Source organism: Rhinoderma darwinii, chromosome 2 (genome assembly GCF_050947455.1).
Source record: "Rhinoderma darwinii isolate aRhiDar2 chromosome 2, aRhiDar2.hap1, whole genome shotgun sequence".
NCBI classification, from domain to species: Eukaryota; Metazoa; Chordata; class Amphibia; order Anura; family Rhinodermatidae; genus Rhinoderma; species Rhinoderma darwinii.
The window spans coordinates 113104415-113169262 of NC_134688.1; the positions used below are offsets into that span (position 1 = coordinate 113104415).

Genomic DNA, 64848 nt, shown 5'->3' on the forward strand with positions numbered 1-64848 from the left:
TGCCTACTTGCAACGACCCGCCCTAGGCGACGGGGTACAACTGGGCGACGGTCCCTACGCTCAGTAAGTGCACGACAGACAAACAGACAAGGGTACACAGAAGCCAAAGGAAATGGGGCAGTTGCCCACAGCAACACCATGAGCAACAAGAGTGGTGAACGAGCCGAGTCAAACTAGGAGTGTACGAGGTACCAAACGCAGAGCAGGAGAGTAGTGAACAAGTCGAGTCAAACCAGGAGAGTACGAGGTACCAAACGCAGAGCAGGAGAGTAGTCAGTAAGCCAGGGTCAGTATGAAGCAGGGTCAAATAGTTCAGAAGCTGCAGCAGGGCCAGGAAACCAAACGAGAAGAATCACAAGCAAAGAGGAACAGGAAAGGCAGGTATAAATAGACAGAGGGCAGGAGCTAGCTCCGTCTGGCCAGGCTGTGATAGGCTCTCCCACTCCTAAGCCTGCCATCCTGAGTGGTGGAAGATGGAGTCAGTCTCACAGACATAGAAGCAGGTGCAGACTGATTACCTATGGGCGTTGACACAGAAGCTGTGCCTGGCAGATCCTTTACAGTGTGAGGCACTATAGGGTCATTATCTTGTGTGGGGATAGCTATGGGGGCATTATACTAAGTAGCGGGAATAATAGGGGCATTATACGGTGTGGGGCAGTTTTCGGGGCATTATTCTGTATGGGGGCAGCTATAAATGCATTATACTGTGTGGGGGCAGCTATAGGGGAATTATGGAATTATACTGTGTGGGAGCAGCTTTTGGGGCATTATCCCGTGCGTGGGCAGCTATTAGGGCATTATCCTGTGTGGAGAGTCACTATAGGAGCATTATACTGTATGATGGGAGCTATGCGGGCATTATAATGTGTGGGGGTCCCCTTAAGTGGTTAATTATACTGTGTGGGGGGCCACTATGCAGGCATTATAGTGTGTGGGGGCCACTATACTGTGTGGGGAGGCTCTATACTGTGAATGGTAGTTACGAAGACAGCGTAGCTCGCTATGCTACGCTGTTTATGTAACACCCATTCACTTCTATAGAAATTTACAGAAACAGAGTATCACAGCAAATTACGTTGTTTACAAAAGCCTGACCCCGCCGGATGCACCTCTGCATGTAAACATGCATTAGGGGGCACTCTCATATGTTTTGCCCCTCCTGTGCTAATCCCCTAGCTACGCCACTGTAGCCATTGTGCTTGGTGAAGTAAGGCTTGCATGCAGTTGCTCGGCCATGGTAGCCCATGCAATGAAGCTCCCGGTGCAGTGGCGTAAGTAGGCGCTACGGGGCCCGCGGCTCGGTGGCGCCGCTAGCAGCCGTTATGGCTGCTACAGTGGTAGCGCCGCCACTACGTGGCCCGCGCCGCCGAGCCTCCAACAACTATAGGCCGGGCGACACAGGCCCTCTCATGCCCGTAGGTGTCGCTAGCACCGGAGGGGGACCTGGTGCTAGTGACAGCCAAATACATGCATTAGCGCTGAATGGCTGAGCATGTTCCAACCATTCAGCGCCTTACAATGACGCTGATTGGTGGGGCAAAATGACTTGCCACGCCAATCAGCGCCTTTCAACTACGCTAGCGGCGCGATGACGTCATCTCGCTGCTTCCGTGCTTCAAAGGCATTGATTGACGGGGCAAGTCGTTCAGCTCCAGCAGACCTGCTCAGAAGAGAGCAGGTAGCATTGCCATCGAACGGCGCGGGAACGGGATCATGTGAGTATGTAATTTTTTTTGTTTTTTGTAAAAAAAACCTGTGAGTGGCATTATATATAGTGGGGGCTCTATTTACAGGGGGGTCGTCTACATGTGAGGATGTGGGCCACTGTATATAGGGGGTTCTATATGTGGGCCATTATCTACAGGGGGGTCTATATGTGGGGATGTGGGCCACTATACACAGGGGGGTCTATATGTGGGGCACTATCTACAGGGGGGTCTATATGTGGGGATGTGGGCCACTATATACAAGGGGGTCTGTATGTGGGGATGTGGGCCACTATCTACAGGGGGGTCTATATGTGGGGATGTGGGCCACTATATACAGCTGAGGGTCTATATGTAAAGGATCTGCCTGACACAGCTTCTGTGTCGACGCCCGTGGTTAGTCAGTCTGCACCTGCTCCTAAGTCTGATCGAGTGACCCCTTCTTCCACCAATCAGCCTGGGAGGCTGAGGAGTGGGAGAGCCTATCACAGCCTGGCCAGACGGAGCTAGCTCCCGCCCTCTGTCTATTTATACCTTCAATTCCTGCTCCTCCTTTGCCTGTGATTCTTTCAGTCTGTTTCCTGGCGCTGCTGCTGCTACTTACTACTTGTCTTCTGCTTCGTATTGACCCTGGCTTGACTGACTATTCTCCTGCTCTGCGTTTGATACCTCGTCCACTCCTGGTTTGACTCGGCTCGTTCACTATTCTCCTGCTCTGCGTTTTGTACCTCGTCCACTCCTGGTTTGACTCTGCTCGTTCACTATTCTTGTTGCTCACGGGGTTGCCGTGGGCAACAGCCCCATTTCCCTTAGCTTCTGTGTACCCTTGTCTGTTTGTCTGTCATGCACTTAGTGAGCGTAGGGACCGTCGCCCAGTTGTACGCCGTCGCTTAGGACGGGCCGTTGCAAGTAGGCAGGAACTGAGTGGCGGGTAGATTAGGGTTCACCTGTCTGTCTCCCTTCCCCGCCATTGCACTATATGTGGGGATGTTGGCCACGATCTACCGGGGGGGTCTATATGTGTGGCACTATCTACAGGGGGTCTATATGTGGGGCACTATATACAGTAGGAGCTATAGTTGAGACACTATACAGGGGTGGGCTATATGTAGAGCACTATCTATAGGGGAGCTATTTTTAGGGCACTTTCTATAGGGGTGGGCTATATGTGGGACACTATATACAGGGGTGGGTTACCTGTGGGGCACTAGCTACAGGGTGGCTATATAGAAGGCACTGTCTGCAGGGGTGGGCTATATGTGGGACACTATATACAGGGAGAGCTATATGTCAGACACTATCTAAAGAGGTGGGCTATACGTGGAACACTATCTATAGGGGAAGCTATATGTAGGGCAGCACGGTTGCACAGTGGTTAGCACTATTGCCTTGCAGCTCTGGAGTCCATATGTGGACACTATCTACAGAGGGTTGTATGTGGGACACTATCTACAGGGGCTTCTATGTAGGGCACTATCTACAGAGGCTCTATGGGGTCACTATCTACAGGGGGTACGGTGTGTGTGTGTGCGACAGTGTATGGTACCATTATAATCAGGGACAGTGTATGGCGCAATTATAGTTAGAGGTGCAGTGTATGGCGCTTTATTATATTTAGAAGTGTTGAAAATTGTAACTTCGTTTATAGGTGCAAAAATGTTTTATAAGTGAGAAGCTGAAGACATCTGAGCGGAAAACTGCAGAAATGGGTCATGGTCGGTAGAAATCCATCATAGAGGTCTGGACCGGAGGGAGAAGAAAAGAACTATAATCTGAGACGTTACTGGTGAAATTATTCTGCCTTTAATCAGCACTGTAGTCACTGTATGATCTGCAACAAGATGATGGTGGTATGATTTTTTGTGTGAAACAGCATCTCCCAGCGTATCCTCACCTTGGTTCGGGCCATGCTGGGAGCTGTAGTTTTACGCCATACAAACCTATATGGCAGGGGTTGCACTAAATTGAGCTGTATTTGTTCTGGTGTTGTATATATGTACTGATCTTGTTTCTGATGCTGTATGTAAGTACTGAGCTTTGTTCTGGTGCTGTATATACGTATGAGATTGGTTTTGGTGCTGTATATATGTAATGAGTTTTGTTCTGGTGCTGTATTTTTGTACTGAGCTTGGTTCTGGTATTGTATATATGTACTGAGCTTGGTTCTAGTGCTGTATTTATGTACTGAGGTTGGTTCTGGTTCTGTATTTATGTACTGAGGTTTGTTCTAGTGCTGTAAATATGTACTGAGCTTGGTTCTAGTGCTCTACACCGTGTTCCAAATTATTATGCACATTGGATTTAAGTGTCATAAACATTTAATTATTAGTATTGTGTCTTAGGGCTCTTTGGATCATTATAATCAATCTCAGACACCTGTGATAATTAGGTTTTCCAGGTGTGCCCAATCAAAGGAAAACTACTTAAAGAGGCTCTGTCACCAGATTTTGCAACCCCTATCTGCTATTGCAGCAGATAGGCGCTGCAATGTAGATTACAGTAACGTTTTTATTTATTTTTAAAACGAGCATTTTTGGCCAAGTTATGACCATTTTTGTATTTATGCAAATGAGGCTTGCAAAAGTACAACTGGGCGTGTTGAAAAGTAAAAGTACAACTGGGCGTGTATTATGTGCATACATCGGGGCGTTTTTACTTCTTTTACTAGCTGGGCGTTCTGACGAGAAGTATCATCCACTTCTCTTCAGAACGCCCAGCTTCTGGCAGATCACGCTGTGACGTCACTTCCCCAGGTCCTGCATCGTGTCAGATGAGCGAGGACACATCGGCACCAGAGGCTACAGATGATTCTGCAGCAGCATCGGCGTTTGCAGGTAAGTCGATGTAGCTACTTACCTGCAAACGCTGATGCTGCTGCAGAATCAACTGTAGTCTCTGGTGCCGATGTGTCCTCGCTCGTCTGACACGATGCAGGACCTGGGGAAGTGACGTCACAGCGTGATCTGCCAGAAGCTGGGCGTTCTGAAGAGAAGTGGATGATACTTCTCGTCAGAACGCCCAGCTAGTAAAAGAAGTAAAAACGCCCCGATGTACGCACATAATACACGCTCAGTTGTACTTTTACTTTTCAACACGCCCAGTTGTACTTTTGCAAGCCTCATTTGCATAAATACAAAAATGGTCATAACTTGGCCAAAAATGCTCGTTTTTAAAAAAAACAAAACGTTACTGTAATCTACATTGCAGCGCCTATCTGCTGCAATAGCAGATAGGGGTTGCAAAATCTGGTGACAGAGCCTCTTTAAAGAGGCTCTGTCACCAGATTCTAAGTGCCGTATCTCATACATAATCTGTAAAAACACGCCCAGTTGGTCTTTAAGAAACAAAATCTAAAATTGCTCATAACTTGCTCAAAAATGATCGTTTTTCAAAATAAAAACCACTGTGGTTATCTACATTACAGCGCCGATCACATTATGTAGGATATAGGGCACTTATAATGTGGTGACAGAGCTTCTTTAAGAAGGACGTTCCACATTATTAAGCAGGCCACAGGTTTCAAGCAATATGGGAAAGAAAAAGGATCTCTCTGCTGCGGAAAAGCGTGAAATAGTGCAATACCTTGGACAAGGTATGAAAACATTGGATATTTCAAGAAAACTTAAGCGTGAACATCGTACTGTGAAAAGATTTATGGCTGATTCAGAGCACAGACGGGTTCGTTCAGATAAAGGCATAATGAGGAAGGTTTCTGCCAGACAAATTAATAGGATTAGGAGAGCAGCTGCTAAAATGTCATTGCAAAGCAGCAAACAGGTATTGGAAGCCGCTGGTGCCTCTGGAGTCCCGCGAACCTCAAGGTGTAGGATCCTCCAGAGGTTTGCAAGTGTGCATAAAGCTATTATTCGGCCACCCCTAAACAATGCTCACAAGCAGAAACGGTTCCAGTGGGCTCAGAAATACATGAAGACTAATTTTCAAACCGTGTAGTTTACTGATGAGTGCCGTGCAACCCTGGATGGTCCAGATGGATGGAGTAGTGGATGGTTGGTGAATGGCCACCATGTCCCAACAAGGCTGCGACATCAGCAAGGAGGTGGCGGAGTCATGGTTTGGGCTGGAATCATGGGGAGAGAGTGGTAGGCCCCTTTAGGGTCCCTGACGGTGTGAAAATGACCTCTGCAAAGTACGTAGAGTTTATGACTGACCACTTTCTTCTGTGGTACAAAAAGAAGAACCGTGCCTTCCGTAGCAAAATTATCTTCATGCATGACAATGCACCATCTCATGCTGCAAAGAATACCTCTGTGTCATTGGCTGCTATGGGCATAAAAGGAGAGAAACTCATGGTGTGGCCCCCATGTTCCCCTGACCTCAACCCTATTGAGAACCTTTGGAGCATCCTCAAGCAAAATATCTATGAGGGTGGGAGGCAGTTCACATCAAAACAGAAGCTCTGGGAGGCTATTCTGACATCCTGCAAAGATATTCAAGCAGAAACTGTCCAAATACTCACAAATTCAATGGATGCAAGAATTGTGAAGGTGATATCAAAGAAGGGGTCCTATGTTAACATGTAACTTGGCCTGTTAAGTTTTTTTTTTATTGAAAGAGCTTTTGATTTCTGTAAATATGACCTCCTGATGCTGCAAATTCAACAAATTACCATTTTAGTTCTCTTTACAACCTTTAAAATGTTTTGATCTCTGTTGTGCATAATAATTTGAAACAGTGCATTTTGAGTTTTTTACTTCTAAAAAAAAATCTGTTAGGGCTTATTCAGACAAACAGGATATACTGTACGTCCGTGCAACGCGCGCGATTTTCACGCACGTCGCACGGACCTATATTAGTCTATGGGGCCGTGCAGACAGTTGCGTGATTTTTATGCAGCGTGAGTCCGCTGCGTAAAAGTTACGACGTCCGTTCTTTGTGCGTGTTTCGCGCATCACGCACCCATTGAAGTAGACGGGTGCGTGAAAATCACGCGCACCCCACGGAAGCACTTCCGTGGGACAAGCGTGATTCGCGCAACAGCTGTAAAACTATGAATGAATACAGAAAAGCACCACGTGCTTTTTCTGTTTACAAACATCCAAACGGAGTGTCATAATGATGGCGGCTGCGCGAAAAGCACGCAGCCGCGCATCATACAGGGCTGACACACGAAGCTGTTAAGTGCCTTTTGCGCATGCAAAACGCCACGTTTTTTGCGTGCGCAAAACGCACACGCTCGTGTGAATCCGGCCTTATCATTAGGAGATTTGTTCAATAAAATTCGCATTATACCCCAACGGTTGATGGCTTGAAGATTATACTGACTGTCATTTGTATCGACTATTTAGGAAAATCAGCGAAAAATAACATTTGCATAATAATTTGGAATGCGGTGTATATATGTGCTGAGCTTGGTTCTAGGGCTGTATATATGTATGGGCTTGGTTCTAGTGCTGTTTTTATGTACGGAGCTTGGTTCTAGTGATGTATATATGTCAGAGCTTGGTTCTAGTGCTGTATTTGTGTACTGAGCTTGGTTCTAGTGCTGTATTTATGTACTGAGCTTGGTTCTAGTGTTGTATATATGTCGGAGCTTGGTTTTAGTGCTGTATTTATGTACTAATCTTGGTTGTGGTACTGTATATATGTATGAGCTTGGTTCTGGATCTGTAATTATATAGGATATATATATAATATCTAAATTGAAGGGCAGATGGATTGTTCTCAATTCATTGTATATTTAATGGGAACCTGTCGGGTAGTTTTAACCCCTTGAACCGCCACCATGCGGGAATACATGGCCTGACAATATTTCCAAACATTCCCTTGTATGTTTTTTTAAGATGCAGCAAAATCTTTAAAATCCACTTTTAAAACGGCGCACACTATATGCTAATTACTAGAGGGTCATGGGGCGGTGACGCTTTCCTGAAGAGTCACATAGTCCTGCCTCCAAACCCACCTTTCCATGTTTGAGTGACATCTCCCTGGCTGATACAACTTTCTTGGATGCACCATTGCCTTGTGGCACTATACACAAGGGGGGGCTGTGGGGCACTATACACAAGGGAGAGCTGTGTGGCACTATACACAAGGGGGAGCTGTGCGGCACTATACACAAGGGGGAGCTGTTCGGCACTATACACAAGGGGGAGCTGTGCGGCACTATACACAAGGGGGAGCTGTGCGGCACTATACACAAGGGGGAGCTGTGCGGCACTATACACAAGGGGGAGCTGTGCGGCACTATACACAAGGGGGAGCTGTGCGGCACTATTTACAAGGGGAGGGCTGTGGCTCTATCTACAAGGGTCTGTGTGTGGCACTATCTACTAAGAGGGGCTGTGCTGCACTATCTAAGGGGAGGGGCTGTGTGGCACTATATACAAGGGAGGAGGGCTGTGTGGCACTATATACAGTGGGAGCTGTTTAGCGCTATATACAGTGGGGGCTTTATGGCAATATCTACAGGGGGGGCTGTATAGCACTATCTATAGGCAGGGCTATATAGCACCATCTACAGGGGGGCTGTATGGCAATATCTACAAGGGGAGGTGGGGGCGCTATCTACAAATGGGGTATGACAGTCTATAGGCAGGGCTATATAGCACTGTCTACAGGGGGGCTGTATGGCCCATTCTACAGGGGGTACTATTTATAAGGGGGGCCGCTTGTGGCATCCTGGGGGGGGGGATCCCGGTCAAGAGTTTGCTATGGGGCCCAGTCTTTCCTAGTTACGCACCTGTCCCGGTGCTGTTTTTGTACTGATGTTAATGCCAGAGGAAGGTTGGAGCTCTGCAGTTAGAGTCAGCTGAGTGTTGATGACCTTTACGCACCATTTTCCCCTCAGCACTCGGCGACCCCGCTCTGTAACTTTATGTGGTCAGTCACTTCGTGGCTGAGTTGCTGTGGTTCCTAAACACTTCCACCTTGCAATAATACCACTCACAGTTGATCGTGAAATATGTCGGAGGAAAGAAATCTCACAAACTGACTTGTTACAATGTTGGCATCCTATTACAGTACCACGCTGGAATTCAGTGAGCTCTTCAGAACGACCCATTCTTTCACAAGTGTTTGTAAGGCCAGGATCACACACGCAATTTTGAACAAAAGGTATAAAGAAAAGACTGATGTGTCTCCTTTCTTTTGTGTCCATTCCTGTGTTTGGCTAAAAAAAAAAAAACCTGACCCAAAATCTGCATCACAACTGTAGGTGTGATGCTGGCCTAAAGGAAATTACGTGGCTAGGAGCTTGAGGTTATACACCTGTTGCAATAAGACTGACTGAAACAGCTGAATACAATGATCAAGAGATGTGTCCCAATACTTTTGTCCATATAGGGTAGCTGTGCAACACATGCCATCTGTCTATTAACCCCTTAGTGACCACCAATACGCCTTTTCACTTGAGTCACTAAGGGGCCTTAGGCTAGGCTGACGCCTTTTCACGTGAGCCTAGTCTAAGTCCTGCACGGGTCTCCCGTGCAGGATGGAGCTAGAGCTCTGCTGTCTGATGACAGCTGAGCTCCTGCTCCAACGCCGGCGATCGAAGTTCACTTCGATCGCGGCCGTTTAACCCGTTAAATGCCGCCGTCAATAGTGACCACGAAATTTTACTTTGTTTACAGAGGGAGTGAGCTCCCTCTGTCACCCATCGGCGGCCCGCGAATTCAATCGCGGGTCTCCGATGGGGTGTCATGGCAGCCGGGGGCTTGATAAAAGCCCCCAGGTCTGCCCTGGACATATGCCTATTAGGACGTGCCGAAAACTAGACAAAAAAAATCACTACATTGATGGAAAAATAAAAAAGTTACGGCTCTTGGAAAGCAACGATGCAAAAACAAATAATTTTAGTTCAAAAGTGTTTTTATTGTGCAAAAGTCGTAAAACATAAAAAACCTCTACATATGTGGTATCGCCGTAATCGTACCGACCCATAGAATAAAGGTAACATGCTATTTACGTCGCATAGTGAACGGCGTCAATTTAAAAACGTATAGAACAATGGTGGAATTTCAGGGTTTTTTTATAATCCCCCAAAAAAAGTTAATAAAAAAATTATATGTACCCAAAAATGGTGCTATTAAAAAGTACAACTAATCCTGCAAAAAACAAGTCCTCATACAGCTATGTAGACGAAAAAATAAAAAAGTTATAGCTCTTTGAATGAGACTATAGAAAAACAAATAAAATAGCTCGGTCATTAGGGCCTAAAATGGGCTGGTCACTAAGGGCTTAAAATTAACGGCGATCATATATTTAGCATCTATTCTGTGGATAGGTTATAAACGTTCTTAGCCGTAAAACCCCTTTAACCCGTTAGTGACCGCCCCATAGTGTTTTTACAGCGGCCACTAGCGGGCTTTATTCCAATGCATAAGCCATTTTATGGCGCTGCATCGGAATAAACAAACAGAGCAGGGAGCCATTAAATCTCCTTGCTCTCAGCTGCCAGAGGTAGCTGAGGGCTGGGGGCATCCCTGCTCGAACGGATGAGATCGATATCAGTATCGATCTCACCCGTTTAACCCTTCAGATGCGGCGCTCAATATCGAGCGCCACATCGGAGTGGTTTTGGAGAGAGGGAGGGAGCTCCCTCCCATCCCACCGACACCCGGCGATAAGATCGCCGAGTGTCTGTGTCTCCTATGGCAGCCGGGGGCCTAATAAAGGCTCCCAGGTCTGCCTGTAGTGTATGCTTGCTAGGTCATGCCAGAGGCATGGCCTAACAGATGCCTGTCCGTTTTACACGGACAGGCATAATACACTGCAATACAGAAGTATTGCAGTGTATTATAAATGCGATCATAGGATCGCATAGTGAAGTCCCCTAGTGGGGCCAGTAAAAAAAGTTAAAAAAAAAGTGAAAACCAAAAAATGACAAACCCACTTTTTCCCCTTACAAACTGCTTTATTATAAAAAAAAAACAAATAATATTAAAAAGTTACACATATTTGGTATCGCCGCTTCCGTAACGACCCCGACTATAAATGAATGTCGTAAAAAATAAAATAAAAAACAATGAAACAATTGCTGTCTTCTTTGAAACCTGCCTTAAAAAAAATGTGATTAAAAAGTGATCAAAAAGTCGCATTTACTCCAAAATGGTACCGATAAAAACTACAAGTCGTCCCGCAAAAAAAAGCCCTCATACAACTACATCGGCGAAAAAATAAAAAAAAGTTATGGCTCTTCAAATATGGAAACTCAAAAACAAAAAATTTTGAAAAAAAAAGTGTTTTCACTGTGTAAAACATACAAAATCTATATAAATTTGGTATTGTTGCAATCGCAACAACCCACTGAATAAAGTTATTGTGTTATTTATACCAAACGGTAAACGGCGTAAATTTAGGACGCAAAAACGTGTGGCGAAAATTTTTGTTTTTTTCTATTCCCCCCAATAAAAGTTCATAAAATGTAATGGCAGGAAGGAGGTGATGGGAAAGTGAGCCCTAATCTACCCACCGCCCTGTCCCTGCCTACTTGCAACGACCCGCCCTAGGCGACGGGGTACAACTGGGCGGCGGTCCCTACGCTGTCTAAGTGCACGGGAAAACAAACAGGGAACACGCAAGGGAAGGGGCAGTAGCCACGGAACGCCACGAGGAAACGGAGCGGCGAACGAACAGTCAGGACCAGGACGAAGTGAGTACACCCAAGCGGGCACGGAGACAGAAGCAAGCCAGGGGCAAAGCAAAGCAGGTCAAGCGGAACTGCAGCAAGGCAGAAGCACGGCAGAAGCAGGCTGGAGCAAGCAGCAGTGGGGCCAGGAATCCAGAAGAATTACAAGCACTGAGGAAGAGAACAGGGCAGGTAATAAAGGACAGGGGGCGGAGCTAACTCCGACAGACCAGGCCGCGATAGGCTCTCCCACTCCTGAGCCTGCCACCCTGGTTGGTGGGAGAGGGTGTCAGTCGAGCAGGTCTGGCCTCAGGTGTGGATTGATTAATCCCAGGAGTATACCTAGACGTAGTACCTGGCAGATCCCTAACATAAAAGTTAATCAATAAACTCTATGTACCCCAAAATGGTTCTATTAAAAACTACAACTTGTCCCGCAAAAAAAACAAGACCTTATACAGCTATGTCAACGCAAAATTAAAAAAGTTATAGCTTTTTGAATGAGACAATGGAAAAACGTAAAAAATGGATTGGTCATGAACGCCTAAAATAGGCTGGTCATTAAGGGGTTAAGGGTATGTTTACGTGAGTAAGGGTATGTTCACACGCGGTGTTTTCAGATGTAATTCGGGCATTTTACGCCCCGAATTACGCCTGAAAAAACACCCCTAATACGCCTATAAACATCTGCCCATTGCTTTCAATAGGAATTACGATGTTCTGTTCCCACGAGCCTTTATTTTACGCGTCGCTGTCAAAATAAGGTGCGTAAAATGATGGCTCGTCAAAAGAAGTGCAGGACACTTCTTGGGACGTTTTTGGAGGCGTTTTTCATTGACTCCATTGAAAAACAGCTCCAAAAACGGCTGTAAAAAACGCGAGTTGTTAAAAAAACGTCTGAAAACCAGGAGCTATTTTCGCCTGAAAACAGCTCCGTATTTTAAGCCGTTTTTGCTAACTGCGTGTGAACATACCCAAATTATTTTGTGCCTTTTTTTGCTGCAAAACGAACCATTTTTTTTGCAATACCACCACATTCGATTATGAAAATTTTGACAAAAAAACAGGCTCTTGTAAACATGCCGTAGAGTCCACATAATAATGGCAGAGGATTTCCACATAATACAAATCAATGACCAAATAATACAGCTCTAAATAACATTAGATGGTTTTATTTTGTTCTTGGGGTTCCCATACAAATGGGTTCCCCAAAGATATGGAAGTCCTAGGTAATTGCAACCCCTAAAAATCAGCCACATTTTCTGGGTCCACCATGATACTGAGAACAAGTTCGCTATGCGCATATACAGTAAGGGTATGTTCACACGGCCTATTTTCAGCCGTCTTTCGCACAGAAAACGGCTCATAATACGGGGGCTGAACGCCTCCAAACATCTTCCCATTGATTTCAATGGGAAAAACTGCATTTCGTTCCCACGGGGCATTTTTTACGCGCCCGTTTATAAAAATAACGCTGAAAAAAACCACCCCGTAAGAAGTGCATGTCACTTCTTGAGCCGTTTTTGATTGACAATACAAAAACAGCTCCAAAAACGGCCGAAAAAAACCAGTAGTTGCTTAAAAAACGGCTGAAAATCAAGAGCTGTTTTTCCTTGAAAACAGCTCCGTATTTTCAGCTGTTTATTCGTGTGAACATACCATAATCTGTATGTTGGCGTTCATACTGCAGCTTCCTGTGCGTTCTTCCTAGGACAGGGAGCGATCTAGATGTGGCTTGGTCACTTGACACAAGGATTACTTTTAGGGTATGTTCACACGGCAGCGTCCGTAACGGCTGAAATTACGGGGCTGTTTTCAGGAGAAAACAGCTCCGTAATTTCAGCCGTAATGGCATGTTGAGGCGCTTTTTGCTGCGTCCATTACGGACGTTAAATGGAGCTGGTTTTCCATGGAAAACTGCTCCATTTACGTCTGAAGAATTGACAGGCACTTCTTTGACGCGGGCGTCTTTTTTACGCCCCGCCTTTTGACAGCGGGGCGTAAAAAAAATGACCGTGTGCACAGAACATCGTAAGACCCATTCTAATGAATGGGCAGATGTTTGCCAACGCTATCGAGGCGCATTTTCGGACGTAAATCGAGGCGTAAAACGCCCGAATTACGTCCGTAAATAAGCCGTGTGAACATACCCTGAGGCCTCATGCACACTTCAGTTTTTTCCTTCAGGGTGCTATCCGTTTTGTCACTGATAGCACCCTGAACCCATTCATTTCAATGGGGCCATGCACACCTCAGTTTTTTTGACGGTCCTGTTGCTCCTTTCCGATCCACAGTAGAGCATGTCCTACTTTGGTCCGGGATTCCGTGACCGTGAGGCCCATGCAAGTCAATGGGGCCGTCAAAAAAGCTGAAGGCACACGGAAGGCATCCGTGTGCCGTCCGTGTGTGACGGAGCCATTGCCTAGCAACCGCCGGGCGGGCAGAAAAACATTAGAAAAATATTACACTAATCGGCAGCCATTTGTCTCTATCAATCACTGATCGAGAAAAGAGGCTGCTGATTAAAAATAAAATAAAAAGCATTTCATACATACCTGGTCGTTGTCTTGGTGACGAGTCCCTCTTCTTCCTCCAGTCCGACCTTCTTTTGTGACGCGGCAGACTGTGATTGGCTGCCGAGGCCGCCTGTGATTGGCTGCAGCGGCCGCCTGTGATTGGCTGCCGAGGCCGTGGCAGCCTGTGATTGGCTGCAGCGGCGACATGGATTGAACGTCATCGCTGGAGGCCGGACAGGAGGAATGTAAGTATGAACTTATTTTTTTTTTTTAAATTGATTACATTAAAATTGTATTTTCCACGCGCCGAGCATGGTACTGTCACCCTGGACAGTACCATGCTCGGCGCACAGAAACACGCGGAGTGCACACAGAAACCACACGGCCGCTAAAACGGGTTCACGGACCCGTCAAAAGCGGCCGTGAAAACGGTGACGTAAGTGTGCACGAGGCCTGAGGGTATGTTCACACACACTAATTACGGACGTAATTCGGGCGTTTTTGCCCCGAATTACGTCTGAAAAGTGCGGCTTGAAAGCGTTGACAAACAACTGCCCATTGAAAGCAATGGGCTGACGTTTGTCTGTTCACACGAGGTGTATATTTACGCGCCGCTGTCAAAAGACGGTGCGTAAATAGACGCCCGCGTCAAAGAAGTGACCTGTCACTTCTTGGGGCGTAATTGGAGCCGTTATTCATTGACTCCAATGAAAAGCAGCGCCAATTACGTCCGTAATGGACACGGCGTTCAAGCGCCTGCACATGCCGTTACGGCTGAAATTACGGGGATGTTTTCTCCTGAAAACATCCCCGTAATTTCAACCGTTACGGACGCTGCCGTATGTTCACACAAGGTCATTACGTCCGTAATTGACGGACGTATTTCGGCCGCAAGTACCGGACCGAACACAGTGCAGGGAGCCGGGCTATGGAGTCCCTGCCTCTCCGTGGAACTACTGTCCCGTACTGAAAACATGATTACAGTACGGGACAGTTGTCCTGCAGAGAGGCAGGGACTCCTAGCATCGTACATAAGTATGATGCTAGGAGCCCGGCTCCCTGCACTGTGTTCGGTCCGGTACTTGCGGCCGAAATACGTCCGTCAATTACGGACGTAATTAGTGTGTGTGTGTGTGTGTGTGCACATACCCTAACTTTATCACTACGTCAACACCAACACAATATGATGTTGTGGAAACACTTCTATAAAAGCGGGAACATAGCGTTCTATTGAACGCGTCATAAACGCAATAAAACTACAACTCCCAGCATGCCATTCTCCCGCTAACGTCATCGCTGCTCTCACGAGAAAACGTCACCAGGTGTCGCTATGGTAACGGAATGACGTAGGATCCAGTGACAGTGGAGGTCTGAACCGGCATCTTTCCGAGGTCACACTCAGGAGTCCGGCCGAGCAGCGGCTCCTCCCTATCAACACTCCCGTCTCATCGCTTTCTCCTCGTCTTGCAGCAATGGCCGCCAAATGCGCGGGTCGCCTTACTGGTGTAGGAGCGCGCTCCCTGAGTGATTGGGTCGGGCTCCAGACATTCCAGGGGCTCCGGGGCTGCCGTACGAGGGCGCAGCGTCATCCAATCAGGTGAGCGTATTTATGGGGGGGCCGCGTGTGGGTACAGGGCGGGGCTAGGGTGCAGTCACGTGAAGCTAGTAGTAATAGGTATAATGGAGTTAGTGAGGGGAGGTTTGCGGAGCTTTCGATGTTGGGGAGCACAGGAAACAGTATGTCCGTGCAGTGATGAACCGGTCCCTGGTTCTCGGCCATGTAATGTAAGAAGGCCGGGAATCTGCAGAGCTGTCCGTCAGCTGTGTGTTATTCGCACCTTCAGAGGACTGGGAACCTCCCCATATCATGCCTCTAATGGTCACTACCAGTTATGTTTATGCAACCAAAACAGCTGGTTTCCAGTCCCTGAGTCATGTGGAGATATATCAGTCTTGGTGTACTGTTATCATTCATGGTTCTGTCAGTAGACACTGAAAAGTGAATAAAATTCTATTCATTGTTTCATTTACTAGTTGAGTTTATGGGACAATCTGATATTGAAACCATTCTGCTCTGATCCACAAACATAAGATTGTGAGACTGGTCGTAGTCGCCTGGAATATCTCCAGTAGATCAGGATAAGCAGTGTTCACATATAAAGCTTTTCACACATGGATCGGTTCGGCCGTATTTTCAGGACGCTGCACTCTCCATCGCATGCTGTAAATTTGGACACGGATTCACCCTCCGAGAAGTCCGTTCTGCCTGGACAAAATGGTTCTATAATATGGATCCTTACTTTATACCCATAGGACCTCCTGTGTTTTGCAGACAATGATCTGTATCTGGCTTTAGATTTCAGTACGAATGAAGTCCAGCTGACCATCCGCGTTATCAGCCACGCACGTGCGCTATATATGAGTACTTTTTTATTTTATTGGGGAGAGGGGAGTATGCCGCTGACAAGAGATCGTAAGAGACTGCTGGGCCGCACCTGTACACGTTCGGGTATGTTCACACGGACAAAAAGTGGCTGAAAATTACGAGGCTGGTTTCAAGGCGTTTTTCAAGCTGAAAATGAAGCTTAATTTGAGGCTTTTCTGAGCAGTTTTTGTAGTGTCAAAATCAGCTCCAAATATGTACGTCGCAGCGTACAAATACGCCTTATGTGAGCAGCGCAGTGTATCTCCTAATCAAATCAATGGTAAATATGAGCATTACACTGCAAAATAAGCCGTGTGAACGTACCCTACGGTAAGGGTATGTTCACACGGGCTATTTTCAGCCGTTTTTCAGGCCCTTAAACATCCCGAAAATTGGAAGCAGAACGCCTACAAACATCTGCCCATTGATTTCAATGGGAAATACGGCACTCTGTTCCGACGGAGTTATTTTACGTAAAAATAAGTGCATTTCACTTCTTGGGCCGTTTTTGGAGCTGATTTTCATTGACTCCATAGAAAAACAGCTCCAAAAACGTCCGTAAAAGACGCAAGTTGCTTAAGAAACGGCTGAAAATCAAGAGCTGGTTTCCCATGAAGACCGCGCTGTATCTTCCGCTGTATTTTGTTAATCGTGTGAGCATAGACTAAGGAAATGTTCGCACAAAGTTTTTCAGACGTAATTCGGGCATTTGACGCCTCGAATTACGCCTGAAAAAACGCCACTAATACGCCTACAAACATCTGCCCATTGCTTTCAATGGGAATTACGATGTTCTGTTCCCACGAGCCTTAATTTTACGCGTCGCTGTCAAAATATGGCGCGTAAAAAGACGCCTGCGAAAAAGTGCATGTCACTTCTTGGGACGTTTTTGGAGGTGTTTTTCATTCACTCCATTGAAAAACAGCTCCAATAACGGCCGTAAAATACGCCACGAAAAACGTGAGTCGCTAAAAAAAGGTCTGAGAATCAGGAGCTGTGTTCGCCTGAAAACGCTCCGTATTTTCCGATGTTTTTGGTCACTGCGTGTGAACATACCCTAAGGGTATGTTCACACGGCCAAATTTCAGACGTATACGAGGCGTATTATGCCTCGTTTTACGTCTGAAAATAGGGCTACAATACGTCGGCAAACATCTGCCCATTCATTTGAATGGGTTTGCCGACGTACTGTGCAGACGACCTGTTATTTACGCGTCGTCGTTTGACAGCTGTCAAACGACGACTCGTAAAAATACAGCCTCGTCAAAAGAAGTGCAGGGCACTTCTTTGGACGTTTTTGGAGCTGTTTTCTCATAGACTCCAATGAAAACAGCTCCAAAAACGGACGTAGAAAACGGCGTGAAAACGCCGCGAAAAATGCGAGTTGGTCAAAAAACGTCTGAAAAGCAGGGTCTGTTTTCCCTTGAAAACAGCTCTGGATTTTCAGACGTTTTTGTTGACTACGTGTGCACATACCCTTACTGGTTGGTTTGGTTGAGTTAGTAACATGAGATCTCCCTTGGCTGAGGGTACATTTTTGGTTTTTTTCAATAAGTAAAGGGACACAATCCATTGCTAGCAGTGGATTATCCTTTGGCATAACAAAGGACTCAGCATGTCGAAATCCAACGTGCCTGTTTCTCTTCCCCCAACTACATTGTAGCACAGTCAAGAGGCCTTTATACCCAAGCTGCGCCTAGGGTATAGTCACACGCAGGCAATTTATGACCACTTAAAGCAATATGGTGTAACTGAATAAAAACTATTGCTTTCAGTGGATGGCAATCTGTTCTTTTGGCCTAAAAATTCTTATTATTGTTACTGCTACTATCCTAGCATGTAAGGCTCTGTTCACACCTGCTTCATGGTTTCTGTATATAACTGAAACCACAATGAAATGCAGGATCTGTCATAGGACGGATACCAGCGGCGCCCAACAGGCCCCGTTTACTTGTATTGGGGTTTGACGGGAAAGAAAATAATCTTCCCGTGAAATCTGATGGAATTTGTGACGGAGCCTCCAGCACAATTGTGTACACAGCCTAATTGGTAAATAGAAACCAAGTCGGGGCAGATTTTTTTGTTTCTTTGTTTATGTTCGTTTAGCATGTGAATGTTTTCTTTGAAATGCTTTTACTAATCTTTGCATATAAAAGGAAAGCTGAAATCATGGCGGAGGTCTTTGTGTGTAAACCCAGACTTTTTTTTTTTGCCTCTGCCTTTCAGAGGCCATAACTTTTTGTAAAGTTTTTATTTTTCTTCATTGATGTGGCTATATGGGTCTTGTTTTATGCTGGAGAAGCTGTACTATTTTCCTGCGCAGTTTGGTGATACAAAAATATATTTTTGGGCATTTGGTGTTATTTTTTTATACTGATTACGCTTCACGCTAAATAACCTGTTAAATTAAAATGTCGGGTCTCCGGCTGTCAGTGACTGCCGGGGACCCTGAGGAGAGGATAGAAGCAGCTTTCGCTGCTTCTGTCTTCTCCGATGTCTTTTTACACAGCGCTCAATGAACGCTGTGTATAGGAATAGAGACAGCAGCAGCGAATCACGCGTGAAACACAGAAGTGCTTCCATGTGCCGTGCGCAATTTTCACGCACCCATTGACTTCAATGGGTGCGTGATGCACGAAAACGGGCAAGTATAGGACATGTCGTGAGTTTTACGCAGCGCACATACGCTGCGTGAAAATCATGGACTGTCTGAACGGCCCCATTCACTAACATAGGTCCGTGTAACGCGCGTGATTTTTACGCGTGTATCACGAACGTAAAACACGTTCGTCTGAATAAGGCCTAAATCTCGCAGAAACGGTACAGAAGTGTCAGGATTCTGAATACACATTACGTCCTGGCTGGAGGTAATGTATATTCACTGTCAGGACACTTCAGTAACGTGTGTGTGTGTATGTGACTGCACATAGTGATCTAGTAAGATCACTATGTGCTGTGTAAATGAATGGAGAGAAGTGTATGATGCTGATTAGTCACTGATTGGTCAGCGTCATACACTCCTCTGTACAACGCCCACTTGGTCAAAAAGTAAAACACGCCCAGTTGTCCATTAAGAAGGTCATTAGCATAAAGCTAATATAGGTCATAACTCCGTCAAAAATGATAGTTTTTCTAAATAAAAAAACACTGCTGTAATCTACATTACAGCGCCGATCACATCATGTACAAGATAGGCCACTTATAATGTGGTGACAGAGCCTCTAATAGATGGGGTTGGAGTCTCCTCCAATTAGAGCTGTATTCAGTAGGCTTCTCTTAGTAACAGCAGCTCCTGCTTATAAAATAAACACTTATAAGCCTTTTCTACACAGACGTCATGCCAAAATGACGTCGCTGCAGCTTCTGTACCTGCAGGGGCCGCTGTCAAAAGGCAGTGGGCGATCAGGAAGGGGTTAATAATATTTGGAGCTGATTGTGTATTTGCAAAACTGTTCCAAATTAGGTCCCATAGAAAGGACTTTATTCCCTGTAGAAGCACGAACAGTGCATTTAGGACAAATGGCGTTCCGAGATACAGCATCTGATGACGTACGCATAAATAAAAGTCTATATTTTTTTTTTTTTTTGTATTTAACACTGAATATTAATGGTCTGATCTTTTGATTAACAAATGCAATGTTAAAACACGCTATTCAATAGAAACTGTCTTAACCCCTCTAGGATCCATTTAGATGTTGGGGTGCAATTAAAATCTCATCGGTAAAAACTCACCAAATCGCAGTAAAAACAGATGCGGTTTATCAATGCGGTTTTAACTGCACCGCAACGTTTAAATGGACCTTTACAGTCACAGCACAAAAAAAAAAAAAGAAGCTGAACCCAAGGTCTCCTATGTGAACCTGGCTTTATGCCGGTATTTTCTGCCTTCAGGAAACAAGCAATTGTCCAACGTCCGCTTTTTAAAAAAAGAAAAAAAAAAGGTATAATGTGAAGGTTAAACTATAAAAGCTAAAGGAAAATTCCAGGCACTCGGCTAACATGGATACGCACCTTCTATTTGGTGCTGGTCTATGTAGTGTACATTGAGGCCTACCTTATGTTTAGGCACCCTCCACATAATACATGTACAACGTGCAGCAGCAGGAACGTTTACTACGCGCGTCCCCTAAGCTCCAGAATAGAATTAAGAGTTGTATATAAATAAAAGCAAAGCGGATACCGTGTAATGACTAGTGTGGGGGCGGCACGTCACTTCTGTCATGCTTTGCTCTCTTAGGCCCTGCACTAGGCATAACCTTGTATCAGAGCGTCCCTTTTACTGGCATTGTGTGCTCTAGGCTCCTAGCATGCATTATGTCAGCACTTTATTACTGCCCCTTTAAGGCGTTTGTTCACATCTTCGACAGGGTCCCGTTCCTTCTGAGTTTTCCGTCAGAACGGGACCCTGACTGACACAAACGGAAACCATAGGTTTCAATGGCAATGGATCCGGTGCCAATGGTTTCCGTTTGTCTCCGTTGTGCAAGGGTTCCGTCGTTTTAACTGAATCAATAGCGTAGTCTATGTCGATTTGAAATCAATAGTGATGGAAACCTATGGTTTCCGTTTGTGTCAGTCAGGGCTCCGTTGCGATGGATAGTCGGAATGGAGCCCTGACGCAAATGTGAACGAAGCCTAAGGCCTCATGCACACGACCGTAGTGTTTTTCTGGTCCGCAAATTCCAGGACCGTGTTCCGTGAAATGTCCTCCGCAGTTCATCCGTATGTAATTCGCAAAATGCGGATAAAAAAAAAAGCCTAGGTAAAACAGGATGACGACAGAACTCATTCCCGGTCGTCGCCTAGCAACACTTCCGCAAACTGCGGTTGACACACGGAGGTGTACCCGCATTTTCCACGGGCCCATTGACTTCTATGGGCATATCCGCATCGAATTTGCGGGCCGTAATAAGACATGTCCTGAGTTTCTGCGGCATGGATTTGCGGACATGCGGGGACCCGTGAAAACACGGCTAGTGTGTATGGGCCCATAGAAATTAATGGGTCCGCAATTCTCCCGTGGATTTGCGGGGGAATTGCGGACGCAAAAACACGTTCGTGTGCATGGGGCCTAAGTAGCACCATGTGAACCTAAAAATGTGTCTGAGGGCCTGTTCACATCAGCGTTGCCCTTCCGTTGAGGGGTTAACCTGACGGAAACCTCCTCCGGAACCCTTCAACTGAAGAGCAACGCTGATATAAACAGGCCCTGAACTCTTGCTACTTGCATTTGTTTTAATTTCAATTTATTTTTTACATCATTGAAGGTATCAGTTGTGACATTTGCACCTTGGTCACGAAAGACGCCAAGGGGGTGTGCGATGTAGGCATGTAGCAGTCTCGCCTATTGACATGAGGCCTGTATTAACAGTGTCCAGCTGACAACTGAGCAATGATATTGGATAACCAAACTAGCATTAAAAGAAGACACGTGAACCCATGATACCTCCGTCATCTGACTGAAGTTGGCACGACGCTGAGCCGTCTACTTATAGAACCAAAGATATTACACGAGAGAGTGGCTACATCACGGTCATTTACAGCACATCTCTTCACAGAATCCTGATCTAAAGAATAACATTGAATGATCTGTACCAGAATCTTGAACTCTGGGTGAAGGTTTTTGCTGCTTGTTACCTCTTCCCTCCCCCACAAAGCAGTGGACGGGGGAGGTTTCTTCTAACCCATCAAGGCTAGGAGATGTTTGAATTTGCTGTAATGTTTTGTAGTCCGTGACCCTGAATTATAAGAAATATTTCTGTACATATGTATTTTTTTAAAAGGTATCATGGGAATGTTATTCATGGTAAACGTCTCCGTTTTAAATATTGTTAGTAATGCTAAAAAAAAAAATTTTAGTTCAAGTTTTGATAAATGACCCCCTTTGAGACTAATGTAAGTAGCTCTGTTTTCACTTGTCACCCGTTCTGAGAGCTGGTGAAGGTAAAGTGAGACAAACCTGGTAATTCGTAATAACTATAGAAGGTGAGGGAGAATTCTTAAAATGTAGGAAACTGCAAATTCTCCTTACCTTCACTTAATGGGTGGGTGCTTTGGCCAACTTGTATCTGCATATGTAAGTCTATATTTTTTTTTAGGATCGTATAATAAAATACATTGTTTCCTTCTCATCCCCTGATCATCTCTAAAAGATTTCTGTACGAAGTACCTTGTGATCATTGGGGGGAATTCAATAAGACTGTTTTTATACGCCAGTCTTAATAGTAAGAAAAGTTGGTGTAAGATGCAACACTTTTAATAAAAGCTGTTCGCCTCTTAAAATGTGTTGTATCTTTTGGCCTCCCCTGCGCCACTATTATGGGAAAGGGCCGCGGCTTTATGCCATTCATGTCTGTCCTCCATCTGCCATAAAATTTTAAAAAAAGCACATTTGCACCTCACCGCTCCTCTTTTTTTTCCTCTGAGTCCTCTAAGCATTGCAGCGCAGCTCATACAAGGTCTTGATGCCGAGCAGCGTCAGGGCATTATTGGCAAGGCAGCACTTAAACGTCAGGGCTGTGTGCCATACAACATCCTGATGCTGCCCGGTGTCAGTACGTTGTTTGGACCCAAGTCATGCTGAGAGGAAAAAAAGCGGTGAGGTTAGCATTTATTTATTTTTTTGTCCAATGATTGGGGAGGCGGGGGGGGGCAGTCTGATTGGGTGAGGGCCCAGTACGGGCCTCCTACCATGCTACGTCCCACAGAGTGAAATCTGTACTTAGGAGCCGGCGTCGATTTCGACTATAATTTACGCCAGTTTTCTGGCAACCATTAGAATCCATATCGGGCTGCTGTGGCCCTTCACCTTTTCCGAAGGTACGCACTTTTTCCACAAAAGTGGCAAAGGGCGGCGTAAAAAGGCCAAAAGTTGCAATTTACAATGCAAATTGTGTCTCTTGGGCCCTTTTGTGACTTGAAAGGTTGATAAATTCCCCCCATTGTCTTTTGGTGAATGCAGGGCTGTGAGGATGTTTGTGCTGGACGCAGATCTTTGTCCTTTAGAAAACGTCTGCCAGGCCTGATCTCCCAGGCATTGTGCATGTAAGGTTATTTCAGTATTTAAGAAAGTTATCACACGAATGCGTACTACGTCTACAGACGTAGGATTGTTAGAACTTGCAGTGCTGCCAAGCGAGGCCTTGCCTGGTAAACGCTGCAAAGCTGGCAATGGACAACCCGACTGCAGGGGAGGTGACTCCCAACATCTGTAATAAGTTTCGCTGGAGAGCTCCATTATAGAACTCATTACTCTCGCACTGTATTATGGGTAGAAATGAATAATCTTCCAATTACGATATTACACTTCTTTGGTAGAGAACAGTTCTGCCCTCGGGGACGTTTTTTTTTTGTGTTCTTTTCCGCCCCTTAGTGTTTGTTTTTATCTGTATTGTAATCTGTGTGGATATGTTTTATATATCCTGTTACTACCCAGGCTGCTGGACATAAAGGCATAATGGGCAGCTGCTACATAGGCATGGTATGCAATGCCCTTCACTTGATCCACGCTATGTCTATTTAGTGCCTCTTGTGGTCGTGGGTTTATCCTGCATGAAATAATAATCTGCAGTTCTAGGTCTAAGCTTGAAGATATTTACTGTCTGAATGGTCCCATTTGTTTTGGGCAGATGCCACGTAGCCTTACGTTGGAGAAGTTATTCCCAGTTATGTAAGTGATAAATCTTATCGTCACTGAGAATATTCATGTCACCCATCACGGATCCTGAGTGTAACACTGGGATCATTGTAAGTCATTGTGATCCGCACTGTTTATTCCCCAGCCGTATCTGTCATAACTCCTATTGTAGTTTTTAATCAGATAATTTTTTTTATTTATTTTTTTGTTTTTTTTGCCTTCAAAGTGAAATTTTGATTTCAATTCCATAGAATTCGTGAACTATTTATATTGCCTTACTCACATGTTCTCTCTGGTTGCATTAAAGGGTAACTCCAGTCAGAAATAACGTCTTCCACTTGTTGAAGGCCATATTTTTTCATATGATATTATAGGAGTTGTGTTATCTTGTATTAATGTATTCAGCTGCATTCATTGAGGCAATGTCAGACTAAACTTAAAAATGGCTTTTCAAAGGTGAAATAAAGTAAAAAAAACTTTTCACTTCCTTCCCGCTACTCCTCTCGGCAGGTTACACAGAGTGTATAAGTTGTCGAGTAGCAACAACGATGAACCGAGGGGAAGCTAGGGTTGGTCGATTTATGATCAAAATCCCGGTTTAATTGAACATGTAACCTTGGTAACTATTAGACCACGCCCCTATTTGCAATCTGCTCCACTGAGTTAATATATATCCCCTGAGCCTGCTGTATACTACTGTATTTAATATACCCCCTGACACTGCCCCCACACCTTAAATTGCCCCCCATAACTGCCCTCTACACCTTATAATGCCCTAATAGTGTCTAATAAAAATAACATACTCTCCTATCCCGTTTCCCATGATGAGTGAAGGAGATCCCTCTGCTCCTCCGGTGTGTGTGGCTCGGCGCGGACAGGTGTGATAACGTCACTGCCTCACGTCCAGCGATACATAGTGAATGGTAGGGCAACGACTTTACGGCCCCCATCTCTACCGTTGGATTCAACTGTATCTGCATTCTGCAGAAGCAGATAGTCTAAACCGGGAAAACCCCCCCCCCCCCCCAAAAAAAACGAAATGCGCAAGCTGACGTTGGTTAATTGCGCAGAATTTGGGTCCCATTTTATTTTTATTTTTTTTAGACTATTTGCCCAGTCCTATATACTGCTTTTAATATCGGACAAAGGTAACCAAAGTAAACACAAAATGCTGTTTTAAATTATTTTAATTATTGAAGGAAAAATGCTAATCAGCCCCACCTGGCCCTATGTGAAAAAGTAATTGCCACCTTAGGTTGTATTCACACGGTGCTGATCGACAAAACGGCGTACAAAAACATACCTTTTATCTGTTCGGTTTTTGGCCACGCAACAGAAAAGCGCAGCAAAACTGCACCGTGTGAATCCACTCTAAGCTACGAAATCCACCAGTTAGGCCCCATGCACACGACCGTAAAATCACCCGTAATTACGGGCCCATTCGTTTCTATGGACGAGGGACACCATCCCGTATGTCTACGGGAGGGTGTCCGTGCCGTAGACACCGGACGCAAAATAGAACATGTCCTATTTTTTTATTTTACGGACCATGCTCCTATACTTTACAATGAGAGCACGGCCCGTAAAAACGTCCGGCTACCGCCAGCCGTACCTGTAATTACAGGTCGTAATTACGGGCACGGTCGTGTGCATGTAGCCTTAACCAAAGTAAATTACAAATTTGGCTTTGTTTTCACTAGCCGCACCCAGGCATGATTGCTGCCAGACCTGTTGAATCCAAACATCACTTAAATTAAACCTGTCTGGCAAGGTGAAGCAGGCTAGAAGGTCTTCAAGAGCAGTCCATGATGCTGCCTTCTAAAGAGATAAAAATGCAGATGCCAAGCAAAGTTATTGAAGTTTACCAGTCTGGAAAGGGTCACAAGGGCATTACTAAGGCTCTGGGACTACAGCGAACCGCAGTGAGAGCCATTTTCCACAAATGGAGAAAACCTAGAACAGTGGTAAACCTTCCCAGGAGTGGCCGGCCTACCAAAATATCATCAAGAGTGCAACCACTCTAGGCTGTGTAATGTTTTCTGTATGACAATTACCAATCTTCATACAGCTTCTCCCCCTTCCCTGCCCAGCAACACAATGTGATCATTTTAGTATACAGCTTCTCCCCCTTCCCAGCAACGCAATGTGATCATTTTAGTATACAGCTTCTCCCCCTTCCCAGCAACACAATGTGATCATTTTAGTATACAGCTTCCATTCCGGACTGTTTTAAACTGGTGATTCCTGAATCAGCCATGTATAAGAGCACAGACCGTGCTCGAAACGCGTAGTCATCTTTTCATTTGCCATCTCAACTACCTTGCAATTTTTCCTGTGTTCACTATTTATAGTTCATGTTCAATAAAGTGGAAACCGTGTTTCCCCACATTACTATACATCGCTTGATTTTACCTTTCTTTCTCTCGTATGTATGTAGTATCCTGAAAGTGTATTATTAGGTTTTTAGAGTTTTATTTATTTTATTTTATTTTTTTTATTTTTTTTTCCCCCAGCATCATTAGATTGTGATAAAGGCTGGCCAAGATATTCTTTTGACCCATGTCTTGTAGCAGTCCATAAGAATGATGAATTCATGGGCTGGAATGTCTTGTCTTTCTCTACTGACTCTTTTTGTGCTTTGCAGACATCTGTCTTCCTGTGGCATCATCATGACAAGAGCATCGAAAGGAGTTTTGCAAGATATCAGCAACCCTTGTGTTCAGCATTGTCGAGGCTTCCTTGGATTTACTGGGCCACTGACTAACAAGAGAAAAGAGTACTCTGAGAGGAGAATCCTAGGGTAAAAGACATTATTTTTTTTATATGTGTTACATCTTTCTTAGAAACCGCTGGGATGGTCCCCTGAAGCCGGGACCACAGTCTGTGATCCCCTTAATAACCGATGCTGTTATGTTATCTGAAATTTCCTTTAATACCACTGGACCAAACTCCCACTTTAAAACGTCAGTAGATGGTCCTGTCAAAGCTGAACTGGTGGGCAGAGTTCTGTCAACTAAAGGCTGCCCAAACTTCCGTTTTGGCAGAGAAGTGAGCCCTGCATTTGGGTTATTTCTTGTAGCGAGACTCTTCGTGTTAGGAGTCAGAGTTGCAGGGAAGTTTCATATAGTTCCCCTTGGTTCTGATAAACGTCTGGGGAGCTTTTATCAAGAATAATGCTGTTAGGGGGTAACTAAAAACAAATATTAGGTGTCTAAAGCAAAGGGCATCATAGGAGTAAACACATTAATTACAATGTAACCTTTATTTAAAGCAAAAACAAAGTCGGATACCATCAACACATAAACGATAAAAAGACTAAGGCCTTATTCACACGACAGTGAAAAACAGACCTTCCTTTGGGTGTTTTCAGGGGGCTGGGACAAAAAAGCCTTACCAATGAAATTCATATTTTTTTTTTTTACGCCCATGATGCAAAATGGATGTCAAATGACCATTAAAAACGGACAAACTGACTGGAAATGGATGACATTTTGGAGACGCACTGATGCAAAATGGTCATGAAAAACTGACGCCTCATTCACACGACAGGGTCCGAGTGTCGGCCGATTTTCCCGGCCGGTTTGCATCCGTTTTGCATCCGTTTCGGGCCGTGTTGCCGTTTTTAACGACCGATGTTGACCCGTTTTTTCCCTGTCTGTTTTAAAATCGGATGAATTTCATTTAAATTTGTTGCCACACACAGCCCCCTGGTAGGTAATGCCACCCAGCCCCCTGGTAGGTAATGCCACCCAGCCCCCTGCAGGGAATTCCGGGGATTCCGCTTCAGAAGTGAGTGATGTCACTGTGTCCATATATGGACAGTGTGGTCACTCACTTCTCCTGTAGCGGAATTCCCTGCCACAGGGTCGGGGGTTCCGCTTCAGAATTGAGTGACGTCGCTGTTTCCATATATGGACAGTGTAGTCACTCACTTCTCCTGTAGCGGAATCCCCAATCCCCGGCTGGGGATTGGGGATTCCGACTCCTACAGGGAGCAAAAAAGACCCTCCTCCTCCTCCTCCTCACATGCACTCTGCACTATGAGGAGGAGGAGAGAGAGCGCGAGCGACGGAATACATGGCCATCACTCGGGACACATTCCAGTGATGGCCGTGTATTACCCGGCCCCATAGACTTCTATTGGAGCCGGGCGGCCGGGTAAACGGCCGAAAATAGGGCATGTCCCATTTTTTGACGGCCAGGTTTCCCGGGCCGTCAAAAAATCGGTCGTGTGAATAGCCCCATTAGGGGTCTATGGTTCCTAATGCAGCTGGGTGACGACCGATTTATGAACGGCCATCACCCAGCCGGGAAACCCTGTCTTGTGAATAAGGGCGTGTTGATCAGTTTTTAATGGACATTTTTTTTTTTTTCACTGTCGTGTGAATATAGCCTAAGGCCTCATTCACACGACAGGGTCCGAGTGTCGGCCGATAAAAATCGGCCGTTTTACCCGACCGTTTTGCTTCCGATTCCGTCCCGGGCCGTGTTGCCTTTTTTAACGTCCGATTTTGACCCGTTTTGTATCCGTTTTAAAATCGGATGAATTTCATTTAAATTTGATGCTACACACAGCCCTCTGTAGATGATGCCACGCAGCCCCCGGCAGGCGATGCCACGCAGCCCCCGGTAGGTAATGCCACCAAGTCCCCGGTAGGTTGCACCCATCCCCCCTTCCAGGAGAAGTCACTGACTTCAATGTCCATATATGGACAGTGCAGTCACTGACTTCTCCTGGAGAGGAATCCCCGACCCGGGGATTCCGTTTCAGAAGTGGGTGACGTCACTGTGCCCATCCTGAAAAAGGAAAACCCTGCTCTGAAATCCTTAGAAAATGTCTTAACAACACTTATAGAGTAGGTGTTTATTCAATTCTTATACAGTATAAAGATCTAGCGGTGGGGGGGGCTCATTGTGGACGATGAAAAGCAAGAAACCGTAATAAGGACAGGGCCAGTGTTTTGTACACTTTTGTCGGTGGCTTATCTCCCAGGGAACAAAGCATGCACCCATACGCATTAGAGTGTTGGCCAATTACATTGGCATTGGCAATGTAATGTCTGGCCAGTTTTAGCGACAGATTCCAGCTTTCATCTTTCCAGTGGAAGTTAAAAATTAGTCATTTGATCGGCTTCTTTGGGAAACACTGAAGATTTTTATTCACTTCATTAGTTTTCATTATTTCCTACGCTCATTGTTCCTGGCCAATGCTCCACAACATTAACAGCCACAATACCCTCTCCTTAAAGTGGAAGGAAAGAAAAACACTTCCCTATGGCTTCCTACACACACTTTTTTTTTTTTTTATGCAGTGTTTTTTGGGGCTTGTAAAAAAAAAAAAATAATAAAAAAACCTCTCAATTTGAGGTGTTTTTTTTTTTTTACTAGCTTTTTTTTTTTTGTGTGTGGGCTTTTTTGTAGTCACACAAATATCATTTTTTTTCTACTTGACCGGTGAGCTGCAGCTTCAATCTCTGGAGGTGATCAGCAATGTACATACTACTGTGAGCTCTCCTGCTCTGCCCCCTGGCATTCTGAGGGAGGAAGTATGGGGCAACCTTTTATATAGCACTAGAAGGATATACCAGTTATTACATGTGTAGAGGAGATGCAGGGTTCACTGCATATTATGTGAGGTGTTAGTGGTATATTTGAAGCCTTCCACTGCAGGACTTGATATTTTGTATACTCTACAATAATTAATAATTGAATCACTGGAATAGGACTAGAGTTTCGTTTAAAATGTAACTTTTACTTGTAACATATTTAAAAAGTGTGTAAAACAAATGACACACCAGGACAAGACTGTTTACAAAAAAATCTTCCTTATAGTACAGGAGATATAGTGCTCAATGCAAAAAAAAGTCAATTCAATATTGGTGATATCATCATTTCTTTGCAGAGTTAAAGAAAAATGCTCCAAATTGTTGCAAAAACATGTGAGTGATCTATTTCCCAGGAGGATATATATAAAACTCTGTGGGGTAATGACCCCTCCTACCCGTTCCGTAGTGTGTTAAAGTCCTGTTCCGTTCTTATGGCTGGGGACTGGGAAGCCTCACTTGTTTCTTTTATATGATTTTAGGCAATCAATCATTATTTTCTCCCCATATTATGTGAGGAAACAAGTCTGATCACCTGATGCTGCCTGAAAGTGAAAGTATCTGGTATATGTGGTAGTATACAGAATAGTACCGCAAAAGGCCGTATCTGCCCTGGACATGATAAGCAAAGGCAGCCACTGTTAATCTGCAGTATTACATATTCTCAAACATATCCGCCCATAAGAACATCTCTACCTTATTTTGAGACTCTATTTGTGGCACATTGAATTATGTTCCGTTTCCCTGATACTGCGCAAAAGATGTAACGGACGTATTTCTTATAAACCTGTAAATCCTGTATTTATTTATTTTGCATGAAAGTCATGCAGATTAAACACATGGCAAGCTGTAAATAATATAACCCGCTGTGACCGATATTTCCACATTTAACAATAAACCCATAGACCTTCTTGTTTGGGATTTATATGATCCTGACGATGTGCTTGTCATTGATGATGTCACTTCTTCTTCAGGTACTCAATGCTGGAGATGTACGAGGTGGTGTCTAATGTGGAAGAATACAAACTGTTTGTACCTTGGTGTAAAAAGTCTACAGTTATCTCCAAGCGTACCGGATATGCGAAAGCACAGCTGGAGGTTGGATTCCCACCTATCCTGGAACGCTACACCTCTATCCTCACACTAGTGCGCCCTCACCTAGTAAAAGTAAGTCTATGATATACTGTAAGGCCTTGTAGAAGTTGTTATACACAAAACTGCAGATAATAGTAATAATCGTAATGTGTAAAAGTCAGGGTATGTTCACACGCTTAGCAAAAAACGTCTGAAAATGCGGAGCTGTTTTCAAGGGAAAACCGTTTCTTTTTAGCAACTCTTGTTTTTCACGGCCATTTTCGGAGCTGTTTTTCTATAGAGTGAATGAAAAAATGGCTCAAGAAGTGACGTTCGTTTTTTTTTTTTCGCGGCCGTTTTTCAAAATGGCCGTGTAAAAAAATGCCCCGTTGGAACAGAACACAGTTTTTCCCATTGAAATCAATGGGCAGCTGTTTTTGAGGCGTTTTGTTTCCAATTTTATTGACCGAAAAACGGACGAAAATAAGCAGTGTGAACATACCCTTACCAGTGTACGCATTTCAGCTGTGCAGAATATAATCTAAAATCTTGTGCTACCTATATCAATGCACCATGCAAGGTGTAATCGGTATGCTACTGTACCTGTTTGTGTTCTAGGTTTACATTCAGGCACGCTAGATGAAAGCTGCTTTATAGTAATGGCGTGCTCTTCAGCATAGCAGCAGAGCAAATCTTAGGGAAAAAGTAATATTGGTCTATCATTTATGGTTGCTGTTCTTTGATCAAATTGGGCTCTAAGTCAATATACTGACTTTTTGTACTCTTTAGGCCTGATTCACAAGAACGATGAATATGTCCGTGTGACGGCCGTTGAAACAACGGCCTTCACACGGACACGTGTTTTTCAATGGGGCTGTTCACTCGGCCGTTGTCTCAAAAAATAAAACCCGTCCTATTTTGTTCCGTTTTTCACAGATCCCTCCATAGGCTCAAGTCTTGGGGGATTCGTGAAAACTGGTTTTTCACGTCAGTGGCCCCATGTTCGTGTGAAGTGAAAACAAAGTCCTGGATTTTGTATTTGGTCAGTATTTTGCATTCAGTGTTTTAAAGGCCAAAATCAGGATGCAATCAGGATACAGATGGATGCAAAAGAGAAGAAGTATAAATCTTTCCATTAGATTTCCCATGTATACGATTTCAGTCTTGGTTTCAGTTTTTAGAATACTAATGGAAAATACTTACCAAATCTGCAATGTGTGAATGAGGCCGTATACGCTGCACAATTTCCAACCGGCTTTTTCCGTGCAGAAATTTTGCAGTGTTTACAGTAGCAGAAAGTAAATGAGTTTTATCCACACACTGCAGAAAAATGCCACACGTAATACATGCAGAAATTGACCTGCGGTGCGGATTATAAATTTGCAACATGTCAATTTAAGTTGCGGGAAGGCTGCGTATTTGGGCAGAATTTCTCCATTGAGTACACCACGGAAGTCAAATTTTGGAAAAAATGCCAAATCTTGTCGCATTTTCTTTGGCTACGTTGCATATTCACAGCTATTGCCGCAGGTTCAAAACAAAAAAAACTTGAATCGCCTTTCCTGGTGTTCCCATAGCAACGTACCAGCGTCCAGTGATGACGTTTCATTATATTTGAGCCCTGGAAATCACAAAAGGCCGGCTGTACAGAAAGCAGACTTATGAGCAGGGACGCACCGCTATGGCAGCAACAGGAAATGAATAAATGAGTATAGCCTTTTTATTTTACACAGCGGTCAATCCGCCCAAATATACACCCCAAATTAAAGCACCATTTCGTGTGAATAATCGGCGGCATTTCCCAGCGGGTCCTGGGTTGGATACGCTGCAGACTTTTCCACAGCCTATCCGACCCGTGGGAATATACTATTCAGAGGGTGAAACCTGTCCGGATTATGTCCAACTTGCTCAGGTGCACGTCTCGTTACGAGAGAGATCAGATTCATCGCAACAAGCCCTGTATTGTGTTTCTGAATTGCTGCTCACACTGTAAATCGCCGACACACTTGTAGCGGTGGTCCGCAGTATTACAACCTTCTTACATTGAAGTGAATAGGAGAAAGCTGTAATACTGAGTCACTGCTACAGGTCTGTCGGCGATTTACAGTGTGAACGGTAAAGGAAATGAAGGGGAAGCGGCGCTCGTGTGAGCGCCGCGGCTCCTTCAAAATAGGTGATTAGTGGGGATGCTGGGAGTCCGACCCTGACCGATTTGAGGTATTTATGGACCATCCTGAGGATAGGCCATCAGTTCGTTTTGTTTTTTAGGACTGGAAAACCCCTTTAAGTTAGACTTGAAAGGATAAATCCAATAAATTGTGCTATATGCTCAGTACCTCTAGTAAAAAAGAAACAAACTATAACCTTGTATATTGTGACAACTCGTATTTATTAGAAATGTGTTAATATTGTGTCATGTGGGGTGTGTGCGCTCTGAATCTGTCCTCGTACACCTACAGTATGATTTCCTTGCCAGCTTGGACGTGGGCCAGATATATTTTGAAGCCTTTTTAAAGGGTATGGTAGACCTCAAGGTCACAAGACATAGGAGACCGTATTACTTGAGATTGCTTCATGCCAGGAATGTTGGAACCTGTGCCAACTCCAAACCAACTCTGTTCAGAGTGTGTCTTCTGCATGGATCTGTAATCGGAGCATTCATTTTATTCATATATTTGTTCCATTTTCAGGCTGCTTGTACGGACGGTCGTCTCTTCAACCATTTGGAGACCATTTGGCGCTTTAGTCCTGGCATCCCTGGTTATCCTCGTACTTGCACTGTAGACTTTTCGGTATGTGATATTTATTTGATAATACGTAATTTCATCCTCTTATACCGTGTGTTTGTTTTTTTGTTTATTTAATGGGTATTCTTCGCTTTGAAAATCCCCCAAGAAACCTGAAATCATTCCATTGGGCATTGCCGGTCCCTAATAATAATAATAATAATAATATTAGTTATTATGTGTATTCATATGTACAGCACCCTGGAAGCTTTAGAATAGAGGGGTTTAATAAACATGAGCTTACTGAGTGCCCGTTTGTTACAGAAGGAGAGATGGCTCTGCCCGTGAGGGTTTGAGGGAAAGGGGTAGGTGAGGGTAGAAGCTGCTTATATAGTTATGTAGGGAAGACACGTCCTAGTTGCGGTGTCCTTACCGCAATGGGACATAATAGTACATGCTGGTGATTGTGTGGGCACAGAATTAGGGGGTCCTTCTGGAAAGGCCAGGAAACGTTTGATCCCGGCCATTTAACCCCTTAAATGTCAGTCAATGGCAACCGCATCGTCTAAGGAGTTTGACAGATGCTCCCTCTGTCAGTTGATTGGTGCCCCACATTGAGATTGTGTGGCACTGATGGGTTAACATGGCCATGGCCTAACAAAGACCCCCAGGTGTGCCATATGTATAAGCCTTAGGCTACACTTAGACGAGCGTAGCTAACCTTGGACATGAAAAACTGCAGTTTTTCACGTCCGAGGTGCCCCCATGCGGGGCGTGTTGTCACGGATTCCCCATAGACTAGAGTTTATTGAGGGATGAGTGACATGCAAGAAAATAGCACCCTTCACACGCTCCGTTGAAACAACCATCTTGGGGATGGCCCGATTGAAATACATGAGTCCGTGTGATGGCAGATACACGCTCGTCTGAATGAGCCCCTTATGCAAGGACTAATCGATTGCCTGTCCGTGAAATACTGACAGGCAATAATGCTTTGGCATATTATTATACTAGTATTCCAAAGCATGTTATATATGTAAATGCAGGATCAAGTCCCACAAATCTCAGGCTCACACTGCGAAAATAAATCTCAAGTTGTGAGGAAAGTGTTCTGCGATGCGACTCTAAAATTCGCAGCATGTCATGAGATTTCTGGAATCTCATCCACTTTGCTGCTACTGTAAATGCTACGGAATTTCCGCACAGAATTCCGTTGCGGAAATTCGGCAGCGGTTATGCTACGTGGAAACCCGGCTTTAGAGGTTAGTGGTTCATAACTTAGGATCTAGCTAATATCCATCACATCTGTGTGTCAGAGATATGCAGGACCCATTCTCAGCCAAGCCGTCAGTTCAGTTGAACTGATAGAATCGGCTAAGACAGACCGATACAGCTTCTATCGTAAAAAGTTAAAACATTTTTTACTATAAGTAATTTTGAAAGTTGCTCTAAACACACACACACACACACACCCTTTTAATTTTTCTTGGAATACTTGTATTGGCTCAAAGATGTCCACATTAGGTAACATTGTCCCATCTTTAGGCGTCATGCACACGACTGTTTCCATTTTGCTGACCGTAGGACACGGATCCTAGTGGCTTCTGTGTGCTGTCTGCTTTTATTGATGATGGAACGCAAACTCTTGCAAAAATATAGAACATGTCCTATTATTGTAAAATGGACATGTGGATCTGCAACGATAAAACGGATGTGTGTGTGGCCCCATAGAAATGAATGTTTCAGTATGCTAGCCACATTGTTAGAACTGCTGTTTATAATCTATATATTCATTCACTTACTGATGCACTTCTTCTTTTTGTTGTTCTTTTATTATAGCAAATTATACATCATATGTATCATATTCCCATTACAGCTTTACACCTTTTTTTTTTTTTTTTTAATATTTTTTTTGTCATCTATTTTTTTTAAGACCCAACGCCTCTAGTGGAAGAAACCAAATTAAAATATCTGTCAAATACCTGACTAAACTTTTCATGGAACCCAAGGATGTTTCCATAACCATTTATCTCCTACAGTTTACATAGTTACTGCTGCTCTATTCATTGTTCTTTTCCACGGAATTCCAGATGGGGCAATACTGCTTTTCCAAGAACTTTGAAATATTTGCAGTTTTAATAATCCTCCCTCATCTCTTCATCCAAACCCAAAATACAGTTTTTATTATCTAATGGGGCTGGTATTTCAAAGCAAATGAATAACCTTTCTACTATTTTCTTCCAATATCTGATTAAACTTTCAACAACGCCAGCCCTGATTCTCCAACATCTAGTCAAAGGCTCCATGGAAAATGTACTCCCGATCTTTGGGATAAAATATAACATACTCTGTGTCCTTAACCAATGATCTTCTTTCACACTATGCAACTCTATTTGCAATTAATTATAATTTGGGGCCAGATGATCCGAGATATCACTTTCCAACACCATTCTGCATTTTTTTTAAAGAAATCTACCCCTTCCTTACCTGTGCTATGCTAAAGTAAAATGATTAAAAAAGAGGGGACATCCCCATTTATACTCCACGGCCTTGACCTGTTTCATCACATGTCACTGAAGGATTTAAGTATCACCTCTAAAAATAGGCAAAATATAAAGAACACCGTGCTACCACCAGAATCTTCAATTTTCTAGTATTTTAAATGCCATACATTTATTACCCCAGATGGGAGTATAATCAAAATATCCCTTTAATACTACTTTTCTTATGTAAATTTGCCCAAATCTTTTGTAACCTTAAGGCCTTATTCAGACGGCAGTGTTCGGCCCGTGATATATGGACCGTATGTCCCAGACCAACCTAGCTTCTAGCATCATACTTATCTATGATACTAGTAGTCCCTGCCTCTCTGCGGGACTACTGTCCCGTACCGTAATCATGTTTTCAGTACAGGACAGTAGTCCCACAGGGAGTCGGGGACTCCTAGCCTTATAGAGAACTATGCTGCTAGGAGCCCGACTCCTTGAACTGTGGTTGGTCCAGGAAATAAGGAATTCTTTAAGAAAATCTATTTACAAAAGATTGCGAAACAAATTTAATTACAGGGTAATGTCTTACCCTGTTAATTAACTTGTGTTGTAATCATTTCCAATTAGATTAGTTTTAAGAATCAAAAAAATATTTTGAACTATCGTGATTAAACAAAATGTGTTTTTATTTTTTTTTATGGTAAAAATTGTAATAAATCTACCCTACCATTAACTAGTTGCTGCATCTGAAACAAATCGTAATAAACCCTGAAGTCAGGTAGTGCAAAGCTTCTTTGATCCATCTGTAATCTTAATTCCTGTAGATTGACCTAGGCGATTTTAATAATATATTCATATCGGTGCATTTAGTAAAAAATAAAGTGTGGTAACCAAATCATTTTTACTAACACAACTCTTGCTGCAAGAGATGGTAAATTTTAGATTGATCCCTTATTATGCTAATCAGGGGGTTTTAGGTTTACTTTCTCATACACTTCTATTCTACTAGATATTACATTCCCTAAATATTTAACCCCTTCCCAGTGTGGCCAGTTTTGACCTTCCTGACAGAGCATCATTTTTCAAATCTGACATCTCACTTTATGTGGTAATAACTTCAGAATGCTTTAACCTATCCAAGCCATTCTGAGATTTTCTCGTGACACATTGGACTTCATGTTACTGGCAAAATTTGCTCGATACGTTTGGTATTTAATTGTGAAAAACACCAAAATTTTGCATTTGCGTTTTTCTAAATGTAAACTGATCTGCTTGTAGGACAGGCCATTATGCCACACCAAAATAGTTGCAAATTAACATCCCCCATATGTCTACTTTTAGATTGGCATCATTTTTTTGAACATCCTTTTATTTTTGTAGGCTGTTACAAGGCTTTGAACTTTAGCAGCAATTTCTCACATTTTCAAGGACATTTCAAAAGGCTATTTTTACAGGGACCAGTTCAGTTGTGAAGTGGCTTTGAGGGCCTCATATATTCGAAACCCCCAATAAGTCACCCCATTTTAAAAACTTTACCCCTCAAAGTATTGAAAACAGAGCTCAGAAAGTTTCTTAACCCTTTAGACGTCTCACATGAATTAAATCAAAGCAGAGGTGAAATGTACAAATGTCATTATTTTGTTTTGCAGAAATTGTATTTTTTTATCTTTTTTTTTTTTTTTTTTTTTTTTTTTTTTTTGTAACTCAAAGTTTTACCAGAGAAATGTGACTCAATATTTATTGCCCAGATTCTGCAGTTTTTAGAAATATCCCACATGTGGCCCTAGTGCGGTAATGGACTGAAACACAGGACTCAAAAGCAAAGGAGCACCTAGTGGATTTTGGGCTTCCTTTTTATTGGAATATATTTTAGGCATCATATCATGTTTGAACGGCTCTTTTGGTGCCAAAACAGTGGAAATCCCCCAAAAGTGACCTCATTTGGAAAACGACACCCCTTGAGGAAATGATCTAGGGGTATAGTGAGCATTTTGACCCCACAGTTTGTTTGCAGAAATTATTGGAAGTAGGCCATGAAAATGAAAATCTACATTCTTTAAAAAAAAAAATGTAGCTTTACCAAATTTTTTCTCGTTTCCACAAGGACTAAAGGAGAAAAAGCACCACAACATTTATAAAGCAATTTCTCCCGAGTAAAACAATTTTCCACATGTGGTCATAAACGGCTGTTTGGACACACGGCAGGGCTTAGAAGGGAAAGAGCGCCATTTGGCTTTTGGAGCTCAAATTTAGCAGGAATGGTTTGCGTAGGCCATGTCGCACTTGCAAAGCCCCTGAAGGACAAAAACAGAGAAAATGCCCAAAAAGTGACTATTTAGGAAACTACACCCCTTGAGGAATTCATCTAGGGGTGTAGTAAGCATTTTGACCCCAGAGGTGTTTTATTAGAATTGGGCAGTGAAAATAAATAAAATCCTTTTTTTTCAAAAATTTTCATTTTCTCAACAATTAAAGGAAAAAAGAACGGCAACGTTTGTAAAGCAATTTCTCCCGAGTACGGCAATACTTCATACGTGGTCATAACCTGCTGTTTGGGCACGCAGTAGGGCTCAGAAGGGAAGGAGCGCCATTTGGCTTTTGGAGTACAGATTTTGCTGGATTGGTTTCTGATCGCAATCTCACATGTGCAAAGCCCCTGTGGGACTAAATCAGTGAAACCCCCCCCCCCCCAGAAGTGACCAAATTTTGGAAACTACACCCATCAAGGTATTCACCTAGGGGTGTAGTGAGCATGTTTACCCCACAGTTGTTATGCAGAAATTGGTGTGCACTTGATGTTGCAGACTGAAAATGGGATTTTTTTGCATAGATATGCCAATATCTGGTGCCCAGCTTGTGCCACCATAACAAGGCAGCGCTCTAATTATTATGCGGTGTTTCCCAGTTTTAGAAACACCCTACATGTGGCCCTAATCTTTTGCCTGGACATTGGACCAGGCTCAGGAGTGAAAGACTACCATGAGAAGTTGAGGCCTAATTTGGCGACTTACAAAGTATTCAGAATTGCAGAGGCTCTGATGTGAAATAATAAAAGAAACCCCTGAGAAGTGACCCCATTTTGGAAACTACACTCCTCAAGACATTGTGAGCATTTTCACCACACAGGTCTTTGCACCATCCGCAGCGCAATTATTTATAGAAAAGTAAAAATTATTATTTTTTCCCTAGATGTGCCATTTCAGTGGCAAATATGTCGTCATCAGCTTGTGCCACTGGAGACGCACAGCCCAAAAATTGTTAAAAGGGTTCTCCCGGGTATGGCGATGCCATATATGTGGAAGTAAACTGCTGTTTGAACCCTACAGCGTGCACAGAGGGGAGGGAGCGCCATTTGGATTTTGGAGCGTGGATTTTGCTTGGTAGTTTTTGTTTGGAGTTTGGAGTACATCAGGGGCATAGTCAGGTGGTATAATAATGGGGTAAAAAAAAGAATAAAATAATCCCATAGATGTGTGTTACGCTGTGAAGCAATCCTTTCTGCACAGGCCAGTGTCGCAATGATAAATGGTCCTTACTTATTCCCCTTTTGGTCCACACCCCGCACCTTTGCAGTTTATGGGAATTTTGCTGGGAAGTGTTGTCCCTAGTATAATACGGGCAGCCTCTCTTTCAGCAGATATGTTTGGGCCCTCCCCTTCCTGGCTCCCTAATTTTAGGGCCTTAATAAATCGCCTCTTGAAACAGAAGAAATGTTCCCCTCTGGCTGCACAACTGCATATTTTTTATTTCCTGACTTATTGGATCCTTAACTTATTTTATTTTTTCATAGATGTAGTGGTAGGAGAGCTGTTTTTTTTGCGGGATGAGCTGTAGTTATTATTGGTACCATTTTGGGGTAAATGCGACTTTTTGATCACTTTTTATGCTATTTTTTTCAGAAAAAAGGTGACAAAAACGTCAATTCTGGCATAGTTTATTATACAGCCGTCACCATGCGTTATAAATTACATGTTACCTTTATTCTGCGGGTCAGTACAATTCCGGCGATACCAAATTTATAGCACCTTTTTTTATGTTTCACAACTTTTTGCACAATAAAATTTACTTTTGTAAAGAATGTATTTTTTCTTTCACCATGTTGAGAACCATAACTTTTTACATTTTTGCGTCGACGGAGCTGTATGAGGGCTTGTTTTTTGCGAGACGAGTTATAGTTTATAGATAACATTTTTGGATACATGCGACTTTTTGATCACTTTTTATTTCAATTTTTGTAGGGCAAAATTACCAAAAAACTGCCATTTATTTGTTACGGTTTTTTTGCACCGCGTGCAATAAATAACATAATAATTTTATAGTTCAGGTCGTTACGGTTGGGGCGATACCAAATATGTGTGGTTTATTTTGTTTTTTTTTCAATAAAGGACTTGATAGGCTGGGTTCACACGAGCACATTAACGTCCGTAATGGACGGACGTATTTCGGCCGGAAGTCCCGGACCGAACTCCGTGCAGGGAGCCGGGCTCCTAGCATCGTAGTTATGTACGACGCTAGGAGTCCCTGCCTCTCTGCAGGACAACTGTCCCCGTACTGTAATCATGTTTTCAGTACGGGACAGTTGTCCTGCAGCGAGGCAGGGACTCCTAGCATCGTACATAACTATGATGCTAGGAGCCCGGCTCCCTGCACTGAGTTCGGTCCGGGACTTCCGGCCGAAATACGTCCGTCCATTACGGACGTTAATGTGCTCGTGTGAACCCAGCCATAAGGTAAAAAGGGCGATAGTGTTTTATTTTATTGTTTGAAACTTTTATTATTTTTTTACACCTTTCTTTAGTCCCACTAGGGGACTTGCAGGTCCAACTGTCAGATTTTTTTTTCTAATACATTGCACTAGCTATGTAGTGCAATGTATTAGATCTGTCAGTCATTCAGTGACAGCAAGCCGATTAGGCTTCACCTCCAGGTGGGGTCTAATCGGCTTCCGTAATGGCAGAGCAGGAGGCCGTTGTTAGGCCTCCTGTTGCCATATCAGCAGTCGTCAGCCCTGCGATTTCGGGGCAGAGCTGCCGATCTGCTGCCACCCACTAAGATGTAGCAATCTCTCCGGTTCCTGCCATTACAGGTGGATGTCAGCTGTAACTTACAGTTGACATCCACCGCTGATGATGCCGGCTCAGCTCCTGAGCTGGTGCCATCTTGCCGATGGCTACGGCAGCCTTTTAGGCCCCACCTCCATGCGGGACCTGGAAGTTTTCCGTACTAGGCAGACCGGAAGGCCACTATTAGACCTCCGGTTGCCGATGCAGCCACCGGCACCCCAGCAATTTCATTGCTAGGGTGCCGATGAGCTTCAAACACCTTAAACGCATTGACCGCTGCATTTAAGGGGTTAATGGCGTGGATCGAAGCTAACGTCGATCCCCGCCAATACAGCAGGGTGTCAGCTGTAAGATACAGCTGACATCCAGGGATGATGGCACCGAGCCGGTGGCATCAATTTGTCGTAAGTATACGACAATTTGCGGGAAGCACTGGCTTTCCATGACAAATGTCTGGAAGGGGTTAAAGGGAATGTAACGCTTTTTCAGTTAAACCGTTAGTATACAAGTGATTACACATTGTTTTAATTTTTTCACAAGTCAGGAAATATTATAAATTAGATTCTAATTTATAACATTTCCATGTGCTGGTCACTAGAGGGAGCAATTCCCAAAATTGCAGCATTGGCAATGTGGTAAAGCAACCTCAATGCTTTATGCTGCAAATTTGGGGTAGAAACACTCGCTCTAGTGTGCTCACACAATGCCCCCTCCCTTATCCTGGCTAGTGCCAGGAGAAGGAGGGGGTTGAATCTTCAAACCTCCTACACTGTGTTCCGCCATTTTCTGAGCGAATGCACAGTGTAGGAGGATTAGATACAGTGGTAATCAGACAGTATAACACAAACATACACGAATGTAAAATACACATTAAATACACAAACATAACTTACCTGCCGCCTCCGCTCCTATTCCTTGCGTCTTCACTGCCTTGAACATATGGCCGGAATCCGCGACCGGAAGTCGTCACCTTACTGTCCGGCCGCGGCTTCCGGTCTACATGAAATTGGCGCCGGATTTCGCTCTTCCAAAGACCTTCCTTTTGGTCTGTGTGGGAGCGGCGCATGCGCCGTTCCCACATAGACGGCGTACGCTATAGTGAATGGAACGGCTACCGGGGCTAGTGGGACAAAAAAAAAGCGAAAATCCCTCTTTTTCCCTGATCAGTCCTTTATTATTAAAATAAATAAACGATACTATAATAAGTCTATATAATAGTATAATATAATAATTGGTATCGCCGGCCTGAACTACAGAAGTATTTTGTTATTTATCCCGCGCAGTGAACGCCGTAAAAGAAAATAATAAACCATACCAGAATCACAATTTTTTTTGGTCACTTCACCTCCCAAAAAATGGAATAAAGAGATCAAAAAGTCGCATGTACCCAAAAATCGTACTTATCGCAACTACAGTTTGTTACGCAAAAAACAAGCCCTCACACTGCTTTCTTGATGGGAAAATAAAAAAGTTATGGCTCTAAGAATATGGCAACACCAAAAGTAAATAATTTTTTAGAAAAAGTATTATGTTGTGCAAACGCCATAAGACATAAAAAAAGATAAACATATGGTATCGACATAATCGTATCGACCCGCACAATAAAGTGAATGTCATTTATAGTGCCCGGTGAACGCTGTAAAAAAAAAAATTAAAAAACAGCAATTCTACTATTAAAAATGGAATAAAAACTGCTCAAAAAGTCGTATGCACAAAACTAGAATGAATTCCTCGATCAGTCCCGACACTTCGGTAACGTTTGTGTGGGACTTAATCGCTGCACAGGGTGATCTCGCAAGATCACGCTACTGCTGTTATTCATAGCGTGATCTCGCGAGATCACGCTGTGCAGCGATTAAGTCCCACGCAAACTTTACCGAAGTGTTGGGAGTGTGAATAGACTTCGCATCCTGGCTGGAGGTGATGTCTATCCACTGTCAAGACACTTCAGTAAAGTTAATGTGGGTAATATGTGACAGCACAGCGTGATCTCTCTAGATCACGCTGTGCGGAGTACAAATGGAAATGAATGGAGAGAAGTGTATGATGCTGATTGGTCAGCGTCCTACACTCCGCTTCACAACGCCCACTTAGTCAAAATTTTAAAACCGCCCAGTTGGGCATTAAGAAAGTAATTAAAATTATTTTTCAAAATAACAGCAAACACTGCTAGATTTATGCTGTTATCTACATTACAGCTCTGATCACATTATGTAGGAGATAGGGCACTTATAATTTGGTGACAGAGACTCTTTAAAAATGTGAGAAATTGCTGCTAAAGTTCGGATCCTTGTGAAAAAAAATAAATGATGCCAACATATAGTAGACATATGGGAAATGTGAACTAGTAACTATTTTGTGTGGAATTACTAACGGTCTTACAAGCAGATGCATTTAAAATCATAAAAATGCCATTTTTTTCCCCCACAATTTAGCTGTTTTTCACAAATAAACACTTATTTATATTGCCCAAATTTTACCACTAACATAAAGTCCAATGTGTCCTGATAAAACAATCTCAGAATCGCTTGGATAGGTATAATCATATCCGAGTTATTACCAAATAAAGTGACACATGTCAGATTTGAAAAATGGGCTCTGAGCCTTAGGCTATGTTCACACTGCTTATTTTCAGCGATTTTTTTTCGGGGCCGTAAACGCCCCGAAAAACTGCTACGGAGGCTGAACGCCTCAAAACATCTGCCCATTGATTTCAATGGGAAAAACGGCGATCCGTTCCCACGGGGCTTTTTTTACACGGCCGGCTTTAAAAACGGCGCGTAAGAAAACGCCCTATAAAAAAAAAAAGTACATGTCCCTTCTTGAGCCGTTTTTGGAGCTGTTTTTTTCATTGACTCAATAGAAAAACTGCTCCAAAAATGGCTGCAAAAAACACAAGTTGCTTAAAACGGCTGAAAATCAGGGGCTTAAAACTGCTGTTTTTGGTTTGCCGTGTGAACATAGCCTCAAGGCCAAAACTAGGCTGCGTCCTTAAGGGGTTAAGGACGTGGAAGATGTAGCTCCACTCAACGTGGTCAAATGCCTTCACCAGAAACCAGACCAGATCTGCCCACGTTATCCGGTCTGCGTTATATTTTCTAGCATATTATTATATGCTGTAGTCCTATTGGGCATAAAGGCTGTTTTGATCCGGATGAACAATGTTGTGTATACCGTTTTAGAAAGTCTTTTAGCCTAGAATCTCATTCCTGATGATTTCTTAATCTTGATTTTTCTCTTCTTCCTACAGATATCCTTTGAGTTTCGGTCCTTGCTGCATTCCCAGCTGGCCACTGTCTTCTTTGATGAGGTAGTGAAGCAGATGGTTGCAGCTTTTGAGAGACGGGCAGGGAAGACCTTTGGTCCTGAAACATCAATTCCACGTGAACTGATGTTTCATGAAATCCACCAGACGTGATGCCCTAAAATCAGCTGTACTGTCAGGGAGAGTCGCGACGTAACATCAGCGCAAGCCAACCCAAAGTTCACCCAATGGATATGGAACAGAAGTCTCAAACTTTGTGCACTCATTGGGACTTAGGAGCTCAGAACCACATCTAGGTTTTTTTTCTGTTTTTTTGTTTTTTTTAAAAACAAATATTTATTTAATTTCACATCTGATTGTGCTGAGAAATATATTGTATAAGTTATCAATCGTGTCGGTTGGAGGTGGAGAGACGCTGGCGCTGCACTGTAGCAGGACCAGCACCACCTGGGGCTGAGATGTTTTTAACTGTGTGTTATCCTATTTTTGTTTTAAGATCTCAGTTATGAAGAGATGTGTGCTGTATCCCACTGTGCTCCTTTATAGGGAAGGGACTTATCTTATTCCTGCAATAGTGGCATCACTGACTAAATCTAGGGCTGTATTCCGAAGTCCTCGTCGTAAGTCCCTCGTGTATTACAGTAAGGCACTGCAGGTTTCGCTCTCATGTATACCTTTTTGTTTGTTGCTTATTTGTCTTGTTCGCTGATCTCCTGGAACTTCTTGACACGTGATCATTTCCATGCATTGTGCCCAATAATTTGTGATCCTGCATGCATTCTGGGGGTTTCCCATTGATAACATGACATGATGGTATATTAACCTTTTTGGATGACGGTATCTGATTCGGCTGGGTTAACCTGGCCAGCAGTGGAGTCTAACCATAGCCGGAGTGGAGAAAGTCACACTGACCGTCATGCTTTTTAAGCATTCGGTTCTATGCAAAGTTGTATGCGTTGTAATAGCAGGGTAAACCATTACAGGGGACTCAACAGCCTATGTGCCAAATGACACACTGGAGCGCTATTATATATATTTCTATATAGGACTGGTTAAGAGAAAGGCAAGATAATACAGGAATCGAAAGTGCCACGGCAGCTGTCATCGTCCTCAATGCCGATACACTATTTGCATTAGGGGTTTAAAATTTTGCTTTGATGCACTGAGATTAGTATTTGGTATTCTTTACCAGTGAAATGTTAGGTGTGCGTGCGTATTATATAGTAGAATATATATATATATATATATATATAAAATCTCTGCAATGCATGTTTCGCATGGGAAAGGCGGAAGAAAAATGAAACTCGGGTCTCAAAAGCACAAAGAGATGGAAATCTGATTCTGGTGCAAGAGTTTACAAAAAGTGCGATACTGCCCACCTATCCCACTGCTGCTGCTGTACAAGCCAGGAGCGCACACAATGGCGAAGTCTTCTAGAAAAAAAAAAACCATTTAGGCTTTGTCCACACGTAACGGACTCGCTGCAGAATTACGCAGAAATTCCACTGTGAAAAAAAACCGCATAGTTTCCTGTGTTTTTTACTGCAGAAAATGTTGTGTATTTTGCTGCGTTGTTCATAATGCCCGGGGATGGTGATATTTCCCCCGAAAAATGCAGCAATGCAGTCTACTTTCCGCAGCAGGAATTGACATGCTGCGGTACGAAAAATACGCACCGCAGGTCAATTTATGGTCGGAGATTTTACACAGCGTGTGGATGAGATTTGTTGAATCTCATCCGCTTTGCTGCTGTATTCTGCTGCGTGCAACTCCGGACAGAAAGTACGCAGCAATTCTGTTGCATGTGAACAAGCCCTGAGGGTTTCAGAGCGTTTATTGAACACATTTTTTGCTGTTTGTTATGATTCTCTGTTGTTTTTTTTCCTAGGTGCAAAAGACAGGGACCACTTGTCTTTGTTTATTAGTTATTGCTTGATTTACTGGGACCTCAAGTATAGAAAGCCACGTCATCTCTTTATGAAACATGCGGTCTTCACCTCCCACCTATACCCTGTGTTATTATTGCTGTTCACGTTCTTTACTGACTGACAAATTACAAGACAGGGACAAGCGTAAGTGAAATGGATATGTGCGTGTACACACACACACACACACCCCTCAATCTTTAATCGAGTATGGTCTTATGTTATGGACAAACCTAGGTTATGCCATAGTAATAGTTCTCACCGGCCCTCTAATAGCTTAATGTTTGACAACTGAATTATCGTTGCCCACACCATGTACACTCTTAGCAGTCCTACAAACTGCACCATATTGCAATCCCCCCCCCCCTTAAACAATTAGGATATGTGCACACACACTAATTACGTCCGTAATTGACGGACGTATTTCGGCCGCAAGTACCGGACCGAACACAGTGCGGGGAGCCGGGCTCCTAGCATCATACTTATGTACGATGCTAGGAGTCCCTGCGCCTCTGCAGGACAACTGTCCCGTACTGTAATCATGTTTTCAGTACGGGACAGTAGTTCCACGGAGAGGCAGGGACTCCTAGCATCGTACATAAGTATGATTCTAGGATCCCGGCTCCCTGCACTGTGTTCGGTCCGGTACTTGCGGCCGCAATACGTCCGTCAATTACGGACGTAATTAGTGTGTGTGCACATACCGGTCTAGTGCACTTTAGGGTAAGTAGTCCATGAGCCCCTCCCCCACACTTACATATATTGCTTGTTGCTATATCCTTATGTTTGGTTCACCAGGAGTAGTCCTTCTGTTCAGGCATCTCCCTCCCTTCCTCCAGCGATGGCAGTAGCTGTTAATATGTTGCGGACTCTCGCAGGAGTTAGCAGTAAATATGCCAAAAACCTTTTTGCTGTATTCCCGTTCATAATGATTTAGTCTGCAAAATGTCTACTGATGCTGTGTTTATAAGATGGGTCTACTATAAAGGGAAATACAATGTTTTACAGAAATGTTCATTTGACTTTAATTTTTTTTTTGTGTTTTCTTCAGAGTATACATAAATAAAATCACATTTATTATTTCGGTAATTAAAGGGGTATACCAGCCAAAACCACTTAACTGGATAGGTGAAAAATGTTAGGGGGGGTGAGGCTCACCCACACATCATTAGAACAGGGAGACTCGGTAACCCCCCCCCCCCCCCCCCCCCCCCCGAATATGGCTAAGTGGCAACTTCCATAGAATTTGAATAGATCCAGTGGCCAGAACACTTTATTTTTTCACTGGAATACACCTTTAGGGCTTGTCCACATGTAACGGAATTGCTGCAGATTTCTACAGCAATTCTACAGAAACTAGCAGGAATTGCGCTATGGGAAAAAACGCACCATTTCCTGCAGTTTTTACTGCAGACAATGGTGCGGATTTTGCTGCGTTTTTCTCAATGCTGGGAAATGGTGACATGACCTGAAAAACGCAGCGATTCAGTCCACTTTCCGGAGCAGGAATGCTTTTTAAAGTATGAAAAATACGCACCGCAGGTGAATTTCTGCTTGGAAATTTTATACAGCGTGTGGATGAGATTTGTTAAATCTCACCCACTTTGCTGCTACCGTATTCTACTGCGTATTTTCCTTCCGCAATTCCGGACGGAAAATACGCAGCAATTCAGTGGTGTGGATAAGCCCTTACTCTAACATCACAATTGGATTTTTTTTTTGTCAGTTTTTGGGCCAAAGTCAGAGTGGATCCAAAAAGAAGTAAAAGTAGGAACAAAAGACTGATGCTTCTTCTCTTGTTTTTATCCACCTCTCTGTTTGGCTCAAAAAAACTGCCACAAAACATCATGTGTAATTTCAGCTTTGGGTTGCCTTATGAAGACAACTTTTGTCTATATGCTCTATTAGAACATATCGACGTCATCGAGGTGGAGTCCCCCGCTCTCAACAAGCCGTTCCCATTCTGATGTGCACGAGCTGTCATCGTATTACAAGGATGGCCTTTCGTCTGAATAGTCACCATGTAATACGACATTTCTCCTGCAGCTGCTTTCCCTGAGAATCAGGCGATCGCGCCAGGGGCTGCATTCTGAAAGGGGTTTTCCATTCACATTCAATGGGTCAGAGAAAAGTGGTGACGGCTGCAGAGCTGGTTCTTTAATATGTGGGGTCCAGGCAGTCATACCCCCACGGCTCAGAAAGATGTCATAACCTAGCTATATACCATTAGTTTATGTTTTGGGAAAACATTTTAAAATGTATGGAACATACCTCCATTAAAGTGGTTCTCTGCTTTGGACAAATCGATTTCTTTTTAATAGCTAATTACAAGGAACCCCCAGAGATCAGCTGTAATCTGTGGGAAAATCTGGTATCAAGTGTTCAATTCCCCAGGCAATGCCAAAACAGGGCATTACAAAGTACCCATTGAAGTCAATAAACTGTCAATGTAATGCGCAGACACATTAGGTCCAGCAAGACACTCTTTGGTAACTGCCTTGGTCATAAATAATGTTTCTGAACAAGGGACCCACTCTGTCAACCCAGAATTCTGTAATAGGATATTTTGGTATCAAACATAAATGTTTGTTAAAATTCAAAATTTTTATTGTAATGTTCAGAAAATATGCAATGCAAACAGTCCTTGTAAAAAAGGAAGAGACTAGTAAAGTAAACATAGAAATAGACCCCTTTAAAAAAAAAAAAAAAAAAGCACTGCAGTAGGCGAGTGCCCAATGATGCTATATTCAGTGTGACATATTAGAGGCCTATGATGAAGGTGAGCAAAATCCCACACGGGACATCATAAAGGAATAAAATAGAAAAAAGTGATTACAAAGGTTCGCTCACTGCGTTTCCACGTATTAAGTAATGCAGGTGCTCGAAAATACTCCAAAAAGAAGAATCCTGAATCGACAGCAGGTATACAAGACAATGGAGGAGCACAAAAAAAATGCTGTATCCAGCACTCTGGTAAAAAATAAAAAAATAAAAAATCGGCTTTATTTGGTCATCTAAAAAAAACTGTTCACCAAACAATGTTACTTCGTGCAGTCACAGCAGGAATTGTAGGATTGGGGTCTTCTATTGGGAAGTGATGTGTATTCTTGCTGCGGTTAATAAAAACTGAGACGATATAAAAATTAATTTGGACAGATTCATAGCTCAATCCCTTAATAAAAAAAAAATTGCTGCCAATTTTGTGCAAGATTTTCTGGTAACACAAGTCCAAAACTCAGCATCCCCTGAAACAGAAGGGTGATACTGAGGGATGGAGGCCAAGTAGCCTCGTGTGGAAAATCTTAACAGTGGTCTCCATTATTGACACCTGCCACCCACTGGCGTAGCTATAGGGGTCGCAATTGCGACCAGGCCCCGAAGCCAGGGTGGCCCACAGCCCCCCGCACCACATCAATAAAAAGTTACTATAGTAACTCGGGCTGCGGGCCCCTATTACTATAGTAACAGACTGTACTTCCCTTCCTGGTTCTGGATCGCAGCGGAGGTCCCACGATGTAGCAGGCTTAGGGGGCCCATGAGACAAGATCACAGATTGTCTGCTGGGCCCTGTATCTAAGCCAATCACATGGTAGGCTTAGATACATGGCCCATGTGTGATCCTGTCTGCTGGGCCCTGTATATAAGCCAATCACATGGTAGGCTTAGATACATGGCCCATGCGTGATCTTGTCTGCTGGGCCCTGTATATAAGCCTACCACACTGTAGGTTTAGATACAGGGCCCCAGCACACAGTAATCTTATACTGTATAAGATTACTGTCTGCTGGACCCTGTATCTAAGCCTACGTTGTGGTAGGCTTAGATACAGGGTCCCACAGACAGTATCACACATGTGTTACTAATCGTTTTTCTTGTGTGTTTTCTTACAGGTTCGGTCGTTGGACTACAGCGGATTCCAGGACTACTTCGATGACGGCTTTTTTTTTATTATCAATAAAATGGTAAATGAGGGTTGTGTGGGTTTTTTTTTTATTTCAGAATAAATATTTTATTATGTCTGTGTTTTTTTTTAAACTATATTACTACCGCCTTAGTAATGGCCGCTGGCTGATTGACAGTATCCATTGCTAAGGCGAGGCTTAGTGTTAGCCGATGCAGAGGCGAACACTAACCCCCTTTATTACCCCGGTACCCACCGCCACCAGGGGTGCTGGGAAGAGCCGAGTACCATCCAGTACCTGACCATCTGTAGTGATGGTCGGCCACTGGGGTGGCCGCAGGCTGGTATTATCAGGAGGGGAAAGGCCAAAAACAGTGGCCCTTCCCACCCTGGTGATGCTAGGCTGCTGCTGCTTTACTGTATCTGGCTGGTTATGAAAAATGGGGGGGACCCCATGTCATTTTAAATAAAATAAAAAATTATTGGAAAGAACGATGTGGGGTCCCCCCAATTTTCATAACCAGCCAGATACAACACAGCAGCAGGCAGCATTACCAGGGTGGGAAGGGCCACTGTTTTTGGCCTTCCCCAGCCTAATACTACCAGCCTGCGGCCACCCCGGTGCCTGCCCGTCACTACAGATGGACGGGTACTGGTTCGTACCCGGCTCTTCCCAGCATCCCTGGTGGCGGTGGGTACCGGGGTAATAATGGGGGTCAGTGTTGGCCTCTGCACCTGCTAACATTAAGCCCCGCCTTAGTAATGGGGGTTGTGAATCAGCCAGCAGCCATTACTAAGGCGGTGACAATAAAGTTTAAAAAGACACAAGCACATAGAAAAAATATTTTATTGAAATAAAAAAACAACCCTCAATAACCATTTTATAAAAAAAATGGCGTCATTGAAGTCCTCAAATCCGAAGTCCAACAACCGAACCTGTAAAAAAACACAAACACAAAAATAATCAGCAACACATAAAGCAAAATTATTATTCTTACCTTTCCTGGGTCCAGCGCTGGAGCCGCAATGTCAGCGAGCTGAGCCCTGTATCTAATCCAATCATGTGTGATACTGTCTGCTCAGCCACTGTATCTAATCCTATCCATAGTTTATAGGGTCGTAGTGCTATAGATATGCTATGCTGTCTCCTATACACACTTGTTTTTTTGGGCGGACACATATGCATTGGGGCTATTTCCCCTGACATTTTAAGCCCTGAGGGTATGTTCACACGGCAGCGTCCGTTACGGCTGAGATTACGGAGCTGTTTTCAGGAGAAAACAGCACCGTAATTTCAGCCGTAAAGGCATGTGCAGGCGTCTTTCGCTGCGTCCATTACGGACATAATTGGAGCTGTTTTTCCATGGAGTCCATAGAAAACGGCTCCATTTACGTCTGAAGAAGTGACAGGCACTTCTTTGATGCGGGCGTCTTTTTTACGCGCTGCCTTTTGACAGCGGCGCGTAAAAAAAATGACCGTCGGCACAGAACATCGTAAGACCCATTCTAATGAATGGGCAGATGTTTGCCGACGCTTTTGAGCCGCATTTTCGGACGTAATTCAATGCTAAAACACCCGAATTACGTCCCTAAATAGGGTGTGTGAACCCAGCCTTAGTGACGCCCCGGCTGCTAGTGCTGCATTGTTGGGTCACTTAGGAGACCCAGCGATGCAGCTGAAAGCTGCGGACTGTCGGCCATGAGAAGTTTGTGGGGGTGGGGCCCAATAAGAACTTTTGCATCGGGGCCCATGAGCCTTTAGCTACGCCCCTTCTGCCAACTACCCTTGCTAAGGGATTTACAGCATATTTTCCATTTTTGGAGTGATCGAGTAGAGTGAACGTCCTCCTATTTTAACATAAATGGGACTTTGGTATCCTAAAGGTGTTTGATAACCCCATGTAGTATAGATCAGAATCCAACTCCCATCGGAGAATGTTTCTTTGTAGGGGCTATGAGCGAGTGCAAAAATGAATAAATTTGGTTCGTTCGAAAGAACTCAGATGAAGCAGAATTGTGATTTGATAGTGGACACCGACACGAGCTGTTTATTAATGAGGAAGTCATCTAACCTAAAATGATTTGTGGAATGCCACCATAAAATAAAATCACTTGTCGGGAGGCCCGGTGGAAGTAGGATTGGAAATGGGGCAGCTAGTGAGATAGGGGATTGCAAGTTATATTTGAACCAAACTTCTCTCAAGAGGACTAATGAGCGATTTGGGCAGAAAATGGAATTACATTGGTATGTCGGACTCTCATCCACATCAAGGAAGCTACCAGGTAAGGAGACACCTGATCGGATTCTAAGTTGACCATGGTGAGAAATCATATGGTGCATTAACTAGTTTGAGCTGTGCTATTCTTGCTGCTCTATAGTATTTTTTTATTTTTTTTCATATTCAAAATTTTTATTGGTTTTAATACAAACCGATACAAACACAGTTGGGGAAAATCTCAAATGTAATAAATCCAGGATAATTACATATAGTTTTGTAAGGGATTAGGTAAGGAGGCAATGGTTTAGTGAGGGGGGGGGGGGGGACTAGAAGAGCATCTGCAAAGAGACTAGTTTTGTGTCTGTTGGGTTATTTCTTATGAAAACCGCTAGAGGCTCCATTGTTAGCGTGATGAGAGATGGCGAGAAAGGGCACCCGGACACCTCGGTAAATAGACAACCAGTAGTACAAGTTTTAAACAAACCATAGATCAAGAATAACACCTCTAGAGATTGTGTAGGGGCCAGAAAAAACTATTTGTGGTAATAAAGCAAACAGGTAGGTCCAGGAAATGCTATCGAAAGCTTTATCAATGTCCAGAGCTAAAACAGTTTGTGGGTTGGAAGTGTTGTTAACCCAATGCATTATAATATATGGTCAGGAGCTTGCCGCCAGGTATGAAGCCAACCTGGTCTTTGTGTACTGGCAATAGTGTCACAGTACAGAAATACCAATCTCATACGCTCTCCAAATCTTGTTTATGCACTTGTCCAATGGACCCAGGGAAGTCTGGCGCCAGTAGTCACAGAATAAACGTTCATAAAAGTGAGTCCCTCATTCACACTTGTGGATTTGATCAGTATTTTGCATCCGGGTTTTTTTAAGCCAAAATTAGGAGTGGGTAAATATTTTTCCATTATATTTTTTCTGTATTTAGAACCCATTCTAGGTTTTGGTTTTAAAAATAGATGCCAAATACTGATCAAATACGTAAGTGTGAATAAGGCCTTTGGTCCTGCCGACTATCCATTTTAATTACTCCTGTAAAAACGGGTGACAGTGGGATAAAGGTAACACTGATCAAAGGCAAATAACACATGTATTACACAGTTCCTGCAGAGAGGGTATAGACTATACTTAGATCTCAAGAATGTCTGTACTAAAAGGACAAACTGTACAGAAATACGATATCAGGCAGCAGCTAAGACCATCCTTTACTGTGTTGCAATCTTCTCCCTGCTTCATACTGAACTAAGATGGCTAAAAAGTTATTCCAGTGATACCAGAAAAATGTCATGTGTATATCCAGTACAGGTTTATGTAATTAATTCTTCACATATTACTTTGCCCCTTTCCCCTTTAGCAATCTCCACATCTGAAACAAGTATGACTAATAGGAAGAGCCTACCATTAGAGGGACGATAACTTCCTCCATCTGCTATATTTCCTATTATCTACTCACAGTAGAATGCATGTCTTGGCACAATTTCTTCAGTAATGCAGTAGATTTTATGAGATTTGCTGGGGAAAAAAAAAGTAACCCTCTGATCGTGGTAATCTCACAAATGTACTGATGGCGGCTTAGGCTTGTTGTTGCCTTTAAACCGAAGACATATTACAAAGACGTTATCCCTAAGGCTCCATGCACACGACCATAGACTTTATCCGTAATTACGGACCCATTTTTTTCTATAGCCGACAAACAACTTTATATTTACAGGAAGATGTCCGTGCTGTAGAAACCTTCCTTAAAAAATAGGACATGTCCTATTTTTTTAATTTTACAGAATGTGCTCCCATACTTTATAATGAGAGCACGGCCAGCAAATGCACGTTTGCGTGCATGGGGACCTAAGGCCGGGTTCCCACGAGTCGGATACTCTGTGTAAAAAAAATAGGCAGCGTGTCCGACCTAGAACATGATCTGAAAAATCGCACCACATTGCGGTGCGGTTTTTCAAATGGAATTTTGGCTGCGGTAGAAAGTGCTCATACTTACCCCCTCCATCTTCTCTGCACGTAGTCCGGCCTCCTACGATGACATTGCAGGCCATGTGACGCTGCAGCCGGTGATTGGCTGCAGCCGTCACATGGGATGAAACGAGATCTTCTATATATTTTCAAAAGTTTGTTTGTTTGAAGCCCAATTTTTCATTGGTTTAAAATCAAGGAATAGCCATTTTTGATTGGACATTGAACAAAGTTTGCCTCCTTTTGCGATTTTTGATTAAATGGCAGGAATACACCTTCAAAGTCCCTGTTTTTCCCATGGGCAAGTATATGTTGCTTACTCCAGAGTCGGCACTGGAAAGAATCCCTACATCTTGGCACCGGATCAAAAGACAAAAAACATTGTTTACAAGAAAGCGTTGGAATAGAAACATGCAGTCCTAAATCAACACTATATAAATAAATCTGTAATGAATATATTGCTTCTTTTCAGTTCTTTTATGCTTCCAATACCATTATTTACACACTCTAGCAATTAAATTCATATCGAGAGGTAGCAATTAAAGAGACTCTGTCACCACATTATAAGTGCCCTGTCTCCTACATAAGGAGATGGGCGCTGTAATGTAGGTGACAGTAATGCTTTTTTAAAAAAAAAAAACTATCTATTTTCACAACGTTAGGAGCTATTTTGGTTTATGCTAATGAGCTTTCTTAATGCCCAAGTGGGCGTTGTACAGAGGAGTGCATGACGCTGACCAATCGGCATCATGCACTCCTCTCCATTCATTTACACTGCAGATAGCGATATAGTTATATCACTATGTGCAGCCTCATACACAAGCCCTAAAATTACTAGTGTCCTGATAATGAATACACATGAAATCCAGCCTGGACGTCATGTGTACTCAGAATCCTGACACTTCTGAATCTTTTTTTGTGAGATTCCGGCAAGTGAAACCAAATCTCGTTTACCTTCGTGATCTCGCGAGATTTGGTTTCACTTGCCGGAATCTCACAAAAAAAGAGTCAGAAGTGTCAGGATTCTGAGTACACATGACGTCCAGGCTGGATGGTCATGTGTATTCATTATCAGGACACTGTAGTAATGTTAGGGCTTGTGTATGTAGCTGCACATAGTGATATAACTATATCGCTAGTGCAGTGTAAATTAATGGAGAGGAGTGCATGATGCCGATTGGTCAGCGTCATACACTCCTCTGTACAACGCCCACTTGGTCAAAAGTAAAAGTACGCCCACTTGGGCATTAAGAAAGCTCATTAGCATAAACCAAAATCGCTCCTAACGTTGTGAAAAAAGATCGTTTTTTTTAATAAAAAGCACTGCTGTCACCTACATTACAGCGCCGATCTCCTTATGTAGGAGATAGGGCACTTATAATGTGGTGACAGAGCCTCTTTAAATTCATACTGAGAGGTATTTAAATGATGAGCTTTTACTCTATCTATACCGTGTCAACCTGCCGAGCAACGCTGGATATAACAGCTAGTTTGTTATAGAGGGAACCTATCAGATTTTAGGACACTAAACCACCACCATGTCGTTATACTGCAGGGGTATAACATCCTAAAACTTGCCTCTCAAAACTATTCGTTTTAGCATTTTGTCTAAAAAAAAACAGAATACACCGTGCGCCATATGTAAATTACCAGAGAAGAGTCTTGTGATGAGTCCAACAGCATCCATCACATGCTCAGTGCTCAGATGAATCCGAGGCCACTACACCTGGACTCCTCTCAGGACTCCCTGGTAATTTACATGAAACACACGCTGTATTGTAACTTCTTTTTAACCCCTTAACGACCAAGGACGAAAATGTACGTCATGGTCGGCTGCTAGTTCCCGCACCATGACGTACATTTTCGTCCGCATTTCAAACTGTCACTCTGTGTAAACACAGAGTGACAGACCCGCGCTGACAGTTGTCCCCGACAGCTGAGACATCAGCCTCGCCGGACAGCGGACCATCGCCGCTGATTTCGGCAGTTAACCCCTTAAGTGCGGCGACGGATTGCCGTCGCCGCATTTAAGTGGTTTGAAGCACATTGGCAGCCCCCACGAAGTGATCGTGGGGGCTACCGATGCTTGTCACGGCAATCGGAGGTCAGATAATGACCTCCGGGTTGCCATGCACGGAAGCCTCGGAGGAACAGCCTCCGGCCGTTCCTCCTCTGCTTCCTGTCAGTGTGACAGTCACGTCACAATGACAGTTAGAGTACATTACACTACGTGTGTAGTGTAATGTACTCCAGCAGCGATCAAAGCTGCAAGACTAAGTGTCCCCTAGTGGGACAAGTTAAAAAAGTAAAAAAAAGTAATAAAAATGTTTTAAAAAAAGTGTAAAAATAAAAGTTATAAATTCTATAAACACAATATGCTTTTTTTCCTATAATAAGACTTTTATTATAGAAAAAAAATGAACACGTTAAAAAAGTACACATATCTGGTATCACCGCGTTCGTAACGAACCCAACTATAAAACTATAATGTTATTTTTCCCGCACGATGAACACCCCAAAAAAAATCAATAAAAAACTACGACAGAATCGCAATTTTTTGGGTCACCACCGCTCCCTAAATAAAGAATAAAAAGTGATCAAAAAGTCGCATGTACCCGAAAATAGTACCAATAAAAACTTCTATCCGTCCCGCAAAAAACAAGCCCTTACACAGCTTTTTTGACTAAAAAATTAAAAAATTATGGCTCTCAGAATATGGTGACACAGAATTTTTTTTTTTTATAAATAAGTCATTTTATTGCGCAAACGCTAAAAAAAAGGACCAAACCTATATACATATGGTATCGCCGTAATCGTACCAATCCGCAGAATAAATTAAAAATGTCATTTATAGCGTACGGTGAGCGCCGCAAAAAAAAAAACCAAAAAAACGGTGTCAGAATTCCTGTTTTTTGCTCAGGATTGCAAAAAAATTGAATAAAAAGTGATAAAAAAAAAAAGCATGTACCCCAAAATGGTACCAATGAAAACGACAGATTGTCCCGCAACAAATAAGCCTTCACACCACTCTATTGATGGAAAAATAAAAAAGTTATGGCTCTTGGAAAGCGGGGAGTGAAAATCTAAAATATGAAAGCAAAAAATGGATCAGTCCTGAAAGGGTTAATTCATTTCTAATGAAAAAACGTATGACAACATGTGGGGTATTTCCGTACTCGGGAGAAATTGCTTTATAAAAAATGGTTGTTTTTTTCCTCCTTTATCCCTTGTGAAAATGAGAAAATGCAACATTTTAGTGGAAAAAATTTTGATATTAATTTTCGCGCCCTAATTCTAATAAACTCTGCAAAAGACCCGTGGGGTCTAAATGCTCACTATACCCCTAGAAAAATTCCTTGAAGGTTTTTCCAAAATGGGGTCACTTTTGGGGGGTTTCCACTGTTTTGGTCCCTCCAGTGCATTGCAAATGCGACATGGCACCGAAAACCATTCCAGCAAAATCATAAATCCAAATGGCGCTCCTTCCCTTCTGAGCCCTGCTGTGGGTCCAAACAGCAGTTTATTACCACATATGGGGTATTGTCGTAATCGGGAGACATTGCTTTACAAATGTTGGGGTGCATTTTCTTCGTTATTCCTTGTAAATAATAAAAATTTCTATGTTTCAGAAAAAAAGTACATTTTAATTCTTACAGACTAATTTCAATATATTTAGCGAAAAACCTGTGTGGTCAAAATGCTAACTATACCCCTAGATAAATACCTTAAGGGGTCTAGTTTTCGAAATGGAGTCGTTTATGGGGAGTTTCTATCATTCTGGCAGCTCAAAGCCTCTCCAAATGTACATTGGGGCCTAAAACATTTTCAAGCAAAATATGAGTCCTGAAAGCCTCCGGGTGTTCCCTTCCTTTGGGGCCCTGCCGTGTGTCCAAACAACGCATTAGGGCCACAATGTGGGTATTTTTGAAAACAGGAGAAAGAGGGTGATAGATTTTGGGGTGTGTTTCTTCATTTTCATGGTCGCTTTACAAAGAAATCGGTCTTCAAACAAATACTTTTATGAAAAAAGTGAAATTATTATTTTTTTCACCTGATATGCATTAAATTTAGCAAAGAACTGTGGGGTCAAAATAATTACTATACCCCTAAATAAATACCTTATGGGGTCTAGTTTTCTAAATGGGGCGTTTATGGGGAGTTTCTATCGTTCTGGCAGCTCAAAGCCTCTCCAAATGTACAGTGGGGCCTAAAACATTTTCAAGCAAAATATGAGTCCTGAAAGCCTCCGGGTGCTCCCTTCATTTTGGGTCCTGCCGTGTGTCCAGGCAGCGCATTAGGGTCACAATGGGGGCATTTTTGAAAACAGGAGAGAGAGGGTGATAGATTTTGTGGTGTGTTTCTTCATTCTCATGGTCGCTTTACAAAGAAATTGGTCTTCAAACTGATACTTTTATGAAAAAAAGTGAAATTTTTTTTTTTTCACCTGCTATGTATTAAATTTAGCAAAAAACTGTGGGGTCAAAATACTTACTATACCCTTAGGTAAATACCTTAAGGGGTCTAGTTTTCTAAATGGGGTCATTTGTGGGGGTTTCCATCACTCTGAGACCTATGAGCCTCTGAAAACCTGGCTTGGTGCCGGAAAACAAAATGTACTTCAAAATTTATAAAATTATTATTCAATTTGTAAGTCCTCTAAATTGCTGAAAATTTATTTTATTTTTTCAAAAGTGCTGCCAAAATGGAGTAAAGAGATAGAAATATATATTTAATTAAAAAAATTGTACAGTATGTGTGTACATATGTGACATATTGCAGTTAAAAATAGGGGAAAATGGTAATTTTTACAAAATTTCTTCCATTTTTCTATTTTTTAATTAATTTCCGCAAATCGTATCAGTCTACTTTTACCACTAAAATAAAGTACAACATGTGACGAAAAAACAATGTCAGAATTACTTGGATATTCAAAACTTTCACAGAGTTATTCTCTGATAAAGTCAGACATACCAGATTTAACAAATCTGGCTTGGTCATTAAGGTACAAACATGCCCGGTCATTAAGGGGTTAAGCAAAATGCTTAAAACTGACAGTTTTGAGGGGGCATGTTTATACTGCTGGGGTTTAGCATCTTAAACAACATGCTGGTGCCCTAAAATCTAGTAACATGTTCCCTTTAAACCTCATTTACTTTCCTGGAACAGTCGAAGGGTATGTTCACACGGCAGCGTCCATTACGGCTGAAATCACGGAGCTGTTTTCAGGAGAAAACAGCTCCTGAATTTCAGACGTAATGGCATGTTGCCGGCGTTTTTCGCTGCGTCCATTACGGACGTAATTGGAGCTGTTTCTATGGTGCCAATGGAAAACGCCTCCAATTACGTCCCAAGAAGTGACAGGCACTTCTTTGACGCGTGCGTCTTTTTTATGCGCCGTCTTTTGACAGCGGCGCGTAAAAAAAATGACCGTCGGCACAGAACATCGTAAAGCCCATTCAAATGAATGGGCAGATGTTTGCCGGCGCATTGGAGCCGTATTTTCGGATGTAATTCGAGGATAAAACGCCCGAATTATGTCCGTAAATAGGGTGTGTGAACCCAGCCTTACTGCTGTGGATTTTCCGCCCGCAAAACCAGACCTAAAATCCACTAAGGCCTTATTCACACGTCCGTGTTACGCGCGTTAAAACAACGGACGTCACACGGAGCTATGCAATTCAATGCGGCCATTCAGACATTGTGTTTTACACTCAGCGTGTGTCCGCTGCGTGAAACCCACTGCATGTCCTATTGTGCGTTTTTTGCGCATCACGCACCCATTGAAGTCAATGGCTGCGTGAAAATCACAGACAGCACACAACGCACATCCGTGTGCTGTCCGTGATTCACGCAACAGTTGCTAAAGAAATAAAGAGAAAAAGAAAAACACCATCAGTTTTTTTTGCGGATGTAAAAAATGTGTGACATACTGATGACACGCGGAACGCACAATGCGCACAAATCTTTGTGTTTTTTACGCGTGCAAAACAGACACACTCGTGTGAATAAGGCCTTAGACAGGGACCCAACGGGCCAGATACCCTGCTTAAAAGTAGGCAGCGTATCCAACCTTGAAACCACAGGGAATTCTGCCTGAAAAACCACACCAAATTGTGCAGATTTTCGGGAAACCAGTGGTTGAAATTTTTTTTAATACTTACTCCTGGGCTATTGTCATAGCGACGCGTCCATCTGTTCTCCGTGCAGAGCAACCTCCTCGGATGACACAGCAGTCTGTTATTGGCTGCAACAGTCACATGGGATAAAACGGTATCCCAGGAGGCCGGCCCGGATGGAGGACAGAGGAATGCGTCTCTATGATGGGGTAAGTATGACAGTTTTTTTTTTCTGATTTGCAATTTGCTGTGGGTTTTACCTCCCAATTGAATTCAACGGGGAAAACCTGCAACAAAAGAGCAACGAATCTGCAGCATAAATAGACATGTGCGCAGAGGTCAATTTAGGTCAGTTTTCGCGGATTTATTCTGTAGCATGTGCATGAGATTTGTTCAAATCTCATCCACTCTGTTGCTACTGTAGATGCTGCGGAATTTCCACACAGAATTCATTTACGGAAATTACGCTATGTGGGAACATAGCCTAACACTACCTTTACACGTAGTAGAATTGCTGTGGATTTTCCATCCAGATTTGAGGGCGGAAAATCTGCAGCGTATTACAGTAGTAGCAAGCGGGTGAGATTTTAACAAATCTCGTTTGATTTTTTAATTTTCTGCTTGGAAATTGACCTGGGGTACAGATTTTTAAATCTGCAGCATGTCAATTTCTGCTGTGGAATGGTTGTGTATTTTACCCATTGAGTTCAATAGGGAAGTCAAAATCTGCAACAAATGCCGCGGATTAAAAGCAAAAACCCACAAGTAGAGAAAATCTCCTCACTATTTCCATAAAAAAAATTAAATAAAGACTATACTCTCGTCCGCGTAGTGAGGCGTCCCTGCTGCTCAGGCTCGTCTCTGTGCAGCCAACCTCCTGTGACGACGGTTTGTCACAGGTAAACGTTGCAGCGGTCTTATCCGACTAAACGTCATCACAGGCAGATAGATTAGAGCGACCAGCAGGGACGCATCTACAATTTGGTGCGGACTTTCAATGGGAATTGCTGTGGAATTTTATGTGGGAAATCGTACCGGTTTATTAAATCTACCGTAACACTGGTGATGTGTGAATATGCCCTTGAACTCCATTGGAAAACCATTAGATGGTAGCTCAAAACTAGTGGAAAAAGCACAACTCTACTAATAAATCTAAGTTTAGAATGCAATAGTCCAAGTGACCCACCGTGTTACTCACGGTCAGACCATCTGAAATTGTAAGTCTATGACTGTCGTCTGAATAGAGCCAGTGTCGACTGATAAAAATGGCCGTTTTGCATCCGTTCCGTGTTTAACCCGGTTTTTTCCTGTCCGTTTTAAAATCGGATGAATTTCATTTGTACATTTTTTGCCACACACTTCCCTCTGTAGATACTGCCACAGCCCCCGTTGGTAATGCCACACAGCCCCCCTGTACATAGTCACCCCCCCCCCCCCTACTTTCCTGTAGGGGACAGCTCCAGGAGAAGTCCCTCACTTCACTGTCCATATATGGACAGTGAAGTGAGGGACTTCGCCTGGAGCGGAATCCCCGGCCACATCGCCGGGGATTCTGCTTCAGAAATCCCTGACGTCACTGTGTCCATATATGGACAGTGAAGGCAGGGACTTCTCCTGGAGCGGAATCCCCAATCCCCGGCCACAGCGTTGCCGGAGCTGTGGCCGGGGATTGGGGATTCCGCTCCTACAGACTTCTATGAGAGCCGGGCGGCTGGAAGAACGGCCGAAAATGGGGCATATCCAATTTTTTTTCGAAAATAGGGCAGGTCCCATTTTTTGTCGGCCCGGGCCGTCAAAAAATCGGTCATGTGAATAGCCCCTTTTGAGGTCTATTGTTCCTACTGCAGCCGTGTGATGGCCGGGAAACCCTGTCGTGTGAATAAGGCCCATGTCTGTGCCCACAAAATGTATATACACATTGCACAAAGTAGTAGAGGATACCAGTAGACTGTAGGACTACACAATGTGGTATTGCCAGCTCATGTAATGTATGTCTTATCAAGAAACCTATTAAGCTGCGGACATTTTTTAGGCTGAGTTTAGCGATATCTGCATCCTGACAATTACATCTTTGCAAGAAAGCGGCTGTGGTTTCATAAAAATGCAAACTACTGTGACTCAACTTGCCAGCTTCAACTGACATTATGCTGGCACACTTCCCGCACTGTCTGATGAAGCAGCAGCACATTTGATTTCTGGCCTCAAATCATTTAACTCTTGCAAAACATCAGCTCTTTACCTATTGGAAATGTATCCGGATTACAAGGATAAACATTCCTCAAACTTTATATCACTACTCCCCATTACATGTTGCCCTTCTTTTCAGCACAATCTGAGGGAAAGGGGAAGATTGCAATGTATATTACAAACCAGAGTAGAAATTTGTATTTATTTAAAGCCTGGCTACCGAACTCATTCCACAATGCTAATAGGTCCGGATAGTGGTTTTTCCTCCCCACACCCTTCTGTACAGCTTCTCCTGTGTACATTGTAATTAAAGGCGCCCTCTAAAAGCCCAAGATGATCGAATTCTAGGGTAGCTTGTATGTCTTGGCATTTCACAGTAGTCTGGCACACCGCTTGAAGGTTAGTTCTTATTGTATTCTGAAGGCCTCATTCAAATGGCCGTATTTTATTGTGTGTATACAGGACGCTGTTGAGGTCTGTGATGCTGTTAGTTTGTGGGGTCATAAGACCCACCGTCAGACCGGAATTCGCAGCCGTAATACAGACAAAATGTGGGCACGTAACAAACAGCCTTCTAAATGGTACAGTGAAAAATAAAATTCCTTGATCAGGATATACTCAAAAAACAGGTCTCCAATTTCTCCCTCCAAAGTTTCATTCACACCGCCTTATGAATGTGTGATAGATAGCGGATGGCCTCCTTCAAGCGCTGTATGCATGGTGAAATCCTCCCCTATAAACCATGTTTTTTTTTCTGTTGAATTAGTACAGAAACGCTCAGGCCTCATGCACACGAACGTAAAAACGCCCGTAATTACGGGCCCATAGACTTCTATTGGCCACGGGTACCTTCCCGTTTGCTTACGGGAAGGTGCCCGGGCCGTCGAAAAATATGGAACATGTCCTATTTCAGGCCGTAATTAAGGCACAGGCAGGCCCATAGAAGTCTATGGGGCTCACGTAATTACGGGTGGCTACGTGTGTGCACCCGTAATTACGGGAGCGTTGCTAGGCGACGTCAGGGGATAGTCACTGTCCAGGGTGCTGAAAGAGTTAATTGATCGGCAGTAACTCTTTCAGCACCCGGTACAGTGACTACCGCTGGAGTTAATAGTATTAAAAGTTAACTTACCTGCTTCTTCCTCCTGTCCAGCCTCCCAGGAGGACGTTTCGGCCCATGTGACCGCTGCAGCCAATCACAGGCTGCAACAGTCACATGAACTGCTGCGTCATCCAAGGAGGTCGGACTGGATGTCAAAAGTAGGACGCCGTCACCAAGACAACGGCCAGGGTACGTATGAACTTTTTACTTTACTTATTTTACTTTCAATCGCTGCAGAAACTCTGCCCGAAAGGGCTGCCCCTTCTCTCTATTCAGAACTGATAGAGAGAAGGGGCTGCCGATTAGTGCAGAGAAAACGGATCCGTAAATACGGGTGAAATACTGGTGGAACACGTGTGACCAAGGACCCGTATTTACGCCAGTTTTTACAAGGAAAAAAATACGTTCGTGTGCACGAGTGCGATTTGATTTCACATTTTCAGTAACCAGAATCCCTGAGCAGTGTATATTATTGATACGAATGGTCCTTTGCCTAGAATGTGGTGTCAGATTTTCAGAACAGACATCAGTACCACAAGGATTCAAGAGCCCTTTTATGCAGTGGTGGTCCAAGATCAGACTTCACCAATGGGAACAGACTTTCCCTTTTTAAGAAAATCAGCGGACATGTATTAGTTTGCAACCGCTATCCTAGCTCATTAGAAGTCATCAAAAAGTCAACAGACCTGAAGTAGTTAATAAAAACATTTATTTTGCATTTATACAGAACAACCTTAAGTCTATTGTGAATCTGAACATCCATCTGTTTTGCACAGCGTTTGCTTGCATGTTCTGCCTGCACAGACAAGAGGGGGCAGGAATATCACACAGGGGGCGGTGGAGGAGTGTATTATATAGTTAAGTCGTACTAATTCCCTTTTCTAAATGCTTGTGGGTGATTTTCAGTGCTGCCGAGAAAGATGGCATAACCAGACTAGAAGTACAAATGGCAATTCGTTTGCTCTTTAAAAAGATGGTAGCAGCTTAAAGTAATGCTAGATAGTGCCAAATGACTTCCTACCTTTATTTCCGGTCGCTACTTTCCTATTGACATAATTGTAATGGTAATACTGGGCTCCATGGACAACATAATGGGACTTAGAAGCAGCTCCCAAGTGTAATGGAAAAAGAAGCAAAAAAAAAAAAAAAAAGACTGGTGTACAAACTCCCAAAAAATTCAGCAGCTTAGGCAATCCCAAAGCATAGCTAGATATTGCTTACAACATGCTGCTCGGGGGGGCTACTAAGGAAGAAAAGGCTAAAAAGCAGGTTAAATACAAGAAACAAAATATTTAAAGACCTGAACCATCTCCTTCACAGTGGCTTTACACCTAT

At 43.3% G+C, this 64848-nt stretch overlaps 1 protein-coding gene across 1 annotated transcript; it reads left to right on the top strand.

Annotated features, from left to right (window-relative positions):
- The first annotated feature begins 15129 nt into the window (after positions 1-15129).
- On the top strand, positions 15130-44441 carry LOC142742427 (coenzyme Q-binding protein COQ10 homolog A, mitochondrial). Its single transcript, XM_075852154.1, has 5 exons — positions 15130-15408; positions 26517-26672; positions 30450-30642; positions 33240-33341; positions 44078-44441. The coding sequence occupies exons 1-5, from the start codon at positions 15284-15286 to the stop codon at positions 44243-44245; spliced, it is 744 nt and encodes a 247-aa protein (XP_075708269.1). The 5' UTR covers positions 15130-15283; the 3' UTR covers positions 44246-44441.
- Positions 44442-64848: the final 20407 nt, after the last annotated feature.

Excerpts from the sequence above, each read along its gene's own strand:
- LOC142742427 (XM_075852154.1), top strand. The coding sequence starts at position 15,284 with ATGGCCGCCAAATGCGCGGGTCGCCTTACTGGTGTAGGAGCGCGCTCC. Across the intron at positions 15,409-26,516 it reads GCGCAGCGTCATCCAATCAG|ACATCTGTCTTCCTGTGGCA; the intron begins GTGAGCGTATTT and ends TGTGCTTTGCAG. Across the intron at positions 26,673-30,449 it reads TCTGAGAGGAGAATCCTAGG|GTACTCAATGCTGGAGATGT; the intron begins GTAAAAGACATT and ends CTTCTTCTTCAG.